The 72089-nt window shown below is 42.8% G+C and overlaps 1 protein-coding gene and 1 pseudogene across 1 annotated transcript; both read left to right on the top strand.

The window, feature by feature from the left end:
* Positions 1 to 9294, top strand: part of LOC133900196 (putrescine hydroxycinnamoyltransferase 1-like) — a 17154-nt pseudogene extending 7860 nt beyond the window's left edge.
* Positions 9295 to 33697: 24403 nt separating this feature from the next.
* On the top strand, positions 33698 to 49986 carry LOC133900718 (very-long-chain 3-oxoacyl-CoA reductase 1-like). The gene is made up of 3 exons (XM_062341941.1): positions 33698 to 34446; positions 48765 to 48834; positions 49537 to 49986. Exons 1-3 carry the CDS (start codon positions 33770 to 33772, stop codon positions 49792 to 49794), a joined length of 1005 nt encoding a protein of 334 aa, XP_062197925.1. The 5' UTR covers positions 33698 to 33769; the 3' UTR covers positions 49795 to 49986.
* The last annotated feature ends 22103 nt before the right edge of the window (positions 49987 to 72089 follow it).

Below are 72089 nucleotides of genomic sequence, written 5' to 3'. Positions count from 1 at the left end.
GAGTATCTTCACATAGTACAAGAAATATACCTTCAGAGAGGGGCGGAAATGGGTGACCGGCGCCGAGGAAGCTTGGGGCCGGTTCGTATTACAGTTCCGGCCCGTAATACGAACCGATATTGATACTCATTGTCAGTGCCGACTCTTGCTTACCAGAGCAGAACTCAAGATTACTTCGATAAGAGGAAGATCATAGCCTAGAAGGTGAAGGAGAATAATCATTTAAGATGGCGCCAACTCCATGTACCTTGAGTTTCCTGTTCTGCTACACGACCAAACTACCGAATAACTCGACCCTTGATGGAGAGATTGCAGCAGGCTATGCAGGGGCGACTGCAATGGAACCACCCACTGTTCTTCTTCTTCCCTTGTGGTCAATATATGCGAAATTGTCCAGAGTAAATCTCTCGTCTCCTCTTCTTCTATAACAAAATTTCTTGAAGACGGAAGAATTCACCGTTTGAGCACATATTGGAGTTGTTGCTGCTTCAGCTACTCTGGAGGTGGAGGAGAATTGCAGCAGCAGCAGCACGCCATGGGAATAATCGGAATGAGGTGAAGGGGTGGGCGGCATGGGCTTGTATGATGGATGGAAAGGGGATCGGGCAAACAGATCGTCTGAGGGTTTCTTGGTTTTCTGATTGAGAATATCGCCTTATGAGTTTATTTGTTATCAGAAAGAGCTCCCTCCTGTATCTTAACTGCCCCTGGAGAAAAGCCACCAACAGAAGATTACGTGGGAAATATTGGTGGGACTTGCGCCATTAGGCGGCAAGGAATTGCTAACGTCGAGTTTAAGTACCGTGTCTAACAAACATATCTAATTAACTTGGAGCGATCAAATTCTGTGATTTCGGAAGAAGATCCATTCTGTTGGTAGACACGGTTTTTTCTCCATCTCTCGCGCTCCTGCTTACAGGTTACTTGATGTATCAAGTGAGCTTTGCTAGACATGGTTTAATAAGCCGTCTCATGGACACTGTCTCTAGCTATTGTTTTTGCTGTTGTAAATACACGTGCTATTATATGAATCATTATTATCTTATATAATGATATGATATTATAGATCATTTAGAATAACAAACAAACAACTTATGAATAAATCACGTATTTACTAATCAATGTAAATAATAATTATCTAAAAAACTAAATATCTTATAATTTATAAATATATAAACATAGACATGATTTAATCATTTTCACGATCACCTCTACAATATTTTCATTCAATAATTGGACATACAACCTCCTCAATGTCTATAAATCTTCAAATGGAATCTATAGCCGGTAACCATGACTGACCAGGTCAGTGCGTGAGACGTAGAGTCGTCCTTCGTAGTGCCGAGCGAGGCCACGCTGATGAAGTCGCTCTGGCTCTCAGCTCTCTCCCCTAGACATCGACATGGTCAACAGTGGCCACACCCCAACAGTCTACTTCTACCGCTCGGATGATACTGCAGCCGACTTCTTTGACGTGGCCAATGTCAAGGAGTCTATGGCCTGACCTTCTACCCCCTCGCTGGCCGCCTTGACGTTGACGACGATGGCAGATGGCAGGATAGAGATCAGCTGCAACGGTGAGGGAGCGCTCTTTGTCGTCGCTCGCTCTGATCTCACCGTCGATGACTTCAAGGACCTCAAGCCGTCGCCAGAGCTAAGGAGGCTATTCGTTCCTCACGTTCATCCGCCGTCCATCATATGGCCGTACAGGTCAGATTCACAATTTCTCCACGATTACTGCTTCGTGCTTTATTAGAAGTTGAATATTTGGTAATTGGCAGTTTGGCACACGATATCAATTTTCTTAAATCGCTCATGTAGTATCCGATGATGGTATATTACCCAACGCATAGTAGTAGTACTAGTAAATGACGTGTGTGGCTAGCTGTAAATGACGCGTGTGGCTAACTACTTGCAGGTGACTTTCATGAAGTGTGGAGGGATGGCGCAAGGAACAGCCCTCGACCACGTCGGCATCCACGCACGAGCACGTTTCCCTTCTTCGAGGCATGGTCGGCCTTCTCCAGGGACGGCAACGGCGCTGCCGTGGAGCTCCCCTGCCCCGACCGCACCCTGCTACGTGCACGGTCCCCGCCTGTCGTCCACCCCGCGACGCCCTCTCGGTATTATATCCTAAGTTTATCTTAATGATCCCACGACTTTCTCAAATACACATAGTAAATTTATTTCGTATTGTTTATATTTTTTCATAAGTATAAAATACTACTAAGTTTTGTGTTGTTCTATCACTTAAAAACATAGAAAAAGTACCATAACCTTACACGTACGTCACCCCTCGAAGGCTAGTCTACTCGGATTTGTGGTTGAGCTTTAGTTGTGGTCGTAATCGTGGTCGAGTTACAGGATAGCATGTCAATAAAATAGGTATAATTTTTGCATACGAAATTCAATTGAGGCGTTTTTCGACTCGTTAGAAGCTATTGATGAGACCTTTCCAATGGATAAGAGCTCGATCAAATATTCCTTATAGTTTAGTCAGAGTTAAAAGAAATAAGGTGATATACCATCGTTTTTGACTTAGTTAGGTCTTGTAATCGTGTCGGGGTCGGAGTTTAGGTTGTGTACGTTTCTTTTCATGGCTGCACAACCCTAGGTCGATCTCCTCATGTCCCCTATATATACATAGTAGCCGTCATAGTTTAGACTCGGGTTTACCTTAGATTATTCTATTTTAGACAGTTTCGCCGTTTATCGGTTTGTTGAATCCCAACTCGAGTACTTCATTGGTAATTAGCAATATTCAGATTGCATCTACCTGTTCTTACTTGTGTTCTCGATTCGCTTGCAGGAAAAACCTTCTTGATGAGGTCAACGCGTCTTGGCACGATTGATAACCACGGAATAGTGGTGTAGTGGTTGCGAGGGTTCTCGATTTCTTCTGTTCGGAGCCTTTGGATCATCAACGTCGAAGCTCCACCAATCGACTTATCATATTACCTTTCAGAAGATCGGGCAAACACGTATCAAGTGGTATCAGAGCCTCGGTTGCCCGTTAGATAATCTTAGTTATCCCCTTTGTTTCGTTGTTTTCTATTACCTATAATCCAGAAAATTACCCTACAAAAATATTTAGATCTTAATTTTTCCGCTGTCCAAACTACTTTGTGCCTTCGCAATTTTGTTTTCAGTATTCGCATTGTTGAGTTTGAGTCCATCGTCAGTGTCTTTATTGCTGGTCGAGTAATCGTGATCTAGTTTCTAGAGTCGAGCCTTGCTGTTTAGCCGCTTTAACCATCTACTCGAGTTCGACCACTGGTCGAGTCGACCATCAAGTCATGTTCGACCACTAGTCATTTCAACCATCTACTCGAGTTCGACCGCTAGTCGAGTAGACCATCAAGTCGTGTTCAACCACTAGTCATTTCAACCATCTACTCGAGTTCGACCACTAGTTGAATCGACCATCTACTTGCGTTCGACCACTAGTCGCTTCGACCACCAACTCGAAGTCCCGACTAGTCATTCCAACTACCCACTCGGGGTCCGACCAAGCACTCCAACCACCCACTCAGGGTCCCGACCAGCCACTCTGACCACCCACTCAGGGTCCCGATCAGTCACTCCCACCACATAGTCAGAATCACCCACCTTCTCGAATCCGACCATCCTTTTGGGTTCGACCACCTAGTCAGATTCAACTATCCACTTGTTTTCGCCTCCACAACCTAGTCGGAGTATATCTATTTCTGGCTGCTCTCGGACACCCCCATATACCTTTCATATCGAGAATTGTTCAACAAAGTTCGAGTAGCAATTCATAGTGGAAACAGAGGTAGCCAAAGTTCAGAGAGAGAAAATGATCTTAGAAAAGTTTGTGACCCACGTACCTCACTGGTCTTAGAAAAGACAGTAGAATAGTTTTTGAGTTTGTATCATATTTGCAAGAAAAAAACGCAAGCAAGAAGCAAAGAGTGACAAAAAAAAGAAGCAAAGAGTAAAAAAAAGAGAGAGAGAATTAAAAAAAAAGAGAATCAGTTTGTTTTACAAATTTTATTCCATTGTGCTTGTGTCTGTTATAGTTTTCAGCTTGCTTGAGTTAGTTCTAGTAACGTATTCAGGCCAACAACTGTGACGAGTACTGTGGACTTTTATTCAACTTTGCTAATCTAATTTTCAATAATTGCCACTCCTTGCTTCTAAATATTACCTGTCCAAGCTACACCTTCTCTCAATCAGAATGGTTTCTCCGCTTGCAACTACCTCACTCGTACCCAATAAGGTATCACGCACCAACCCGGTTGTGCCAACTGCGGTGATTAGTAAGAATACTTGCAAGAGTGTGGTAGGATGCTTGAAAGTGTGTGACTCCACCTCCACCACTTAGTAGTCGATAGGGATAATTTATCTTTCGTTATTTTCTATCTTCGACTAACTATGACAGGAGAAGCATCGGATGCGAAAGAGTGTGTTTTGAGGGAAGAACTCACAATGTTGTTGGATGATCATCGACAAACTATTAATGACGACATTGACAAGAAGCTTGCGGGAACCAATACCGCATTGCAACGACTCAATAAAAGCATTGCAATGCTCAATACACGCTTTGATCGATTGGTTAATACGCCACTGAACAATGGTCAAGTGGATCCTCATGGTGCAACCTATGAACATGATGAAATTTTGAGACAAGAACGTGACGTCTATGATGAATGACAAAGGAACCAATTGAACTCCAATTGTCAATGTATAAGAGGTAATAATTTTCAGCAACATAACCCACATATTAATGATGATCCATTTGCTAAAGTTAAATTTATTATACTATCTTTTGAGGGTGCTTATGATGCTGAAAAGTATTTAGATTGGGAGATGGCGGCAGAACAGAAGTTTAATGCTCATTTAGTTCTTGAAGTGCATAGAGTTAGGCAAGCCACTAGTGAATTTAAAATTTTTGCAATCATTTGGTGGAATACTGTATGCATCGATGGATTAGCGCCTACCATATGGAATGCTTTAAAGGTTGCTATGCTTAACAAATTTGTTCCACCCTCTTTTCAATATGATTTGCGCAAGAAATTGCAGCGCTTAAACCAAGGTGATAGATCTGTAGAAGAATATTATCAAGAGCTACAAATTAGTATGTTACGTTGTGATATTATTAAGGATGAAGAGGCTACAATGGCATGCTTTTATGGAGGATTAAGGCATGAAATTCAGGATATAGTTGATTACAAAGAATACAATAGTGTTCCTAGATTATTCCAACTTGCATGTCAGGCAGAAAAAGAATTGCAAGGACGATAACAGAGTCTAAGGAGCAATTTTGGAAGTATGACAACTTCAAAATCAATACCAGGACAAGTCAAAATAGCCCCACGTTCAGCTACATCGTGTGCTGCCCCCTTCTCGAGGTAAGTAAATCCATAAGTGTGTAGGGTCTAGCCAAGAGCTCTTCTTCCGTTGCTTCTACAGGCTGATCGACTGGGATTGTATGACATCGATGCAAGGGAATAGGCTACATCATGAAGGATTGCCCAAGTCAGCGAGTGTACATTGTAACAGAAGACGATGAACATATAAGTGCTAGTGATGTTGAGGATGAATATGCTCTTGCAGCTAACCATGCAGGTGATGAGGATGGTCGTGAGATGGATATCGACCATAAGAAAGTGTTCAATATCACTGCCACGGAGGATTATTGGACCCTCATTGTGCAGCGAGTGCTAAGTACTCAAATGGAGCAAACGGAACAGTTATAACGCGATAATTTATTTCAGATGTTCCTCATAGTCAAGGATTATCGTGTTTGAGTCATTATTGATGGAGGAAACTGTAACAATTTGGTAAGTTTAGATATGATCGAGAAGCTTGCCTTGCCAACAAGAAACCATCCTTACCTGTATAACATTCAATGATTCAACAACGGTGGTAAGGTGAAGGTAATGCAAACAGTTAGGGTGCATTTTTCTATTGGTTCGTACTATGATTGTGCTGATTTTGATGTAGTACCCATGCAAGCAAGTTCACTTTTGTTAGGACAACCATGAGAGTTTGATACTGATACAACACATCATGGTAGAAGTAATAAGTACACCCTTATGCATAAAGGATAGAAAATAATTTTTCTATCTTTAATCTTTGCTGAAATTGTGAAATGTGAACAAGAGATAGCTCAAAATAAGAGAAAAGAGCTTGAGGAAGTATCTAAAAATTAGCAAGTCTATGTTATGTTTACCACTAAATCTGAACTTGCTGAAATTGTTGATAATGAGCTTCCATGCTATGTTTTGAAATACGAAAAATCCTTAGTTCCAACGGAGGATATTTCTAGTTCTTTGTCTCCTGCTATCACTAACTTTTTGCAGGATAGTAAAATCAACAAAGCAATGGATGAAGAGAAAAAGAAGTTGGTTGAGAGCCCCACCACCACTGCTACATTTTCTCCCATAGGTCGTAATATTATTTCCTCACCTCCTTCTTATGATGGTTTTGGTGCCGAGGAGTATATTGATTGGGAAATAGCGATAGATAAAATGTTTGCCCAATGCCGAAAGTGTGAAAAGAGGAAGATTAGGAATGCCGCTTGCATTTTAACTAGTTGTGCATCCATTTGGTGGAAAAATTTGTGTGCATCTAAAAAGGTTCCTCGAATTTGGAAAGAGATGAAAATTCTTATGAGAGAAAGATTTATTACTCATGCATCTATTTGTAAAGAAGAAGTGCATCTTTCGGAGGAGGAAACCCTTGTTGCCCCTCTACCTGTGACTAATATTTTGCAGGAAAAAGTGAACAAACAAGAGAAGGAAAATGAGATGAATAGCAAGGAGAAAAGAGGAGACAATTGCTGCTCCATGCATGTTACAAAGAGGTATAAATGCTAATGCACCTATATCAACCGAGGAAGAAAACAAAGGTAATAAACAAGGTGCTACACTCACACAAGGTGAGGAATACTTTGGTGAGTTGAAATTGCCCACTACAAATGCTATTGTAGAGCAACCATTAGTGGACCATATTCTTGTTTTATCGTTGTCACAAAATGATTTGTTTGTAGTTCCTTATGATAAAGAAGAGTTATGTGGTAATGCTTCACTTATATCACAACCACAACTTGTGCATGAACATGTTAACTCTGTTTTACAAATGAATAGTTGTTCTGAAATTAAATGTTCAATGTATTGCTAGTGAGCAAGAAGAGCTGAAATTGTTATGTTCCATAAATACTTTAGGTTATATTGAATTCGATGTTCTTTGTGATCTAAATAGTTTAGAAGAGACATTAAAACTTAATTCTGATTTGCCATGTTCTTCATATAATATCTTTGTTGTTATTGGCAGATACAATGATAAATTAGAATATATGGTGCATCAAGTTTATATTTGTTCACCTGAAATCTTCTGCTATTATGTCTGAAAGTGAACATTTAGAGGACCGTAGTTGCAATATTAATGTCATGTCAAGTTTTTCTAGTCCTATTTGCAATCCCCTGAGTAGTTCACAGGAATGGGAGTGTTGTTGGATGCTACCATACACCATAACCATTGCTTCACCTTTCTTTGTACAGAAGATACAAATTGATATTAGGTTGCCATACAATGGCACTTCTTTTAAAGAAGGGGAGCAAGAAAATATCACTTCTTTTAAAGAAGGGGAGAAAGAAGTCATACATGCATTCATTGTACCAATGATGTTTACTACGGCCAATGATGATAAGGTACAATTGTTTCAAAGAGAATTATAATTGTTTGATAAATAATTTATGATATTGCATAACAAGAGTTCCTTGCGTATTTGCTTTGTATAGAAGTTTATAGACAAGATAATACTATACATAAACCGATGAAGGTTTGTTGTAAAGAAGGGGAGTATGATGAGCCCATGGCTCCCTCGGATACACACATGGTAAATTTATTCCTTATTACTCATATTTTCTTCGTAGAAAATAAAATACTACTATGTTTTGTGTTGTTTTGTCGCTTAGTAATATGGAAAAAGCACCACAATCTTACCCATACTTCACCGCTCGAAGGCCAAGTCTACTCGGACTCGAGGTTGAGATCTAGTCGTGGTTACGGTCAAGTTCCAAGATAACATGTCAATAAAATAGGCATAATTTTTGCATACGGAGTCCAATTAAGACGTTCTTGGACTCGTTGGAAAGCTATTGATGAGACCTTTCCAATGAATAAGAGCTTGACCAAATATGCCTTATAGTTTACTCAGAATCAAAGAAATAAGGTGCTCTGCCATCGTTTTTGACCTAGTTGGGTGTTGTAATCATGTCGGGTTGGAGTCCAGGTTGTGTACGCCTCTTTCCATGGCTGCACAACCCTAGGTCGATCTCCTCATGACCCCCTATACATACATAGTAGCCATCGTAGTTTAGACTCAGGTTTAGCTTAGGTTATTTTGTTTTAGATAGTTTTGCCGTTTATCAATTTGTTGAACCCCAACTCTAGTACTTCATTGGTAATTAGCAAAATTCAGATTGCATCTACCTATTCTTGCTTGTGTTCTTGATTCGATTGCAGGAAAAGCCTTCTTAGCGAGGTCAACCACGTCTTGGCACGTTGATAACTATGGAGTAGTGGTATAGTGGTTGCGAGGGTTCTTGATCTGTTCTGTTCAGAGCCTTTAGATCATCAATATCGAAGCTTTACCAATCAACTTATCATATTACCTTTCAAAAATCAAATAAACACGCATCGTACCTACTCTGAGTCGTCGGCTGGACCCACAGGCAGCACGATTTTCAGCTCTTCACCATCTCCAATGACCAGATTGCCTTCCTAAAACGCCTATATGGTGGCACAAGCACATTCTGTGCCGTGAATACCCGTGTATAGCAGTGCACGTGTGTGGCACGACAGATTTTGCCTGACGCGGAGGCACGCATCAACTTCTCGGCCAACGTCTGCCACAGAGTGAGGCCGACCCTCCAGGACCACTACTTGCGCAACGAGCTCGTCACCCTGTTCGCCGCTTGTGCAGTGTGGGATATCAGGCCACATCAGGGGCGCCATCGGCCGGTTGGACGACCAGCTGGTGGTCAGCGATGGACTACTATGAGCTGGCCGAGATGGACAGCTAGCCGCTGAAGGGCATCCTACTCGAGACAGAGCTACGGATGGTCACCTGGCTTGGCATGCCGGTGTACAACGCGGATTTTGGAGGGGAAGCCGTGCGTGATTTCACGGGCGGAATCCGTTCGAGGCAGGTTTCTGTACCTCATGAACGCTGGGATGGTCGATAGCGGCACCGTACGTGTTCTGACATGCATGGAGGCTGCAAATATGAAGGAGATAGAATGACTGCTTTATGCAAAGCTCTAGCCTTCGTGTGAAAGCAGAGAAGCACCAGTGTTGAGGTATTCAGCATGGTTTGGATCGAGGTACACAAGTTTCTTATTAGATATTAGAGTGAAAAATTTACTCTGTTTGCATCTCGTGGCTATGATATGCCTTAGAAACAATTAGCGAGATGATTCTTCGCTTCATTGTTTATGTGCAATTCAATAAAATGTTGTTCTTCTCCATAATAACTATCATTCACATTGATGAATAAGTATGCGGCATGCTCGTTGTGCACATTAGTTTATTATAAGTAGATGAAGTGCCCGCTCAATTGTGTTGGAATAATGTGGCCCATTCATGAAATCCCAAAGCAAGTGTATGGTGGAATTGTCCCATTTTACTAGTGGAGGTTGGTATAAATCAACTTAAATAGAAGATCCCTCTCCCATATTTGAAATAGAGAAATGATAGTATGGGGCTTTGGCCATACACACGCGTCCACATATTTTTCGTGTAAACGATCGTGTGACTTGTGACTTGCGACCATGGCGTGGGCACTAGTCAAGTCAGCATAAATCTTTTGCCACTCTTGTATTCTTTTTGTTACCTTTTGAAATGGCTAGATAGTTGATCAATACGTAATCAATGTCATTATCTCAAGTTAATTGGTAAGTTACACAATGACTGCCAATTAATGGGGTGCCACACCCGGTTTTAATGGATAAAACCAAATGTGACTTATGTGTGCCCAAAAAATTTAACACACATAAGAACGTCATAGGTTAAGTAACAAAAGCAATACTTTAACTTACAATCGTTTACTTCTTACTTCTTACAAAAAGACTTCACACAAACAACTTTAATAACTAAACGACAGCAGTGGGATAAAAGCATCGGCGACCAAGCACTCCACAGCCACCAACCAAAAGACACATTCCTAGAACACTAGTTCGTCATCTTGGAAATCTTCAAAGTCTTCCACTAAGCAGCATATGAATTGTGTGAGATAGCAAGGGTAAGCATATAGAGTACTCAACAATTGTGGAAAAATAATAATATGTAGGCTTATAACAAGAATAGGCTAACACATGGTATATTTGCGTAAATGCGAGTAATGAAAAGATATTTGAACTCAAAAAGCATTAAACAATTATTAAGTGAATGTAACCCAAATAGTCCAACATGCAGCATAGAAGGCTCCCCACTTTACACACCATAAACGTCTAGTACTCTCTGTACTATAATGAAAACCATAACCAAACTCACATCCATAACCAACTAATCATGTGAGGATCCAAGTCTCCCATAACCGCGGGCGCGGCTGATATATCAGTTTTCACTCTGCAGAGGTTGTCCAGCTTTCCCCATGAGTCAGTGAATTCCATATTGCCGTGTTTGCAAGACACTTACATACGCTAGTGGTGTGCAGCCAAGAAATCACTAAATGACATTTTTCACTAACCAGAGACTAATCTAGTATGCATTTGCCCACTAGGTTTCACCGCCAGGATTTACGCGAGTTCAAATCCTACCCAAAAGCCCTCTTTTATGCTGACCCAACACACACCGGATAGACTCTAACTAGTATATCACGCCTTACCCATATCAACCTTATGGTTGGTACGTTACTTCTTGAGTTGTCGCTCAACGAACCGGTCCTATTTAGGTTACTTGAGCAAACACTAAACAAATATCATAACCATGACAACCATCAAAACCACTTTGCTCAAGGCCTAAGGTTCCATGTTGCTAGGTCATTAACAATTTAACCACTACTGTTCCATAAGTTCATTAATCAAGATTATGACACTTCATAGTATCCCAAAAGTATGGCTAGGCAATCTACCCACCAAAATACCTAATCATAAACCATCTAGGTTCCAAGGGATGATAAGGGAAAATCTAGGAAAAATCCTAACATAGGTGACTACCCATCATATTGACGGACATTGCAAGCAATTTTGTAAAAAAAAACATTTAAAACATAGGTACAAGATGATCAAGGACACTTGCCTTCTCCTTGCCTTCAAATAAATGAAGGACGGGGAAGAGATCAAATAATTTGGTTTCCTATGTATTTAGCTAGCACTACTACATTAAGGGTCATCCATGCCCCCCTCTCACTACCTGTTCGGAAATAATCAGTAGTGATAAGGTATCAATTGGTAGATCTCTAACTGTGAGCCATTAAGAGCCAGCAGTGATAGTTGATATCACTATCAATTCTAGCTACGAACCAGTAGTGATACTCCATTGTTGGTTTAGAATATGAACTAACAATGATAATCCTTTTCACTGCTGGTCCATAAGCTCACCGATAGAGCACTAATTGAGCAAATATGAACCGGCATATCTCACCATGAGTCATTAAGAACCACCAGTGATAGTTGATATCAATACTGGTTCTAACTACAAAACGATAGTGATACTTCACTACCAGTTTAGAATACTAACTGGCAGTGATAATCCTTATCATTTCTAGTTCATAAGCTCACTGACAGAGCAATAATTGAGGCAATACGAATTGGCAGTGATAACCCTTATCACTGCATGTTCATAAGCTCTACAACAGAGCAATAATTGAGCCAATACAAACCAGTAGTGATAATCCTTCTATAGATCCCGAGCTCGTATCCCTCGATCCACTCCTCATCTCACTTCACTCCCAATCTCTAGAAATCAATCCCTCAGGGTAATTGCGGTTGAAGTGGTGTGATAGTCATCGTTGCCACTCAACCATCTCTACTTCTCGAACCCATCTTCACTGTTTCCTGAGCCTATCTAACACCCATCTGCCTCACCTCCTAAGATGTCTCTCTGAGGCTGCACTGCCCTATGTTGATGATTTGTGAACTACCGATCTTATGAATACGTGAATGAAGTAGGGGATACTCCCTATAGCAGAACCGTATGCCAAAAGCATAGAGATTTATACAAGTTTAGGCCTCCTGAAGGATAATAGCCCTACGTCCTGTTGTCTTGTATTGATCTTAGAGACATATTACAATGGGGTCTTGGCTAGCCTAGATAGGATCTCAACCTAGTCGAGGGCTCCATTCATGTCGTCTCGGCAATATATCAATGTAGATCACGATGACAGAAGGCTCCAGGCTTGTGGTGCGGTTGAGGCTTTTATAGACTTATGCAATGGGCTTGTGTCTATTTTACAGTGCCTCTAATTTTCCCTAAACCCACATACATGAGCATCCTCCATCCATCATCCATGAGCATCAAAATATCTCAAATTTGAACACAATTTGACCTAAACCTAACATACCGGTGGTTGGGGGGAGGCGGATGCTAGGGAGGAGGTGGCGCATCACGGTGCGATCGGAGATGAGGTGGTGGCCAGGGAGGATGCGGCGGTCAGGAGGAGGCGTCGGTTGGGGAGGAGACGTCCCGTCGGAGAGGAGGCAGCCCGTTGAAGAGGCGATGCTCGGGGAGGATGCGACTTTAGTAGAAGTATGAGTGTCGGTTTTAGGTAGCAACCGGCACTAATATATGTGTCAATGATGATTCTATGCCGGTTGCTACTTAGAACTGGCACTGATAAGTATTTTCCCTAGAAATATTCTTCTATTGTTAAATTTAGCTGAAAACTTGAAAAATCGTAGATAAATGCAAATAAATTCTATTAAATTGTTTTAACTAGTTTTATGTTGAAAAATAACTACAAAATTTGAAATAAATCTTTCTAAAATCATGCACTAGCCAGCCTTAGAGTTTGTGTGTTCTAGGTATATGATTAGGTACAATTGCATATTCTTACTCCATACATGCCCTCGATATAAATTAATGCATATTATTACTCGATACATGCCCTCGATATAAACTAAAGCATATTCTTACATCATCCATACATGTCCTCAATACAAATTAAAGCTTATCCTAAATTTATACAAATTTTACCAAATACATGAAAGCTACTTTCATTAAAATATTAATGCTTCGTTATGGTCACGACGTATGTAGGTAGCTTTCTCAGTGTCATCAATGAGAGGAAGCTCGACATTCTCCCCAAAAGGAGGCAGGTCATCCAATTTGTTGCAGTCTTCTTCATCGACAATATCCTCAACACCGACAATCTTTCTTTTTCCATGAAGAATCACATGATGCTCCTCCTTGTTAGCTTGGTCTAGGTCCTTTACATAGAAGACTTTTGCAAAACCCTTAGCAAGCACGAATGGTTGTTCTCTGTATCTGATGAGTTTGAGGTCCACGGTAGTCATACCATACTTGTCGACATTGATATTGTTGGGGGGAAAATAAACCAGCCTAAGGATCACGGTTGAAGATCACCAACCGGGTCCCTCCGGAGCCTTGATCTCCGAACCCTCTGTTAAAAGCTCTATCTCCGATACATCAGATCATTTCACGGTACCCCTTCGTACCTATGAAGCCCTCCCTTGGCTCCACTAGTTTGACCTCTTGAAGCCTTCCAAAACACGGCCTCCTGAAACCTCGGTCCTCAGCTTCGGTCTCCTGAAGCCCCGGCCCTTCAGGGTCCCGCTTCCCAAAGCCTTCACCTCCCTTTTCTATGCCTCCCAAGGCCCCCGCCTCGAGATGATCGGGCCGCCTTCCCGAAGGTAGCAGGGTGAGTTCGCAAGCCCTGGGAGGATCTACCGAGAGGGGAGCGCTGATCGTGCTTTGCCTGCAAAGAAGTGACCGGCATTAAAGGCCTAGGCTGAATAGAAGCCACTCTGACACCTCGGTGTGATGAGGGCTATCCTGACACCCTTGATAGTGTGGTACCGGGCCACAATTAGCGATCGGCTCACCCCCTTCAGGGGGCAGGCACCACAATAATTACCATGGTGGATATTTATCTCTCGATAGGACAAAAGATAGTTATCCGGGATAAGGCTCAGTAATTTGGCCGGATCCTGAATATTTGTACATTATGATAACTTGTACGCTAAGCTGCGCATGGCCCTATAAATAAGAGACGATGGTCCTCTGGGCAGGGGACAGACATAGAACACGCATCACAGCGAACGCTGTGATACTCCTCCCAGAGTGATACATTTTTCTATCATCAATATATTCGTTGTGTTCTTTCCTCTAAAACTTCATCTCCAAGGTTGAGTCTCCACCTTAGAAGAAACTCTCACCGTACTTGCTGGGGCAAGATGAACTCTTGCTCCAACAGCGCGCCATCCGTGGGGATTCGAAGACATAAGTGCTAAGAGAGGTAGGAATCCACAAGGAAAACCACCAGGGGATCAGCTAAAACCGTCATACCCACCGTTGTGAGCATGCAACCATATGCATGGCTACCTCAGCCATACGCACCGTACGCATGCTCCAGCCTCGCTGCTGTATGGGACGGTGTTCCTCCGACCTTGGCCAACTCAAAACCCTGGGTCGGTACAGGAACTCCAAACGGCACAAAGGCCTTCCAGCCTCTGCGCGATGAAGACCTCACCGCCTCAGGAGAGGACGCGGCCGAAGCCACAACCACAGCTACACAGGCCGCCTTCCAATGGTTCTGGGCGGTACAACCCAGGAGTGCTCCTACCTGGGCCTGGTCCCCAGGCGTCCCCTTCGACCACACCTAGAATACCCTGAGCGAGCCAACATCTTCGAAAATTCTGTCGACCCAGCGCCCTCCCTAGGCCCCTCAGGCGAAAGAGGGTTCCAAGGAGACAGAGGGCTCCGGGGTGCGCGGACCCCGCCAGCGCTTCCGACGACGCAACGCCAACCACGAGCAGGGAACCCCAAGCCCACCTCATCTGGTGAGGCATAGTCAGAATCACTTCAGCTCCAGAAGCCGATTCACCGAGCAGCCCCGATGATCTCCCAAAGGGGAAGGAGCCCCTGGGGAAACCACCGATCCTGGGACACACCCCTTTGGCACCGACCCTGACGAGAACTCCAAGCTCTGGCGCCCCTAGAGGCACACGGGTGCATCCTGCGTGGACCAGGGTGCGTCCACAACACCAACGACTGTTGCACCCTCATGACCTTCCGGGAGGAATACCTCAAAAGGAAAGCAGAATACCTGGCCGCAGAAGGAGCGGGCGAGGGATGACGCAGGGTTCAGAGGCGTGAGGCAAACTCCCGGGAAAATCCCTGGCCTCTCAACCCTGCACTGTCACCACCGACCCTGCTACCAACTGTACCACATCTAGCAACAAGAACTAAGTCGGGGACATGCCATCTCCAGGCTCTGGGTGGAATATCTCTGGAGCTGGGCAGCGACCAAGGACCGAGGCGGTCAAGCAGTGCCTCTCCCGACTAGCCTTTGGCTACGCCTCCAACATGTTGTCGCCAGGCTCCAAACGGTTTACCTCCGGGGCCGGAAAACGACTAAAGGTTGAGGGTGTCAAACACCGCCTCTCCCAGCCTAGCCATAGACTTTGAGGTCACCAGCCTCACAATAGAGGCCTTATTCCTACAAAGGTACGCCCATTGTTAACTACCAAATAGTTTACCTAGTGATCTGTCTTTCATATGGCAAGGTTAGAGTCCGTTGGAGGCCTCCAACCTTACTGCTAGAAGTCTTTTTCAATAGATAAGCCACTAGGTAGAAGCAGTAGAACTTAAGTTACATTTTCACTTAGCATGAACAGTTATATCACTAAGCTATGTTTTATGCTACAAATAGCTTCTTAGTGCCAACAGTAGACTTGAAAACTTAGCTAGTATAACCATGCAAAATCCATACTCTCTGGCAGATGCATCATGCCTAGGTCGCCTAGGGGGCGGGTCTACCCAGATTTCCTAGAAGGCATTGTGCGGCCCCGGAAGCGTAGTTGCCATGTTGTAGAAAACAGCAGCTTTGTACCCAATTTGTTCCATAGCGTACGCCAAAAGTGACTCAAGAATTTTGCATCACGATCTGAAACAATAGTAGAAGGCATACCATGCAAGCGAATAATCTCTTTGAAGAAGAGGTTAGCAATATGAACGGCATCATCCGTTTTATGACAAGGAAGAAAATGTGCCATCTTAGAAAAGTGATCGACCACAACAAAAACACTATCGCTCCCCCTCTTTGTCCGAGGCAATCCCAAAACAAAGTCCATAGAAATATCAGCCCACGGAACCGAAGGAATAGGAAGAGGCATATACAAACCCTGTGGATTCAATCGGGACTTAGCCTTTTGACACGTAGTGCATCGAGAAACAAAGCGCTCGACATCACGCCGCATCCTAGGCCAAAAGAAGTGTGTGGACAGCACATCCTCCGTCTTCTTAGCACCAAAGTGGCCCATCAAACCACCGCCATGTGCTTCCTGCAACAACAAGTGACGAACGGATCCAACTGGAATGCATAGACGGTTAGCTCTAAACAAGTATCCATCATTAAGCACAAATTTATTCCATGTACGTCCCTCTTTGCAATTCAAAAGCACATCTTTAAAATCATCATCTCGAGCATATTGTCCCTTAATCGTTTCAAGTCCAAAAATACGATAATCAAGTTGAGACAACATGGCATAGCGTCGAGACAAAGCATCCGCAATCACATTATCATTCCCCTTCTTGTGTTTAATGATGTAGGGAAACGATTCAAGAAATTCCACCCACTTAGCATGTCTACGATTCAGATTCGTTGAAATCTGTGGGAATCTTCATATCATCTCCTGCCATTGTAAACACCAAAAAACAGGAACAAACAGTGAAGGTTATCCCTAATAATCCAACTATGCTCTCTCTGGTAATCCAACTACGCTCTCTTTGGTGGGAAAAGGCACACACTCTAATGCGTCTTACTGAGCGCTTACAAGTATCTTACGAAAAACACAATACAGAGGATGGTACAATCGGAGGCTGGTTCGTGATACTTACCGAGAAGGAGTGAAACCGCGATTGCAAGGTCAAAACTGTATTGATCAGAAGATGATATGTGGAGCTCGGAGGGCACACAAAAAAAATGTATGTGAGTGGAACACAATTCAATAACAGATAGCAATGCTGAATAAAGGTCCAAAGTACACTTGTCCTAGTTGCTGGCCTATACGTGTCCTAGAACAGGAGTGCTAACAAGGAAGGCTCGAGTATGGATAGGAGAAACAACAGCAACTCACGGACTAGGCAAAAACCAGCACAATTCAGCAAAACAGCCTCTCTGGAATCGAGCTCAATGGACGCTATCGTGACAGCCAGGCACTAGTAGGAATCAAAATCTTTCACTTTTTTCTTTTATTTTTTTTGATATTTTTTTCTCCAATAGGCACACTGGAAAAGGAACCACACAAAGTTTCAGCTCAATCAGACTTAAGATGTGGCCTAGGAAATTTCTGCAAAATCTTTAAAAAGCGTGCCAAAACTTCGAAGCTCGAACAGACAATTTTCTGAGACGAATTTGGGGATTCTAAAATCGTCAAAACCGGCTAAGCCGGTGGCCAGTGGATGGGAAATTTCGTGTAAATGTCCGTAGAATCAAAAATTTCCTGATTCGGAGTCCGTATGTGGGAGTTATGGCCGTTTGAAATTAGGGCTTCCGATTATGATTTTCAGATGGGGAAAAACACAATCGGCTTGGCGGTGGGGGTGATACGGTGGCAGCGGATATATGGACACTGGTCTGGAGTGGCGTGGTGATCTGGGTAGGTGTATATGATGGTGGAAACTGGTGGAATTGATGAACCCTAGCACCGGATCAAACAAATATGGTAGGAAAACGACGATCAAAAAATTGCGCGGCTATGAGCTGTGGAGGTGGCGGCTAGGGTTGCAAAGGGGAAACACAATTGAACTAAAACACGCACTAAACCAGCAACAAAGACACGACTAGGACATAAACTCAACACTACGGACTCTGAAAGTGACTATGCAAAGGCTAAACACGGTTGTAGGACGGGTAAACTAGAACCTAAATTTTTGTTTTTGTGGACTATGGGACGAAAGACAGAAACACACGCGAACTAGGGTAAGCCTGACGGTTATACCTGAGTCTCTGATTACCACTTTATGGGAACAGGGAGTCCCGATCTTCCGTCAGGTGGGGATAACTGTCGATTTGGTGGAGATTTGACACAAACGATCCGGCTTCCAATCAATAAGATTCGAACCCCGCAATCGCAGCACCACTTCTCCTCGGGTTATCAACCGTGCGCTGCGCGATTGACCTCACCACGAAGGCTAATCCTTGCCTGCGAATCGAAGACACAAGCAAGAACCAAGAAGAACACAATCTGGAAAATTGCAGATGAATTGATTAAGCTCACAAGTTGGGGTCTCACAAACCGATCTAGCGGCGAACTGTTCTTGACAGATTAACTTAAGCAAAACCCAGCCCTAAACGACGGCACGACGGCTGTTTATGGAGACTCTAGGGTCGCGCAAGACCCTCTGGACGCGCCCCTATTGGGATCCAACACGATACAAGGCCCAAAGACCAAAATACGACGTCGCATCGCCGAGACAGATTCTGGACGTCAACTTGTTCGGACGATTCCCGTTAACTCCAGATGAATTTGAGCCTGATACTGGTGCCATTGGAAGCGTCTTGAAATTATCTTTCCATCCATATATAGTACGCCCAAATCCGACTCCGTATGCAACCTGGGCGTCCGTTTTAGTGCGGGCTGTTTCTGGAGTCCGAAACAGAAACGAAATCGAATCGGTTTTGGCCTCCATCTTGAACCGGACGTCCGCGCTGGCCCTCCACGCCTCGAAGGCCTTCTCCACGCCCTTGCTGGTCCTCTCCTGTGTTCCTAAGTACAATTAAATCATTAGGTAGCAATTTATTCTCAAACTCACAAAAAGAATTGCTTAGGAACGAGTTCACCTGTAAATTTAAGAGTCGAGCGCGAGCGCGAGTAATTAGACCTTGCACAGCAACTTGAGGAGTTTCGTTTGCATCCGTAGGAGGGATGTCCTCATCACCGGGGCACATCCTTGGTGGACAGTGTTGTGGTGCACCCCGGACATTTCCTTGAGAGAACGACAAGCCTACACACCGCGGGCGTAGCATGCCTTAGTCACCTGGAAGGCAAGACTGCCTAGGTTTCCTGGAAGGTATTGCGTAGCTCCGATAGTGTGTAGGACCTGCGACATTAATACATGCCAAGGAGTTTTACCAAAACCTTCGACAAAACGGAGAGTCCTACCAAAACCTCCGACAAAAACGCAGAGTCTTACCAAAACCTTCGAAAAAAATTGAGAGTCTTACCAAAACCTCCGACAAAAACAGGAAGCTTTACCAAACCTCCGGCAAAAATGCAGAGTCTTACCAAACCTCCAGCAAAAACGGAGAGCCTTACCAAAACCTCCAGCAAAAACGGAGAGCCTTACCGAAACCTCCAGCAAAAACGGAGAGCCTTACCAAACCTCCGGCAAAGAACTTTACCAAAACCTCCAGTAAAAATGGAGAACTTTACCAAAACCTCCGGTAAAAATAGAGAGCTTTGCCAAACCTTCGGTAAAAAATGGAGAACTTTACCAAAAGCTCCGGTAAAAATGGAGAACTTTACCAAACCTCCAATAAAAACAGTGAACTCTACCAAAAACCTCCGATAAAAATGGAGAACTTCACCAAACCTCTAGTAAAAACGGAGAGCTTTTCCAAACCACCGCACAACGGAGAGCCCTACAAAACCTCCGCACCACAGAGAGACTTCCGAAAACCCCCGTGATGGAGATGTTTCTTCGAAAACTCCACCAAACAAAAAGATTCCTAAAAGACCTAGCGGGACAGGTACCCTGGCATCTTGAAGGCTAAAGCCTCCGTGCCGAAGGGGTACAAACCCACTGGTCCCCAAAGAGAAACACACACAGATCAAAAAGGTATAAAGATCCCCCTCACTACAGGGGAAGGTATGATCGCGTGACTCAAACACGTATGGTAAAATGTAACAACATTACCCTACCATCTCCTTTGAAAACACCTTTTACGTATTATTTTATGAGGATTATACTAACATTTAATAAAAACCCATGCCTCATGGCACAGGAAATATAGTGCAACCCCCGACTATCCATTACAGAGACCTTCGGAACCAGGCAGTGACTAAGGGCCGAGGGGGTCACGGACCACCTCTCCTGCCTAGCCTTTGACTTCGCTTTCGACGCGTCGTCGCCAGGCTTCGGACGGAGTACTTCCTTTGCCGGGTAGCAGCTAAGGGTCGAGTCGGCTGCGGACCACCTCTCCCACCAAGCCTTAAGCTTCGCCTTCGACGCGCCGTCACCAGGCTCTAGACACAATACATCCGGAGCCAGGCAGTGGCTAAGGGCCAAGGGGGTTGCGGACCACCTCTCCCGCCTAGCCTTCAGCTACGCCTTCGACGCGCCGTCGCCATACTCCGGAGCGAGTACCTCCGGAGCCGGGCAGTGGCTAAGGGCCGAGCAAAGATGTCCAAATGGGCCACTCGGGGTGGCCCGAAATGGGCCCAACTCGGCACGGCCCGATAGGCCCGTTTACTGTAACAGACCGTGCTGTGCTGGCCTGAGTGTTGAGTCATCGGCCCATGACACAGCCCAGCTTTCACCGTGCCGTGCTGGGCTGGCCCACGCCACGGTCGGCACGACGGGCCCGGCCGGCACGGTGGAGGCACGACGGGCCCGTTCCGCACGACGGGTCCGACCGGCACGGTGGAGGCACAACGTGGCAAGTCGGCACGGTGGAGGCACGACGGGCCCAGCCAGCACGGTGGAGGCATGCTCGGCCCGCCAACACTCCGAAAATAGGAAAAAAATAAAAAATAATAAGTAAAAAATTCCAAAAAATCAAAAAAATATAGAAAATAAATAAATAAGAGCTTTATTGATTGGTTGCCTCGTTAAAAACCTTTCTACTAGAAGGAAAAAAGAGTACAAATTATGATTATGCTCCGAAAATTACATGGTTTCATTAGAAACCCCAGAATTTTGCTTGCAATATTTAATATGCTTTCTCAAGTGTTCCGTTCTATTTGGAGATCTGGCACCTAATTCACTGATGCATATATTACACTTAGCAAATCTTACATGTTTCCCGTTAATTTCTCTAAAGACCGTTTCAAAATGTTGCCACACCCATGACCATGCACGCGAGTTCTCGGCGTCTTGATCCATGAATTGAAATATGGAATTGATTTCTTGATGTGAAGTGGCTACTGGCTAGCAACTAGGAAAAGAGAGATGGGTGGCCGATGAGATCACATGGAGTTTGAGATGGTATTTATAGGCCAAGACGAGAGGTGGGTGGGGGTCGGGCCATGGGGTTCATTTTCAAAAAAAATAAAGAAAAACATGAATAAAATAAAAAACTTAGAAATAATAGGGACACATAATTAATTCTAAAAATGAGCTTTATTGATAGGTTGTCTCATTAAAAACCTTTCTAGCAAAGGAAAAAAGAGTACAACCTAGCTCAGAAAATTTGAAATTATACGTTCTCATCAGCATCTAGATACAAATTTTGGAATGATTCTTCAAGCTCAGTGTTTTCTGCAGTGTGTTGAATTCGTGCTTTAGCTTGTTCCCAATCCTTTACTATAGTGAGTATTTCAACCATGTCACTTGATAGATTTGTTCTTCTCTCTTCGATTATCCTTCCAGTAAGACTAAAGGCAGCCTCAGAAGAAACTGTAGATACAGGAACCGTTAACAAATCTCGCGCTAACAGTGGAAGCACTGGATAATTCGTCTTGTGCTCATGCCACCATTGCAGTATGTTGAAGTTTTCTTATTCATGGCTGATAACGACAGTGTCGATAAAGGTAGTTAGCTCCCCTCCGGATGTTGAAATTCCGATGCTCGTAGACGATCGTGACAAAGAGTCTGAACTTCTTGATGAAGAACCTGCACCAAATATTTTCCCCCACGTTGTCGTTTTCTTACTTGTTGTTGGTGCTAGTGGAGGTCGTTGCAAGCGAACTCCACCATGCTTTGTTTCATATTTACTATAAACTTTGAATAACTTAGAACGAACATTAGTATAACAATTAGAATAATCGTGGTCAAGAGCATCACCTAGAATTGCGAGAACTCTACAGAAAGCTATAATTTTAGCTCTAGGATCTAAAATAAAGGCAAAGGCGTACAACAAAGGAATTTCATTCCAATACTTTAAGAATTTAGATTTCATAGGAACTACACAATCTCTTAGAAGATTGTCATTTTCATAGTTGTTTAAATGAGTAGCAATTTCAATAATATTATGCATTACTAAACAAGATGTTGGATAATAAACTCCTGATAAACTCACAGTTGAATCATAAAAAAATTCAAGAAACTCCAGTATCCTTTCAGCAACATACTAATGCGCTTATGTGAGTAAAGTTTGACCCCCATGCTGATGGTAATGTGTATGAATAAACACACCAAATATGCTCTTATATGGTATAATATTTTTAAGCATCAAGAAAGTAGAGTTCCATCTTACCGGCATGTCCACAGCAAACTTACGTGGATGCACACCCATTGCAACACAATATTATTTATATGCTGCAATTCGTTGGTTAGAGGAGTTCACAAAAGATATTGCAGTACGAAAATCATCTAGGTATTGCGACAACCTCTTCAAACCGGATTTTACTATAAGATTGATAATATGACAAGCACAACGTTGATGTAACAAGAAAGATTCAGCATATGTACTAAACAACAGAGTAAGAATATCCATTGCTCTAGAATTTGCACCGGCATTATCTAAAGTGATAGAAAATATTTTATTCGTGAGACCAAAGTCTGCAACTACTTGAGATATTTTTTCAGCAATATTTTCACCGGTATGCGTGTTGTTAATCAACCGAAAACCTATTATTCTATTTTCTAGTTCCCAATCATTATTAACAAAATGGGCAACCACACTAAGATAATCCTCTCTAGCCCTACCTGCCCATATGTCCGAGGTCAAAACAACTGAAAATGTACATCTTTGCAACATTTCTTTAAGCTTGCTACGACACGCATTATAGTATTTTACCATATCCCTACTAGTTGTCTGTCTAGAAACATGCGTGAACCTAGGATTATGAGCTTGCTTAATGTAATCTTCAAATGCAGCAGACTCATTGATATTGAGTGGTAGATCCACTCTTGCAATGAAATGACATAGCTCTTTTCGAGCATTGGCAGAGTCGTACTCCCAATGACGAACAGAGCCATCGGGGTTGTACTGCAACACCATCTGCTTCATGGCTGCTCCACTCTTTCGCTTGCAACTTGTGGCGTGCCTCTTCAAGTACCCCGTTCCACCCGAGGGCTTTGCAGATAATTTATGTTTGCAAATATAACACCTACCATACCTGACACTTATCCCATCTTCCTCTTTGTAGAACTTTTCAAAGTCTTGCCAAACTTCGAAAGTACCGGCTCTTGATCTTTTAGACCCGGTGCTTGCTAATGTGTGCGCACTTGTAGAGCCTGACGATGGAACTGCTACTGCATCACCTGCATGTGAACCAACCAGAGGTTCACCATCGGGTCCATCATCACCTGCAGCATTGGTATCAAAGGGGCCGTAGTCCCCTCTGAGTCCTTGGAGAAAAAAATCATGATCTATGGATGTATCATGATCACCGGCATCCATGATCAATGTCGAATGACACTACAAAAATTGCAAATATTCAGAGTTAGAAATAGTCAAGTAATAAAACTAATAATAAAATAAGACTCAACAACGATGCAAAAAAATCACCAAGATTTCTTCAACTTCAAGACAGCAGGTCAGCAGGAATGCAGGATGACGGTTTTGGAATTGCTCAGATTTTTTGGCAACAATTGAAACTAATTTTGCCAAATTATCGCTAATTCTCAAAACTTTGAGACAAGAATGAGAGGAGGAAACAAGAGAGAAAATGGTGTTGCTAGTGTGGAATGGAAGGGCAGGGTGCCCCTCTATTTATAGGTGAAAATGGTGATTTTTGCAATTTTTTTTGAATCTTTTGGAGCTCAAACGGTCACAAAACGGCTATAAAATTCAAAAATATCCCGTTTAACCCGTTAACCCACGTGCCCCCGCATGCCGGCCGGGCCGTGCCCCGCGCGCTGGGCCGTGCCGTCCCGTGCCGGCCCGGCCGTGACGTGGGCTGCCGCGTGCTGAGCCGGCGCGGTGGGCCATGCCGTGACGGGTCGGCAGTGCCGTGCTGGGCCATCGCATGCCCATGCCATGCCGGCCCGGCCGTGCCTCCTGGGCTGCCGCGTGCTCGGGCCGTGCGGCCTGTCGTGCTGCACGCTTGGCCCAGGCACGGCTCGAGACTTCGTGCCATGCTGGCCCGGCCCATCTACGGTCGGGCCGGGCCGTGCTTTGGCCGTGGCAACAGTGTCATGCCTCGGGCCGGCCCATGTTGCATGGCGCATTTGGACATCTTTAGGGTTGAGGGAGTCGCAGACCGCCTCTTCGCCTGGCCTTTGGCTTCGCCTCCGACGCATCGTCAACAGGCTCCGGACGGAGTACCTCCAGAGCCGGGCAGCGGCTAAGGGCAGAGGGGGTTGCAGACCACCTCTCCCGCCTAACCTTAGGCTTCACCTCCGATGCGCCATCGCCAGGCTCCGGATGGAGTACCTCTGGAGGTGGGCAGCAGCTAAGGCCGAGGGGGTCACGAATCGCCTCTTTCGCCTAGCCTTCGGCTTCACCTCCGACGCGTCGTCGCCAGGCTCTGGACAGAATACCTTCAGAGCCGGACAGCAGCTAAGGGCCGAGGGGGTCACGGACCACCTCTCCCGCCTAGCCTTTGTCTTCGCCTCCGACGCACCATTGCCAGGCTCCGGACGGAGTACCTCCGGAGCTGGGTAGCAGCTAAGGGCCTTGGAGGTCGTGGACCGCCTCTCCCGCCTAGCCTTTGGCTTTGGCCCCGACGCGCCGTCACCAGGCTCTAGACGGAATACCTCAGGAGCCGGGTAGCGGCTAAGGGCTAAGGGGGTCGTGGACCACCTCTCCCGCCTAGCCTTCGGCTGCGCCTCCGATGCGCCATCGCCAGGCTCCGAATGGAATACCTACATAGCCGGGCAGCGACTAAGGGCCAAGGGGGTCGCGGACCACCTCTCCCACTTAGCCTTCGGCTTCACTTCTGATGCGCCATCGCCAGGCTCCGGATGGAGTACCTCCGGAGCCGGGCAGTAGCTAAGGGCTGAGGGGGTCACGGACCGCATCTTCTGTGTGGCCTTCGGTTTTGCCTCCGACACATTATCGCTAGGCTCCAGACGGAATACCTACAGAGCCGGGCAGCGGCTAAGGGCCGAGGGGTCATGGACCACCTCTCCCGCCTAACCATCGGCTTTGCCTCCGACACGCCATCACCAGGCTCCTCCGGACAGAGTACCTCCGGAGCCAGGTAGCGGCGAAGGGTCAAGGGGGTTGCAGACCACCTCTCCCGCCTAGCCTTCGGCTACGCCTCCGACGCGCCATCGCCAGGCTTCGAATGAAGTACCTACAGAGCCGGGTAGCGGCTAAGGGCCAAGGGGGTCACGGACCACCTCTCTTGCCTAGCCTTTGGTTGCACCTCCGACACATCATCGCCTTCAACTTGGGCAGTTGCTAAGGAACCCCAAGTGTCAAGAACCACCTCCGGAGTTCATCTCCAAAGGTTCCAGATGGACTTCGCTGAGTCGCAAATCTAGAACAAATTAGGAAGGAGTATGCAGTAACCAGGCCCAAGTAGTATGCAGTAACCAAGGACGACGAGGTCGCCACTACTCTACTCGGTTCTCCTTAGTTACCCTACGTATCCACCGGTCATCAGAAAAACTAGCCGTCGCCTTCGAAAGGGACGAAGAAGTACGGTTTAGAGGCACGAAAGCACGCATGCACATGGCTACCCATTCAAAAGGTCCTCTTGCATTGCGATATGGAAGAAGACACAACCGTTCTTGAAGGTCCATGTTATATTATTAAACAACTAGTACATCCAGGGGATACAAACTAAAACAACCGTACAGAAATTGCCACGAAGATGATGGATCCCTACGGAGCAAAATAAGGCGACAAAGAGTACAAGGTGACTAAGTCCAGCCATGACATGAATATATCACGGCGTCACCAAGTACGTCATCCCGGTGACCGCCTTCACCTCCTACGGGTCCCGGCAGGGGCCACGCATGAGATGATGTATGCACCTAATCTGTGGCCTGCCATTACGGAAGTTGATATAGTAGCTGGCTCCTGAGCTGTCGGAGGATGCTGAGAAGTCCGAGGAGGTCACTGGCGAGGCCCTCTCCCTCGCCTTCCCAGCCTCTTCCTACTTCGCCGCTGGGCCCACAAACACTGGCTCACTCTCCCTTAGCAGGAGATCCCAGTCGATCTCCTTGTCGGCATCGGAGATATCGATGATCTCAACAAGCATGCCCTCCCCAGCCAAAGGTCAGGCCAGAGCAGCACACAACCGCCTCCCCTGCAGAGGTGGAAGCCGTTTCGCCTCCGACGCCTCTAACGACGACCGAAATAGCCCACCTCCCGAAGGAGCCGTCGAGATCATCGATGTCTCCGAGGAGGATAAGGAGGAAGACGATGCCATACTCAAGTCAAGGTTAACTGCTTGCTCATGGGCTGTGGAGACTCCAATCGGGTAACCCTGGCTTTATACCCGAGCCACGCAGCCACGTAGGTTTGGAAGATGAAGCGGGACAGACGTCGCCATGTCCTCCCATTGAACACCCAGGGGAGGGGGCCGTGGCCATATTCGGTTTCCCTCCAGCATGTGGCAGCACTACACGATGAAATGCCTCATTTTCTCTCGCGGACGTCCCGTCACATTGATGACCCAAAACCCTTTCGACGCATGACAGGATCGCGGGCACAAGACCCTAGCAACCCCTCGCATTATCCAATCAAAACTTTGACATCACGGAAGCAACCACACAGGCGGATCTTCTCTTCCCTACTCATAGTGTAGCAAGCCATGGGAAGTTTCTTTTTGCCATTGTCTAATTGTATGTAGTGTAGGTCCTTCCTGAGGTTCATTTCTTTCCAGGTCTAGTCGTGCATTTAGTGTATCTTTTCCTTTGCCGGATATGTTTAGTAAGGTACCAATCAAGCTATCAAATACATTCTTCTCCACGTGCATGATGTCGATTGCATGTCGGACTATAAGATACTTCCTATAAGGCAACAACCAAAATATTGATATTTTCCATATAGGAGCATGTTGCCCAGCCGAGATTTTTGTACTACCTAGCCCCTTTCCAAGTACAACTCTAAGTGTCTTTACCATCTTCAATACCTGTTCTCTAGTGCAAATCTTTGGAGCTTGACGATGCTCTACTGTCCCGTCAAAAGCTCTATTATTCTTGCTGTATGGGTGATCCGGACGAAGGAACCTATGGTAACCCATGAAGATCATTTTCTGACTGTACGTCAGCCATCACCTCCCGTTTCCTCCAAGCACTAAACACATCCATTGTACCCTTTTACAATCTACCCTGATAGTTTACCAAGAGTAGGCTAATATGAGATCATTATGAACATTATCACGTGCAGGGTTAAATTCTCATGTTTGTACTCATCCCATACCTATACGCTATTTTTCCATAGTATAAGAAGATCTTGAACCAATGGTTTGAGGTACACATCGATATCGTTGCCTGGTTGATTCCGTTGACTAATCAGCAAAAGCATCATAATATTCTTTTGCTTCATGCACATCCAAGGTGGAAGGTTGTAGATAAAGAGAGTCACGGGCCAAGTGCTATGAGTATTTCTCATGTTGCCGAAAGGATTCATCCCATCCTTACTCAATCTGAACCTTATATTCCTCCATCTCTAAATTCCTGATATTTGGAATCGAATCTCCTCCATTGCATGCCATCAGCAGGATGTTTAAGCATTCCATCTTTGTTGCGCTGTTTGGTGTGCCATCGCATCAGCTCGATATTTGCTCTATTAGCAAACAATCGCTTCAAACAAGGGATTTTAGGGAAATACCAAACCACCTTTATGGGGGGTCTTTTCTTCCTTCTCTTCACCCTCACACCATCGATTTTGATATCATCAATGTTCCGCTTGTAATGTGGTGCATTGCAAATGAGACACACTTCCAAGTCTGCATCCTCATCACAAAACAACATGCAGTTGTTTCCACATGCATGTATTTTCTCTACTTCAAATCTCAATGGGCAGACAACCTGCTTGGCATGGTACATATTTTTAGGCAACACGTTGCCCCTTGGAAGCAATTCCCTCAAGAATTCTAAAAGTTCATTGAAACCCTTATCGGCCCAACCATTGCTAGCATTCATTTACATCAGTATCAGCACCACATGCAACTTGTTGTGCTCATATTTATAGTTTGGGTGAACTAGTGTTTTAGAGTCCTCTACCATGTGCTAGAACTTTTGATGTTGTCTTTCACTGGTGAAGTCACCCTCCCCATCACACAACATTTACCCTAAGCCGTCTTCATTATTGCCAACTAAAGTGTCCACTCCATCGTTCTCTACAAAAGTATCTTCAAATGCCCTCAGAAAAGCCTCAACGCCAACAATGAACTCTAGCCCTCGATCCTTATACATCCATGACCGGTCCATCTTTAAATCATTATAATTAAACACATTCAATTTATAATCATTAAACATTTCAAAATCTAGAAAAACTTCATTAATTACCTCGCATGTTGATGGGTCCCTATTTGAGGGCCCATCTCCTTCTGGTACTTGGGCCAGGTCGAGGTACCTGCCTTCCAAAGGCTGCCATGTCTAATTGCTGGTTCTTAACGTCTCAGTCGTGGTTCGCGATGGGAGTTTAAGAACCGGCACTGATACGTCAATAGTAGTAGTTACACCTGAACAGACACTGATGGGCGCGCTACCTATGTGGTGTTCTATAGTAGTGTCCAGTGGTGAAGCAAGGCGGGCAAGATTAAGGGGGTGTAATTGTAGAATGTAATCTCATCGTTGGTTAAACTTCATGTTAGATTGCTTTACTTTCATATAGTTATATTCTATGGTTTATGATTCAGAGATAAGTGAAGCTGTGATGGATCAGCTGATGATGCATGGGCAATTGTACTGGAGTGGCATACAAACTTCATTGATGTGCTGGAGCGGCATACAAACTTCATTGATGTGCTGGAGCGGCATATATATATATCAGATGTGCAAGAGATTGAACATTTAACTGAATCAACTAAAAGTAGAGCTGGGACTTTGGGCCCTTTTTTTTGGGCCGACTCGAGCCCGGCACGGCCCGGTGGAGCCGAAGCCCGACCCGGCACGGGCACTATTGAGCCGGGCTGACCCGGCCCGATTTATGGGCCGGGTCGAGCCTTGATATGAGGCCCAATGGGCGCTCCGGCCCGGTACAAAAAATGGGCTTGGCCTGGGCCGGCCTGGTACGAAAAAAGCCCAGTTCGTCATATACAATCTGTAAGCTGAGTTGTGAATATGTGATATGGTGATGTCAAATAAAAGAAAGAAAATTAGCTCTGCTCAGTCACATCTCTTAGGCCATTTTCCTGCATGTCAGAATAAAATGGTCATGCACTCATAATATATTGAACATTGAGGCAAACAAGAATATGCAAGGTTCAGTACCATAGATTTGAATTAGAGGTTGTAAGTTAAAAAGCTATATAGTTTATGAATATACATATCCCTGTAGGATCAAGAACTGTAGTGATTTACAACACGAGCACAGGAATCTCTCAATCAAACTTCACAAGCAAACATTACAACTAAGCTACAAGCAAACGTGACATTAGGAATACGAGTCATACAACCAGGTGAGCTAGTGGTTATAAAGTGAGATAATGAAGTGACTCATCGAGTGACACAATGAAGTGACTCATCGACTTTAACTTTATGCTGTGAGCCTGTGACTCACAGAGTGACACAAAGTGCCAAAACAAAGCAACGGGTAAGAGCAGAGTAAACGGCTACTTCTTTGCTTCTATTTAATCTTCCAGTCTGATCTAAATTTTTCTATCACACCGAGTCACCAAACATAGAACAACCATGCTGCCTCGTTCAAAGTCATGTGTTGTTCAAAGCAAGTGCGCTAGAGCCGTCCAACGCTCCATTAGCCCCCCTCCAGCTCTCGACCCTCGCCAGTTGTCCCTGAGCATGGAAGATTATGGCACGGATGACCGTCACATGGATGGTCTCGAGGGGTATGAGGACGACCATACCGACGCAAATCAGATGGAGCCTGATGATGTGAATCATACCTCTGTTGGTAGCACGTCCACCTTGATCGGACGGCGATCAGAAGCGTGGAAGCACATGAAGTTGGTTGAGGAAATACGGGGTGGTGAGAAGGTATGTATCGCAATTTGCAATTATTGTAGTCGTGAATTATCTGCGTCTACAACAGCAGGTACCGCACATTTGAATCGACATTGGAAACGGTGTCGGGAAAAGATTGCTGCAGCTGCGCGGATAGCTGGACAACCTATACAGACACAAATTACCTTTGCGCCTGACGGTTCTGTAAGCACATGGATATTTGATCCTTCAGTAGCTCGTCAAGAAATTGCTAAATATATAGTTTTTGAGGATCTACCAATTAGAATGGGGGAAAGCCTAAGTTTTGAGAGAATGATCCAACATGGTTTTTGTCCACAATATCAACATGTCTCTAGAAAAACTACTAAGAATGACATTTTAAAATTGTTTCATAGTCAATTAGATGCTTTGAAACAAAACTTCCATAGTATGACCTACTCATTTGCTTTAACATCTGATATTTGGACTTTATCACATCAAAGAACATCATATCTTAGCGTTGTCGCACATTATGTAGACAACAACTATAACCTAAATAAAAGAATAATAGGGTTTAGAATCATTGATGAGTCACATACAGGAGAAGCCATTGCCGCACGTGTGCTAGAGGTTGTTAAGGAATTTAAAATAGAAAATAGGATTATTTCTATAACTTTGGACAATGCATCAGCCAACTCAAAAGTAATGGAGGACCTAGAACCTCACATACAGAGCTACATTGGTGGGTATGTTCTCCACCAAAGATGTATGTGTCATATCATCAATATCATGGTGCAGGCAGGTATGACAATGGTAAGTAGATATTTGAACAATATTCGTGGTGCCATCCGTCTCATCTCTACTTCGCCTACAATATTTAGTAGTTTCAAGGACTACTGCAAGGCTCAAGGTAAGAAGCCAAGAAAATTCGGACTTGACATGAAAGTGCGCTGGAATTCAACATATACTATGTTGAAGCAAGTGAAAGGTTACAAAGGAATTATTACTATTTTCGTAAATGCTCAGAATGCTGGTTTACTACTTACAGAAACTGATTGGTACATTGCTACACGTTTACGAATTTTTCTAAAACCCTTTTACAAGGCAACGGTGCAGTTGTCCGGTGTTTATTATTCTACATCTTGCTTAGTGCTAGAGTGGCTCTGGAGAATTACATACACATTTAATGAAAATAAGGATGACAATGTTTTAAATCCCATTGTTGAACAAATGAAAGATAAATATCTAAAATATTTCTCTGCTATCCCACATCTATATTGTTTTGCTGTTATATTTGACCCGCGTAAAAAGTTGGGTGGTTTAGAGCTTGCTTTGCAGGAAATAGGTGACTTGCTCAACCTTGATTTCTCGGATGCCTACAATCATGTCAAAGAAGAAGTATTTCAGGTTTTTCAGTTATACCAGGGCAAATTTGGATGTAGCCCCCCGGTCCCGAAGTCTACACAGCAACACAAAGCAAGCAAGTCGAGTGCGGCCAATTTATGGAACAAGATCAAAGGCAAGGGATTCGCATCATCATCTCAGCAGACAACTAGGTTATCTTGGAATCCCATAGCAGAGCTTAACCACTACCTTGAGCAAGATCTTTACACCCATGATCCAATGCTTGCGGACAACAACACTGTCAACCTTCTTGCATGGTGGAAAGATAAAGAGCGATTCTTCCCTGTGTTGTCACACTTTGCACGGGATGTTCTCCTAGTTCCAGTGTCGACCGTCTCGTCGGAAGCGACATTCAGCATGGTGGGGTGAATTATTGAAGAGAGGAGATCATCGCTCACTCTTGAAATAGTAGAGGCAATCACCTGCCTCAAAGACTGGGAGAGGGCGAACGCTGGCACACAACATTAGCTTGAGGATTTGGAGATCGCGGGGGCATTAGCGAACCTCGAGAACCTTGATCTAGATGATAATGAGTAAATTATGTGTGTAACGATGTATTGTACTCTTTTCCTTACCGGAGGAACTCCATATTGGAGTGTAAGGTTTTTAACGAGGCAATCACATTGTAACACATTATTTTATCAGAAAATTTCTCTTTTTTCCTCCAAAAATATTTGATGCATCTATTTTATGTATTATATTTTTTCGCCGTACTCCACCATAAAATTTTGCATCGCTCCTCGCGCCATTGCACCGTTTCTCGCGCCATTGCACCTGCATCCGCGCTGACACATGGCTCTGTCGCGTCAACACGCGGCGCGCGCCCGCGCCAACGCTCGGCTCCGTGCCTCCATCCCGCGCCAAACGCCGATCCCGCGCTGACACACGGCGCCCGCGCCCAGTCTCTGCACTGTCCCGCGCCAGCGCCCGCTCCTGCGCTGACACGCGGTGCCAGCTCCCACCGACACCGTCCGACACGTGGCGCCGCGCGCGAGCCCGTGTCGGCACGCCCTCACACGCGCTAGAGTGCGCCGATCCCGCGCTGACACACGGCGCCTGCGCCAGGTCTCTGAGCCGTCCCGCGCCAGCACCCGCTCCTGTGCCGACACGCGGCGCCAGCACCCGCGTTGTCCCGCACGGCCGCGCCAGCTCCCACCAACGCTGTCCGACACGCGGCGCCGCGCGTGAGCCCACGCTAGCACGCCCTCACGCGCACTGTAGTGTACCAGTGCTGGGCCCGTGCCAGCCCGCCCCGACAAGGCCCATCGGGCATGTGTGCCGGATCTGGACCTAGCTGACGGTGGCTTGGGCCAGCCTGACCCGACCCGAGCAGTATCTCGGGCCATTCTAGCACGGCCCGGAAGGCCCAAAACCCGAAGGGGCCGGGTCGGGCCAGCCCGACCCGGCCCAAGTCCCACCTCTAACTAAAAGATACATTCCAAAGTTGGTTGCACTATAGATAGAAGTAAATCTTTACTCGATTGGAAGAGTATCTGCATGGGCCGTTTCTGTGCCTATGGCCGCTGCATGCCCAGCGCTTGTTGTTCGATGGACAACAGGCGCGGCACGTAGACGTGGCGGAGGCGTCAAGACTAGGTGATCTAACAATAAATAAGTTTGCAGAAATTGTTTGTTGGTGCTCGTGTCCACCAAGATAACGTGCGTGCGCGCACGAGGAGTGCTAGGGGGATAAGAGGATGACATCTGGCCGAGTGTTCTCGTGTGTGTACTCTTCCCCATGCGATCAAATTCCTTATTTTTAATTTTGAATCCAATTTTAAACGATTCCCGCTGTATAGTCTGGCACGTTCATTGTTCAGTAGCCAGTACGTGGACCCTGCATGCAGCATGCATGATGCTGCCTAGCTTTCAGAGTCCCATGCAGTGCATATGCAACCACCGCCACCGTCGCATTCACTCAAAGCCATTACGCCGCACCATTACTGATCTTCGCGCAGTGTAGGTGCAAGCGGCACTCTGGAGGGTACAGAGTATTATTGCCCTAAAAAACAAAGGCCAAGATTGCTCTTTTAGCGTGTCCATGCCTGAACTAGACAAGATGGTCTATGGGGCAGAAGCGCCATGGCCAAACTCACCGCCGCCGATGTGGTTCGATGTCCTGGTGGCCCTTGGCCTCTGCGTCGTCGTGAGGTCCGTAGTCACCTTTGTCAAGTGCCTCCACCGCGCGTTCCTCCGACCAGGTAGGAACCTGGCCCGGCGCTATGGCGCCTGGGCGGTGGTGACCGGCGCCACGGACGGCATCGGCCGCGCGGTGGCGCTCGAGCTTGCACGCTGGGGGCTCAGCCTAGTCATCGTCGGCCGGAATCCGGACAAGCTCTCGAGGGTCAAGAAAGAGGTCCAGGCCGCCGCGCCGTCGTGCAAGGTGAGGACCGTGGTGTTCGACCTCGCCACCGGGGACGCGCGGGAGATGGCGCGCGGCGTGGCGCGGGTGGCGGCCGAAGTGGAGGGACGGGACGTGGGGCTACTCGTGAACAACGCTGGCGCGACGTACCCGTACGCAGCCTACTTCCACGAGGTGGGGGCGCCCGTGTGGGAGACGGTGCTACGGGTGAACGTGGAGGCGGCGACGCGGATCACGCACGCCGTCGTGCTGGAGATGGCAGCGAGAGGGAGGGGCGCCGTCGTGAACGTGGGGTCCGGGTCGTCCGTCGTGCTGCCGGCGTTCCCGCTCTACGCCGTCTACGCAGCGAGCAAAGCGTAAGTGACCCATGCTATACTGTACTCATTTTCAGTCATGTCAAGTGCATGCCACGTTTGGTCGAGAGAACAGGATCATCTGCCATTGCAAAGCATATTGCAGGCAAACACGCTGCAGTGCCATCCCGTATGAAAGAAATCCATTATTAAACTTCAAATGCTCTGGTGACGTTGCTATAGTACCATGCATCACTATAGCATCAAATCTGTTGCCTACGCCTAACCTCGCTAACTAATTTTTAATTACAAAATCATTCTTATATTAAATTTTAAATAAATTATTTGTTCTATTCTGTAAATTGGAACATTTTCATATTAATTTAATTTCATTTGTAAATTCATTGAGATTGTTGCCAAACAAGAGTTATATTCCGGCCCATCATGTCCAGGCACGTTTGTAGTTTTTGCTTAAGGGAAAATAGCAACATTGTTATCAAATTTGATGCGTGGAGCTGGAATGATGGGTGATAGAATTAAAGTTCTTTGGCAAATTCTCTCAGTGGTCCAAGCGAATTTCGTTGATCGATTTAGTAACAACATGTTTGAGCCCTGAGTTGTAGCAATAGAATTATATCGACTTTGAGTTGTCAATCACTAGTACAGAACGATACTATACAGGCGGGTGGAAACGTCTTTTCACAGATGTTTGGCGCACCCGCCTGCGACAAAAGGCCTGTACAGAACGATACTGTACAAGCGGGTGGAAACGCCTTTGCACAGGCGTTTGGCGCACCCACCTGGACATTTCCACAGGCGCAAAAGTGACCGCCTGTGGAAATCGATTTCCACAGGCGGTTCCTAATGTCAACCGCCTGTGGAAATCGATTTTGACAGGCGGTTCGGTTGTCTTAACGAACCGCCTGTGGAAATAATTTTCCACAGACGGTTCTTTATGTCAACCGCCTGTGGAAATCAATTTCCACAGGCGTGTCCACATTAGCTGCCGCCTGTGATATAAAGATTTCCACAGGCGGTTCCGTATGAGAACCACCTGTGGTATGTATTTATTTCAAAAAAATAATTAGAATATATTTTATTCCATCCAGATTTCACACAGTTTCAATAACAATATGAATAACATCACATATTTTAACATTTAACACAAGTACAACAATATTTACAAAACAATATTTACAACATCACAAACCTATATAGCTAAGAGTCACTGTCCCACACACAAAGTCTCGGATGGCTAGCTAATTCACCTCCGTGATCAAAGAATCTACCGTTCTTGTGGATGACTTCATGCATAATAAATCGGCACATGTCACGTTGGACGTTTTGGATTTCTTTATCGGTGAGAGCTTGGTTGGCACATTGGATCATCCTTGCCTGGTTTGAAAACACACTAAAAGAGTTAAAATACTACTGACAACGGAAATATAACCAAATAAGAATGTGCAGGCGCAATGATGACTTACGTCCTCAGGGTTCGTTGTGTACCTCCCGTTTATCCTAAGAAATTCGCAAACATAGTATCCACAAAGAACGGTATTGAAACCTTGCTTGTGGCACTTAAAAAAAACGCAACATATTCGTTAGTTCAATAAAACTCTTCGTCATTAATAGTGGGATACAAGAATTAGAAGTTGTGTTAGTACCGAAAAATGTGTACGGACCGTCATCGCATCCGACTTTTCCGTATTGTGTATCCCACCTTTCGTTACGTACCACTTGTAGGCCCTATTCAAATGCCAACAAGTAATTATCAATTCATAAATAATGTATAAGAATTTTAAGTATGGGGGATTTCCTTTACCTCTGTATAACGTCAATGAAATCTTGGTAGGATTTTTGTTGGAAATCGGCAGAGTCAAGGACCACGAGTTTGCTCGACTTCGACATCAGCATTATACAAATATAGTGATCACTACATGAATACTTCTATTAGATTCTTGATCGATCAACTAAGTTGAACACTTATGTTAGATTCATAACGTATCACACTTACTTAAAGTTGTAGGGAGCGAAGATGCAGTCCTTGTCCTGTATTTCTAGCATAGCTCTTCCTATGTAGGTTGACATTTCGAGCCTTTTTGTTTTGGTTACTTCTTTTATGACCCGTGCTTTATCCTTTTTACTCTTCCCCTTAATCCTAGGGTCATCAGTCCTTATGTTCACGATCATGTTTGGCTGGGAAATTCGTTGCGGATCAATGAATCCGACAGGCCTCTTTAACTTATCCGCATCGTTAAATTGCATCCTACAGAACAAATCAATAGTCATTAGCTTCTATAACATATATTGGTACATATATGAACGTAGGGGTAGATTGTTGGCACTTACAGGCACCACACGCTTATGAGATTGACGTCAAGTTTGTCGAGGCGGAACAAAGCGTGAATGTCCTTGAAATCCAACATGAGGTAGTTGTCTCCGCTTAGATAAATGATAGCGGGGACAAAAGCAGTGATTATGGAGAGGCCCGCGCGACATGCCCTCATGTACCATCGTGGAATTTCCTCATCTCCCACGGACCTTCCTGGAGTTGAAATGATGGCAGAAATGGCTTGCCATGCTCATATTTTTCGGGAACATCCCGTGTAGGCACGAAATCTATCTGTGAGGTACTTAATGCTTTGACGATCTCTTTCGTGAGATTGCCCTTCGCTGGAGATTCCTGAGCGGATGATGCCTTTGGTTTTGACGAGGACAGAAGCCATCTCTTCATCGGATCAGGTAGATCAATCTTCTCATATGGGGTAATCATTGTAGGAACTCTCCGATGCTCAGGTGATGGATGTGCCGGAGGCGGAGACGCCGGAGTCAGAGACGCTAGAGGTAGAGGCGCCTGAGTTGTAGACGGTGAAGCACGATGCGAAGTTGCCTGCGGCGGAGATACCGGGCACGGGGGCGACGGTGCCTGAGGCGGAGAGGGTTGGCGCGGGGGCTGAGGTGCCTGAGGCGGAGTGGGTTGGCTCTGGGGCTGAGGTGCCTGAGGCGGAGTGGGTTGGCTTTGGGGCAGCGGTGCCTGAGGCAGAGATGCTGGGCCCTGGGACAGGCGTGACGCTGGCGATTGTGACTTCTGACAGCTCAATATGATATCCCATCTGGGCCACAAAATGAAGTTTCCAACAGCCTCATCGAGAATCTCAATACCCTCAGGTGCGCTAATTTCAAGCTTGTACTTCCTAAAAATCGGCTGCACCGAGTCCACTTGTACCTTGGCGTAACCAGCCGGAATATCTTGACTGTGAAACACACGGCCTGGAATGGCCTGGCCAGTGGCAGCCTCGACAGTGAAGTCTCCCTTGCCGATCGGAACATGAAGAATGCAAGGGGTAGCCTCTTTTATTTCATCCACAGGATATCTCTGGCTATCAAAATGTGTGGACCCGACGCTGCTCTGAAATCCTAGGCTGGTTGGTTGCTCTATCAGCATTAATGCCGCCCTTTCCTTCTCCTTTTCATTCCACATCTTCATGAATTTGACATTAACCTGTTCTTGTATCTGTTCCTCTACGGTCTTCTTATATCTATTACGTGTCTTGTACTGGCCCGCATCGTTTGGGAACCCATGCTTCCAGCCCACTTTTGATCCGATGCCTCGAGTGTGACCCGCGTGTTTTTTGTTCCCCAGGGCCTTGGTAAGCAGGTCATTCTCCCTGTAGGGCTCTAGAGACCCTTCCTTAGCAAGCCCTTGGATGGTCTGGGTCACCTCCATGGTCTCGGGGCTATTGAAGGCTAAGTCCCCAGACTCGGTTCGTTGTGACCGAGCATAGACCCAGTTCCTGCTTCGCTCGTCACAATTTTCTAAAGGGTTAGGTTTCCCAGCCCGGGCAACCTCTTCTTCTTGCCTCCTCCACTCAGGAATTTGGGGGGCGTACCTAGATGTGCCCAGGTGATGGTGGTGCTTATTCTTCTTTGCAAGTTGCTTGAACGATTCACCCAGTTTGATGGCATCAGGTGTGGTCTTCTGCCTAACAAACTCTGCCCATTGCTCTGGTGTAATCTTTCCGTATTTATTAAAGGGTACCAGATTCTTCTTCACGAATTCCTTGTTGAGCTCACTCTTCCAACCTCGGAAGCTTTTTCCCATAGTTTTCAATGCATTCTGTTTGGCTGCTTCCTCTGTTCCCGAGGGGAATCGGATGGTTCTCTGCAATGTTGCCCATAGGAACTCTTTCGTCTCATCCGACACCAACCGCCAATCAGTTACAGTGATTGGGACGTACTCCTTGATAAGGAATCCGCAACCGTTGCGAAATTTGGCGCAGGCCTCACTAGGTGCAATAGGCTCCCCTTCAACACTGACCTATGTTATTGTATAAATGCCGGACGGCAACTTGTTTCTGCTACGCTTGCTCCTTCTTCATTTCAGCGTCGGCCCGGAGGGACCCGAAGTTTTGGGCACAGATGTAGCGGTGGGTTCTGGCGCAGAATGTTGTGGCGCAGATGATCGATGTGAAGATCTTTTGCACCCTCCCCCTCTAGAGAGAAAAAAAAGGAGAGTTGACATCAACAGAAGATATTCCTCCATTTAAGAAGTATAAAATGCATTGACTCAACTAAATACCTCTTCGGCGGGATCGTACTCGTTGTCACTTTCCCGACGGCGGATCTCCCGATCGCACGAAACAGGGCTCGGGCTGTGATACGAGCCCGAGCTTTTGCTACTGTTGGTGGAGGACGGCTGGTGAGGGCTTGGGTCCCTATCCAACCTCTGTGCCTGGGAGGCCGCTATTGCGAGCGTCCTCTGTGCCGGGGAGGCCTCTATTGCAACATCCGACATCCTGCTTGCTTCTGATTTCTTAGGGGTTACTATCCTCTTATGCCCCATAGTACTTAGAGCATGTTTGGTTGCTCGGTTCCCGCCGTCCTGGCTCTACACGTGCAGTTTAAACAGGCTCGTACATGTGTTTGGTTGCCCAGCTGACTCCCCGCATGCAGCTGGTGCAGTTTGACGAGCGTTTGGTTGGCTGCGCGCGCTTACACGAGATAGCTTCCGCAGATGCAAAAGCACTGTACAGCCTGGCTCCGCGGATACGGATGAAATCCGCGTTTCTCGCGAGCCAGGCCGGCAAGAGCCAGGCTCCGTGCAAGCAACGTCCGTATGCAGCCATCCAAACACGTCCTTAATCGACCGCTGGATTATTGTTGCCTAGAAAAAACTAACAAGTATGCTAGTATGAAAAAAAAAGGGGGAATTTAGTAGTAGTGTAAAATGCAAAATGGTGTATCATAGAACACAAGAAAAGCATAGAAATTAGAGAGCAGAGAATGACAATATTGGATTATTTGAACGCCGCTGTTTTGGATGAAAAGGGGCCAGTAACAAAAATTCATCGATTGCGTAGTAACTCCCTAAAAAGTTCCTAAATGTATGTGCTTATATGCATGCATGCATGCATACCGTCCTATACAGTAAGTAATTGTACCAGGGTCTAAGGCCCTAAAGAACTATATATATGCTTGTTAGCTCTGGTCTTAATGTCTGTGCTCCCTAAAAAATTCCTAAACATATGTACTTCTACGCATATGTACCTAAGAAAAAAGCAGAAAGTAACCCAAGAATGCAGCAACAATCCTTTCCTTCTTATTTGAGACTTCAATACTATGGATGTGTTCTATTTATTTACCCCTAGATAATTTTAGTGTGATTTGACATCTTGTGGTATCATATTGGTTGGATAAGCTGAAACTAGCTTGTTGATTTATTCTCTTTGAGTAAGATGCTAAGATTTTCATTTTGCACTTAATTTAGTCTTTAGGTCGTCAAGCAATTATTTTAGTCTCTCTGGGTCATCTTGATTGGCTCAGAAGTCATATAGCTATATGTTAACCAAGTGCAAAATCTTATATTAGAGACTAGAAAATAGAAATTGATAAGCTTATGGAAACATGGGATGGGAATATTTTTTCCAGCGAAGAAACATATCATAACAACATATACATAAGATAAAAAAATATATGCCCTACAAAGTTTGAAACATAATACTCAAACCAGGTCTTAGGCCAACTCAAATCCACCTCGAGCACTTGGTCTCAAAAAAAAACCACCATGAGTAGTGCACAAAGAAAATTTCTTTTCAAGAACATAACTTCAAATTGACTGTACATTGGAATTGTGTTTGTCTAGATGACTTGAAAGAGCATCATGACAATGAAGGCCTTAGAAGGGTTAGCACTTCATCTAAGAACAACTATTGTTCTAGATATTGTCCTATTCTCCCCCAACCCCAAAAAGAAAAAATGTCATCTGAGTGCAAAGGACATGTTGATGCAACTTATTGAATTTAAACAACTTGCAAATAAAATATTTCTATTATTTTCGGCAGTTCAAACTTTAAAGATAGAGAAAAATGATTGATGCTGGTTTTTGCCACTGCTTTCTTAAGATGAACTTGGTAACTGGTATGACGCAGGGCTACTCAAATTTACCAAAAGACATCATGCAGGTAGTTAAAACATTAAGTGCATGAAACTTCATAGGTTTAAAGGTGGTTTCTAAATTGGTCTAATTTGGTCAACTCCAATAGAAAGAAACTTGGATGCCAGATGCAAGCACTAAAGCAATCCATTATGAAACTAGAGTGTTCTTGGCAAAAGCTGATATTAATGTGTGGTTCCAAATTTTGAGATACAAGTCTGATCAGAATTTATAAATATTTTGGCAAAAGTTGACAATGTAGCCCAAAAAGACTCTACTACTTACCCACATCGTATTGTGCCTAGTTAACTAGCAAATATTTAGTAAACAACTCTACAAAAAAATCTCAGTAGAAACTGAATTGAAATCTAAGTATTTATAGTGGTACTGGTGCCCAAAGTTCAAAACACTGAATGCACATCACGAGTATTTGTGTAAAAGAACAGATCTCAAAGATGAAATTTCCTACTTTCTTTTTATCCTATGTCCCTAATCTAAAATTTGCTTTGCATTGTGTGTCGAGTCCATCCTTTTTCCTCCAACATACACAAACTTGCATACATCATATGTATATATCCTCAATTGGAGAAAGCCGGTTGTATACATAACATACATATGTGGCAAAAAATTTGGTGCAAACCGACTGCTCTGTGCAAACCATCCAAGTGTGCTCCACAGTTCATTGCTGTCACTTATAGTATGTACCCATCCCTCACAAAGGTAGCGCAAATCATGTAGGGGCGGAGCTAGGGTTCCTTACCCCCACATGCTCACTTAGAATCAGCATTCTACAAATGCAATTCAAAACCAAGGTAGTACAACGAATCAAATGGATGCAAGATCAAGTCACTTAACCTCAAAACTATAGACGGGGGCGCTGTCGACCACGGCACGATGGCCGGCATCACAGAGAAGAGGGGGGCATCCCACGGCCGGCCGGAGAACCGACTATGACGGCTCGGCCGGGAGGGGGATATCGAACTACTCACCGGCGGCGGCGGCTCCTCCTCGGCGCTGTCGACCTCGGCGGCGACGGCTCCTCCTCGGCGTTGTCGAACTCGGCGGCGGCGGCGGCGGCGGAGACGGCTCCTCGGCGCGGTCACACTCGGTGGAAACGGAGAGCGCGAGAGGCGGACGGATGGACAGCCTGACGGCGCGGTCGATGTTTTGTGAAAGCACTAGGGTTTTCAGGGCCGCGCACGGTTATATAAATAGAAACGATTTCCACAGGCGGTTGACTTAAGAAACCGCCTGTGGAAATCATTTTCACAGGCGGTTCCTTAGGTGAACCGCCTGTGGAAATGGATTTCCACAGGCGGTTTCTTAAGTCAACCGCTTGTGGAAACCTGTGGAATGTTTTTTTGCTTGTTTGGGAAATACTATTCTAATACATATTAAAGCATCTTAAATATTCTATTACATATTAAAGCATCTTAAATATTCTATTACATATTAAAGCATCTTAAATATTCTATTACATACTAAAGCATCTTAAATGCATACAAGTCCTTAATACAAATTAAAGCTTATCCTAATTGTATACAAATTTCAGGGTTCTATCACATTGGAAAATAATTCGCATAACATTGCACTATTTGCCTTGAACTGTTTTCCCTACACCATCCAAACGCATGTACGGCATCACAGATCTATCGAGGGTTACTTCTACAAGTTTGATCTTTTCTGGATCTCCAAAAGGCGGCACGTCATCGAACTGATTGTATTCTTCCGCATCCTCCACATTCTCGACTCCGATAATTCTTTGTTTTCCAGCAACAACTACGTGCTTCTTTTCATTCGCGGGGTCGATTATATAGAAAACTTGTGCGACGTGATCAGCGAGTACCCACGGGTCATCTTTGTGGCCTACAATGCTGAGGTCGAAAATTGTGAAGCCATAGTTGTCCACCGCCACGCCATTTGGGTGCTTGACCCATTTGCACCGAAAGACGGGGATCTGCAGATTCACTCCATAGTCGAGTTCCCAGATTTCTTCTACGAACCCATAGTAGGTGACCTTTTCCCCTGTTGTGTCATAGGCTTCTGTTCGAACACCGCTGTTTTGGGTCGTACTCTTCTTGTCTTTTGCTTTGGTATAAAACGTGTACCCATTAATGTCATACGCTTGCCATGACATAACTAAACTTGATGGGCCACAAGCCAATATTTTCACATTTTTTTTTATCTAGAGATTCACCGTCCAGAAGGTTTTGGCTCTTGAACCATGTGGTGAAGCGACGCTTGTGCTCTTTCAAGATCCAATCATACGAGCGGCCTTGATTTTTTGTGTAGAGCTCATTTAGGTGTTGCTCGACGTATGGCGCCACTAACTGGATCTGCTGCAATATGGTGAAATGTGCTTCTTCCACTGCTTTGTAATCATGATCGATGAATCTTTTCTTTCCTTTGGTCCCTCTCCCAGATAACCTCCCCTCATGTCGAGATACAGGTACACCAATGGGATTAGAATCTTTTATGTAATCGATGCAACACTCAACGACTTCCTCGGTACTGTAGCCCTCGATCATGGAACCCTCTAGGTGAGCACGATTCCGTACATAGCCCTTCAGAATGCCCATGTACCGCTCAAATGCATACATCTGATGTAAGAATACAGGGCCCAGCGCAATTATCTCATTCACGATGTGAACCAAGAGGTGTACCATGATATCGAAAAAGGATGGAGGGAAGCACATCTCAAGTTGGCACAAAGTCTCTACCAACGAACTATGTAGAGCACCCAGTTTTTCAGCATCGATCACCTTCTGAGCAATTGCGTTGAAGAAGTGACACAACCGTGTGATGACCACCTTTATGTATCTTGGCTTGATACCCCTTATTGCAATAGGAAGCATCTACGTCATCATCACATGACTATCGTGAGACTTTATGCCAATTAGCTTCAAATCTTTCATCGAGACTAGGTTCTTAATGTTGGATGAGTAGTCAGTCGGGACTCTCACCCCACGTAAGCACTTGCACAGTGCCTTTTTGTCCTCAAGTGTCAGAGAGTAGCTAGCTGGCGGAAGATAATGTTTCCCATTTGGTCTGTCTTTAGGGTGTAGCTCTGGCCTAATTTCAAAATGCACCAAGTCCTTACGTGACTTGATTCCATCCTTTGTCTTGCCTGGTATGTCCAGTAAGAGGCCAATGATGCTATCACACACATTTTTCTCAACGTGCATGACATCGATGCTGTGATGGACGTCCAAGTCCTTCCAGTAGGGAAAATACTTAAAGAAAATTGGCATCTTCTTCCACAGCGTGCTGGTCGGCGTCTCACTTTTCTTCCTCTTTTTACCCTTCGGCGGCTTCCCAAAAACAACCTTGATGCTACTTACCATTTCAAACACTCGTGCCCCACTGCGAGGTTTCGGCCCAGTATCTTCCTCAACCGTGTTGTCAAAATGTTTCTTCATATTGCGGTATCTGTGAGTTCTGAGTAAGAACCATCAGTGTCACGTGTACACTACCTTCTATGAGTACGGAAGGTACACAAACGCGGTTTTATCCAAGCACACTGCACATCCTTGCTTCCCTTTAACCTGTCCCGATAGGTTAAAAAGGGCGGGATAATCATTGATGGTAACGAAAATCATTGCTTTCAGCGTGAAGTACTGTCGTCGGAATTCATCCCACACCCGGACCCCCTCGTTCCACAGTTTTGCCATATCTTCCATCAATGGTTCCAGAAACACATCTATATCGTTGCCTGGTTGTTTCGGTCCTTGGATAAGAATGGACAGCATAAGGTACTTCCGCTTCATGCATAGCCATGGAGGAAGGTTGTAGATGGCCAGGACCACTGGCCAAGTGCTATGTGAGGTGCTCATATCACTGAAAGGATTCATTCCGTCGGTACTCAACGCGAACCTTACATTCCTTGGTTCTTCAGCGAACTCTGGATACATGGCATCGAACTTTCTCCATTGCCTAGCATTAGCGGGGTGTCGAAGCTTAGTTCCATCCTTCTTGCGCTTATCGAAATACCAACGCATCAGTTCAGAGTCCCTAGGGTTCGAGTACAGGCGCTGCAAGCGGGGTATCACTGGTAGGTACCACATCACCATCGCAGGACTTCTTCTCTTCTTCTCTGCGTTGGAAGAAGTGTTTTCTTCGTCACGACCAGCATTACTTTTCTTCTTCTTCGTGTTGGCGGAAGCATCTTTGTCCTCACAATCATCATTCCTCTTGCACACTGGACATGTATCCAAAGCTTCGTACTCTTTACGGTAGAGGATACAGTGGTTCGGACACACGTGTATTTTTTGCACATCCAATGACAACGGGCAGATAAGCTTCTTTGCCAGATAAGTGGTGGTGGGCAAGGAGTTAGGCTTCGGAAGCATGTTTGCCAAGAGACTCAACAGATGCGAGAAGCTCTTGTCGGACCATCCATTGCTGGCCTTCAACCTTAGAAGTTCAAGCACCGAATGCAACACTGTAAACTCCTTATCACAGCCCTTCGATTCCTCAGACAAAAGTTCATTCGATGCCTTTTTTAATGCCTCGAAATTATCTAAACCTCTCGTGTCCCTTAAAACATGCGGTTCTGCGTGGCACAGCATTTCCTCCAGATCAAAGTCAGCATCATCATCCAGATCAAAATTGGCATCATCATCCATCATAACATCAGTGTCGCCTTCTACTGCTCCCTCATCATCACCATCTACTTGATCAGCAGCGATGTCCTGGTTTGGTTTGCTTGTACGTTGTTCGCCGTGATTGGACCAACATTTGTAATCCTCAACAAAACCTCTCAAGATCAAGTGCAATTTGATTATACTTGATTTGTCCCACAATTTCTGGTTCTTGCAGTCAGAACATGGACAGTATATTATCTTTGTCTTCTTAGTTAAAGCGTCCTTCTCTGCGGCTTCAATAAAAACAGAGAGTCCTTTGATGTATATTTCTCCATGTCTTGGCGCATCATACATCCATGCTCTGTCCATCTTTAACTTCAACCACAAAATTAGATACATTAATTAATTTGAAAATCAGAATTAAAAAGATTATTTTTAAAAGGAAAATACGGGCTTATTATGATTATAATATGTCTACGCAATTGAATCTACATTAACATAAATTTATGACTCAAAATAATGTGAATCCATTACTCTCTCTCTCTCCCTCTCCCTCTCCCTCTCCCCTAGATCTAGATCTAGATCTAGAGAAAATATCCCCATTCATGATGAAACCTCATAACGCTAAACATCACATTCTAGCTACATTTTTAAAATATAATACTAGAATCATGTGAATCTACAATTAAATAAATATTGCAACAAATTTGAGCTAATTTGATGATCTAAATGGCAAGAATCATGAGCATCTCTAGATCACATTGAAACTCTAATTTAGCCTTAAATCTAAATCTAAACTCCAAAAAAATGCAAGCTAGGGATGAGATATACATACCTTATTTGGCTCCTCCAAGGAAATAAAAAACAAAACCTTCCCCACCTATTTTCCAAATCGGCCACCACAGTAAATGCTTACTATTTCGAACAGTAAGTCTGTCTGAATGGAGCTGGCCGAGAAGAAGGAGTATTTATGGAGTATTTGCACAGACGGTCGACTTAAGAAACCGCTTGTGGAAACTGAGATCCACAAGTGGTTCCTTAAGTGGACCGCCAGTGCAAATGAGCTGACCGAGAAGAAGGAGTATTTATGGAGTATTTTCACAAGCGGTCTATATAAGGAACCGCCTGTGAAAATTACTTTTCACAGGCGGTCCTCTGCCGCACGGGGCTGCAACCACTTTCTCAAGCGGTTCTTCCTACGAACCGCCTGTAGAAATCAATCATAGGTGTCTCGGAAAATAGGTTTTGTAGTAGTGAATTGAAAAGGATAAAGCAACTTTTTGTAGATACTCTACCATATGGATTTCGAGTAGAGTTGATAACAGTGTAAACATAGTAACTAGAGATAGTTTCCTAGTGTATCTGAGTAGAATCCTAATCATAACGGCACCTGATTTGTATAGGAGATCACTGTAATATCAGGATCGGATGTGATCCTTTCCATACAAAATACGGAGATTTAGTCTGACATGAACGTCATAGGGTAATTGTCACTGACATGTGGGCCCTCACACCTGGGCCCACATGTTAGTGATAACTGCCCTCTGATATTACGTCAGACGAGCCCTATTGCATTTTTTGTGTGAGTTTGGACATAAATTATGAGTTTTCAAGAAAGACCAATCAAAAGACACATGGAATTGAAGGTGATGCCACATCATTAATATTATTGCTACACTGCAGCAGAACACGATATCAGTGGTGGTTCAAAATCGCTATCAGTGGTGGGTTTTGAACTGCCACTGATTACTTGGCACTGATAATCAATGACTATCAGTGTCGGGTCTGGATCCGACAGTGAAAACTATATCAATACCGGTTGATGGCTCCAACCGGCACTGATAGTCTAACTATCAGTGCCGGTTAGAGCCACCAACTGACACTGATATAGTTTTCCCTGATTCAAACTTTTTGGGGTAAAAAAAAAGAAAATTTAGTTGTAACCAGAGGCACCCGATCAGTCAGGATGCTCTCTTAACCGCACAAGTTATGCGATTTTTGCTTGCATACGGCAACCAGGACTCAAACTTACGACCTCACAACAAACCCTCGTGCGTGACTGCTCTAACCATCTCCTCTATCGTTCGTTCTCTATTATAATAGCAAATTCAATCCTTTTGACATCTTTTGACTGAATGTTTGAATGGTTATATGGACATCTAAATAACCTCAAATAAAAAAACTGATCAATTACAAAGTTTTAGATCTCGTCGAGATCTGTAATTTTCATATAAAGTTTGTCTCTATCCGAATTCGTATGAAAACGTTATGATTTTTAAGATGAGTTGTTATCAAACACAGCTGAAACTTTGTTAAGATTATTTAGGCATTTAAATGACCTCAAATTAAAATGTTATTAACTACCAAGTTGTAGATCTCGTTGAGATCTATAATTTTCATATAAAGTTTTTCCCATCCGACTTCATGTGAAAAAGTTATGATTTTTTAAGATAAGCTATGACAGTAATAATCATCAGTGTCGGTTTGTGGCTAAAACCTACACTAATACAGATTATCAGTGCGAACCGTCACTGATATATCAGTGTACATCACTGATAAATGGTTTCAATGCCATGCTCACTTATTATTCGCGCGTGAAAGCTTAAAAGCCGCATTGATATACCTTTAGTTCTGATTCCAATATAATCAGCACTAATATGTCACTATTTTTTAATTGTTTTATAGTAGTCCTACTAAAGTATATTTTTATCTCGGAGATTTACTCTGTCCGTCACATGATTCCCGTACCACCAGGCCACGCATATGATTTCAGTTAATACGCACCGGCAGATCACTGGATGCTCATTATGTAAAAAAAAAAAAAGATTATTGAGTGCAACTGCAAAGGAAATGACAGTGTGCGGCACATGTGACAGACGTATATATATAGCTGTAGGAATTTGTATGAATATAATTTTGCCAAGCATGCGCTATTCTTTTTTTTTTTTACCGGTGCGACCTCATCTACATGGCTTTAGGCTTTGCAAATGTGACAGACGTATATAGACATATATAGTTGTAGGCTTTCATTGGAGGCCCTCATGCACACTATTCTTTGAGGACTTCAAAACACTATAGAAAATTTCTTACAATGTCCAGAATTATAGAGTGCCTCGTTTGTTAAAAATCACGGCAATGAATTACTCACACATGTGGTAATTTTCTTTCTTACGAATGCGGTGTGCTGATTCGATTTACCTAGATACATAATGGAATATTTTTCCTAACAGCATATCATGTAAATGTTTATGTCTCACAAATAATTGGAACAGCCTTGCCACATCCATTAGTAAAATAATTTATCTTGCATATTTGTTGAATCCAACTAATAAATTTTATATTTGTGCTATCTACACATTTTTTAGGTATGTTGATCAATTTTCTCGAAGCTTGAGTGTTGAATACAAACAATATGGAGTAGACGTGCAATGTCAGGTATATATATATATGAATAATGTCTTCGCCTTCCTATTGATTACATTTCTGTAATGGTGAGCTCCTTACTTTATTAGTTCATATTTAATGTTGTATCATTAGTAACAATACGTTAATTAGTCAAATAATAGCAACTACATTTGAGTCTCTATTCTGTAAGGTGTAAGGAGAAAATTTCATAAATTAAGATACGCTACCTTAATTCTACAAAAAATATATATATCTAGATGAAGAATCGCTTATTACTTATTCCCTCAATATGCTTGTGCAAGATGCTACTCTTTCGATTTTTCTATGTTATTGACTAGAACTTAGTATACAAATTCAGAAATTATAGCATTATATACGAAACTCATGTTAATGACAATACTTGTGGTAAACATATTACTGCTCAATATATGGATGGTAAAGTTTTAGAAATTTCAACCCTGTGTATTCTAAAATTTCAAAAGGAAAGAATATAGAGAACTGAAATACATACCTCTGTCTCACAAACTTCGAAAAATAAACAAATGAAAACTAAACTGTGTATACCAAGAAGACAAAAACATATATTCTAGCACTGGTTATTGTGTAGTCATTAAATCAAAATGCCTGGTTCCTATTACACCTAAAAGAGCAATATGTCTGCTTTATCTCACATCTCGTAAATATTTGTTGCATCATCTTTTGTGACACATTCTGCCATCGGCGGTGATACAGATTCCACTGTATGTTGCTACCAAGATGTCCCCAGTCAAGAGTGACTCTCCATTCATACCATCAACTGAAGAGTACGCTAAAGCCGCTGTTCGTTGCATTGGCTATGAATCGAGGTGCGTCCCATACTGGCGCCATTCAGTCCAGTGGTTCTTCGCATCTCTAGTCCCAGATTCTGCTCTCAATCAATGGCGCCTCCAAATTGGCATCAGGAAGACAAACGAGATGAAGGCACTACTTAGAGAAAAAGGCTCCAGTTAAACGGTTGTACATATAGTAAATGAAGTGATGAGTTTAAACTAGAGCTCCATGTATTCTGGTAAAATTCGGTTTTTGGGACAGTCCTGCAAGCAGCACTTACAGTCCACTGGCCTATTAGGGTATTACGTTGGAAGTTAAGTGTAATAAACCGTGTTGCACAATTCGTGGTTTTTCTGAAATGTAAATGTTGCTACAAGGATCTTTTTGGCAAAGTGGCATTGAATTGGTAATTGCACAATTTATATATACTAGTAGCTGTGCACGTGTAACACACCTGTAGCTTTACAACCACAGCGTTTGGAAGTAAACTGCGGTTCCCAAATTTTGTGGACACATCTTATAATCGTACTTAACGTAAATCAAGTAATCCGGCCTTATATGTTTTGATATGCTAAAATATACTATGATGATTTTATGATATCAAGGAAAAAAATGAACTATACAATAAGTAAAATATTATTAAATACATAGTTGTGTGCAAAAATAACATCAGAACCAATTTGTTTTTTCAAAACCATCTAATCCTTGATGCGCTTAAGAAATTCACATATAACTCTTTGAGGGATGTTATCTTTTGATTCATTCACATTGTACTTCAAATTAAGGTCTACCAAAACTTCTTCCTCAATTCATCCATCCTTTATGTGTATTATATATCATTGTAAAAAAAGTACAACCATGTGGCCTAAATGCTTACTATAAATCATTATGCAGTAGAGAATTCTCAGTCTAAATTGGTACTTCTAGTCATTCACCGTTTCACATGCATATGAAATTGATAACAAAAAACCTTGTCACATCCGTGCAGAAGAATGCATTGTTATTACTATGTCACTACTACAGAACATGGGTTCACTGTTGGTTCCAAATTGGCTTTCACGAACCGAATGTGGGTTTCGATAGTGAAAGTGGGGATGACATCATTGCCAGTGTTTTAGAACTGGCAGCAAAGCCTTTTTCTAGAAAAAAAGGAAAAGAAATCGATCCCGCCACCATGGCACCCCTTGACCTCACCATGTTTGCCACCATGGATCCCGCCACCGCGACGCACCCTACACGAAGGCCACCGCCATAGCACATTAATGTTCACTACTGAATCGGAGCCACCATGACACCTTGCACACAGATTGAGCCCCCTGATGAACGAATCAGAGCCTTTGTCACTCGATCGAGCCCCACAATGGCTAAAATCAGAAGCTTGCCGTGCTTTTCTTCGGTGTGGTGGCCAAATCAGAGCCTTTGTCGTCGGATCGATCCATGCAGCTATGACGAGTAGAGGCGCGCGAGCGAAGAGGAGAGTGAGGCACGGCCTGAGAGGAGGCACTTGGCCATTGGAGGAGGAGACGTAGCTGAAGGAGGCACTCGGCCATTGGAGGATGAGGGCGCGGCCGGAGGAGGCACTCGGCCAGAGAAGAGCCACTCAGCCGTTGGAGGAGGAGGCACGGTCGGAGAAAGCGCTCGACCGAAGGAGGAGGCATGGCCGACGGAGGAGGGCAGCGGCCGGAGGAGGAGGGCCGTGGTTGGAGGAGACACTGGGTCGAACGAGGAGGCGCTCGGCCAGAGGAGGAGGGCAGCAGCAGAAGGAGGAGCTTAGCCAGACTAGGAGGGCGGTGGCCAGAAGAGGAGGGCCGCATCGGAGGTGGCGTGTTGGGAGGTAAGGCCGGAGGAGGAGGAGGAGGCGCTTGAGTGAATTGAGGAGATGGTGGGCTCTCCATATTTAGATTTTTTTTTAAGCCGGCCTAGATGAGCTAGCGGATGTGAACACATGACTAAATGGATTCAACAAAAAAATTGGGTCCACCATGCTGCTCACCGCCAGTTCATAGGATCAACTAGAAGTGATATTATCACTCTCGGTTAGTCCTATGAACCGGCTGTGAACATCCGTCATAAGTGCCGGTTAATTTTAAGAACCGACAGTGATGCTATTTTTTTTATAAATAAATTTTACAAACCTACAACTATTTGTACGTTTGTAGCAAATAACTATAACTTCTGATACCTATTTTACAAAACTATAACTATTTATGTCCTTGATAATATAAAACTACAATTTTTAGCTTGATCCCACCCATCAGCCACATATTTTGCTGAAAGTTATAGGTTTGTGAAATTATGTTAAAAATGTATGGCTAACGGGTAGGACCAAACTAAAAAGTTATAGTTTTTTTTTATTAATGGCACAAACAGTTGTTGTTTTGTAAAATAAGTCTCAAAAAGTTGTAATTCTTTATTATAAAGGTACAAATAGTTATAGACCGGCAGTGATGATTGTATTAGTGTTATTTTTTTATAAACTGACAGTGATAGGTCGGTATATAAGGCATGTTCCGTAGTAGTGTGTAGATAAACTAATTCGTTGAATTGTCACGTCCCTCATTGATATATACTAATTTTTGGTACCACAAATTGCACAGAAAAATAAATACAATATTTTGATCCTTAAATGTTGACTCCAAAATATTAAGTGCACAGATCTTCGTGTGATAGTATAGAATAATGACTAAGGCCCTCGGTGATATATACTAAATTTTGGATCCACAAACTGCATAGAAACCTAACGAAGCCTAGTATGGTTTGCACTTACATGTAGTCACAAATCAGATGTCATTCTCCGTCACGGCATTATTCATCTTCCTGGATGCAACGGTCTCCAGAGCTGCCGCTTGCCGCGTGCTTGAAGTCGTCCTCGCCTTCTCTGCCGCTTGAGAAGAGAAACCGTTCGTTCGGTCTAGCCCGGTTGGACCCAGCGAGCGTAGTTGTGAAAGGGCAGGGGAAAACTGAGTTTGCACGTGGCCTGAGATGACAAAAGAAAAGGAAAAGAAGTAAAATATCATAATAGCAAGGAAATCAAGGAGATAATTTTCTGAGTGGCAAGTTTACAAAGCCAATGTTTCAAGTGGCGAAAATACAAATTTCTCTAGAAGAGGTAAAACATTGAATTCTAGAAAGCTCCATATTTGTTTCACAGCATAAAGCTAGCACATCTAATTTTTATTTTTGGGTAAGGACACACATATTAATTAAAATAGATTTATATCATTTACATATCTAGACCTTAGAAAAGGATAACATGACATACTCCATCTTAGGATCAATAAATACAATTGCAACAAACAAATTTGTATTTTCTATAATAGAATATCCAATGATGCATCTAGGTAGATAAACTAATTGATTGTATTGATGATCTAAGCAAGTTATCAGTCTTCTATTTTTGAATTCAAATTAGTAATTTAACACACCATACAAAAATATCATAATTCTTCGCGAGGTTTACTACTTAAGGGCTAGCTTTAGGTTATTGGCGATCTTTAAAATTTTAAAAACATAGCATATGTCTGGATCATCTCTTTTGAACCACATCAAATGCATATAAAATGAAGTGGCCGTGGAAAAATAACATCAATAGAATCTGCAAATGGTAGTCATTAGAGAAACATAGCCCATGACACCAATGTGGTCTGCGGGAGACGTGAGCAATGTGGCGGTGCCGGACCACATGCGTGGAGTCTCCTTGCAAACTGCAGCACATGACGTAAAGGTGGCCGAGTAGTGGAGGACGTTGATAGCGTCAAGGCAGTCAACGTTGAGGCCGCAAATATCCAACAGGAGGTCGGCCCGTAGGCTGGTGACCACTTTATTAATTTTTATCGTTACATCAAATTTATATAATTAAACAAAAATTTATTTTCGGTTTATACATAACTAAGATGTACACAACTATATTATAAGAAACAACAACCTAGTACATAAGACATAAAATAAGCATAAGTCTAACAAGATGGAAATACATCTCCTCAAATGAGATTATTCTTCTTATGCTTTGATATGGAGTTTAGACTGGCATCCAAACTAGCTAAAGAGCTCTCTGACCACCTGCTCCAGTCGCGTAAATGCCGTAAAAACCATCTCACGGTTCTCCTGCCGATATAGCATAGATCACGAACAGAGCCAATGTGTACAAATAAAAATAAGTTCTAAAGAAGAAACAAATGTACTGTTCTTAAATACAATGTCATTCCTGCATAGCTAAAGAGACTAACAAAGTGTGGCCGCCGCCACTAGTATATAGCCTTTCAAGTTTTTACTAAGACCCGAAGAAAATTCCCAAACATATTTTGAACACTTCGTGGTTGATAAAGATTCAGTACTACCTGGACTATTAGCCATGCAGAATGTGTGAAACATTAATGAGAGAAGAGGTGCTAAATTATATCACATTTATGACAAAAGCAACACTTCTGATCTCCAACCTATTGCCTCTTTCTTAGACTATCCTTTGGTAATAGAAAACCCTTGTGTAAATACCAAAAAAAGATTGTAACTTTTAATTGCAGTTTTAATTTTTCACATTTTACTATTCTAGATTACCCTCATCCCCTTGCACCAGGGTCTTGTACAAAGAGCTAATTATGAACCTTCCTATTTGGTTTAAGCTCCATTTTTACTCATCTCGGTCCATTAATAAAGTGAGGTTGGTGACACATGCCATCAGTTCATTCCATGCAGCAAATTTTCAGCCAGTTAGTTCTCGGCTCAATGAAATATCTGTGGGGAATGACTCCATCACTTTAGCTACCGAGGCTTGTTTATTTCGCATGATATTATATAGTGAAGGAAATTGGACTCTCAGTGGCGAGTTGCCAAACCAAATATCCTTCCAAAATATAATTACAGAGCCATCCTTTACATCAAAAGTACCATATCAGAATTTAAATATTGCATATTACTAATGAAGTACCCGAGTATGGAGTTCTACAAATCGATTTACGGCTAAACTGTCTAAAACAAAATAATCCAAGCAAAATCTAAGCATAAACTATGATGACTATTGTATATATATAGAGAGAGAGGAAACATGAGGAGATCGACCTACGGTTGCGCAGCCGTGGATAGAGGCGAACACAACCTGGACTCCCACCCCAACATGATTACAAGACCCGACAAGGTCCAAAACGGTGACACAATACCTTATTCCATTGACTCTAACTTAGTTATAAGGAATATTTGGTCAATACCAGATCCATTAGAAAAGGCTCATTATAAGCTTTCTAGCAAGTGCAAGATCGCCTCAATCGGACTTAGTATGCGAGAGTTATACCTATTTTACTGACGTGATGTCCGGAAACTCCGAGTAGACTTTGGAGTCCGAGTAGACTTGGTCTTTGAGTGATGATGTCCATATGAGATTGTGGCGCTTCTTCCATGTTCTTAAGTAACACACAACACAAAAACTTAGTAGTATCCTATTCTTTACGAAGAAAGTATGAACAATGAGGAACAAATTCACCTTGTGTGTATCCAAATGAGCCATGTTGTGATCATACTCCCCTTTTTTACATCAAACCGTGGTCAGTTTGCATATAGCATTATCTTGACCATAAATTTCTACACAAAGCAAAATGCACGAGGAACTCTCATTATATAACATCATAAGTTCTTTATCAAACAATTGTGATTCTCTCTGAAACAATTGTACCTAATCATAATTGGCCATAGTGGACAACATTGGTACAATATTTGCACGTGTCACTTCTTGATCTCCTTCTTTAAAAGAAGCGATATTGCATCGCAACTTGGTATAAATTTGCATCTTCTGTACAAAGCCAGTTGAAGCAATGGTTGCGGTGTATGGTAGCAGCCAACAATGCTTCCATTTTTGTAAACTATTTGGTGAGTTGCAAATATAACTAGAAAAATTTGACATGACATTAATAGTGCTATTAAAGTCCTCTAAATGATCACTTGGTGGTACAAAAATAGAAGGTTCCATATATGAACAAATTGAAACTTGATGCACATATACTCTAATTTATCATTATATTTACCAATAACATGAAAAGTATTATGTGACAAGCATAGCAAGTCACACTTAAGTTTTAAATTCTCCTCTAAACTATTAAGATTACAAAGAACGTCAAATTCAATATAACCTAAAGTATTTAGAGAATATAGCAGTTTCAGCTCTTATTGCTCACTAGTAATGCATTGAACATGTTTAATTTCATAACAACTATTCATTTATAAATCAAAATTAACAAATTCATGTATAAGTTGTGGTTGTGATATAAATGAAGCATTACCACACAACTCTTATTTATCACAAGGAACAACAAGCAACTCATCTTGTGACAAGGTAAAACAGCAATATGGTCCACTAATGATAGCTCTACAATAACATGGGTAGTGTGCAAATTCAGCACATCAAAATAATCCTCATCTTGTGTGAGTGTAGCACCTTTTTCATTACCTATGTTCTCTTTCTCAGCTAATATAGGTGCATTAGCATTTGTACCTTTTTTAAAACATGTATGGAGTAGCAAACGTTTCCTCTTTCTTCTTGTTCTTCTTCTCTTCATCCATCTTTTTTGTTTTTTTTGTTATCTTGCAAAAAGTTAGCAACACAGGAGATAAAGATCCTGATATATCCTTTATTGAAGCTAAGAAATCTTTGCATTTCAAAGAATAGCATATGAGCTCATTATCAAAAATTTCAGTAAGGTCAGATTTAGTGGCAAATAGAACACATACTTGCTTATTTTTAGATTCATGCTCACGCTCTTTTTTCTGATTATCAGCTATCTTTTTTTCACATTTTATAATTTCAGCAGGGGTTAAAGGTAGAAAAGTTTTTTTATGCATGGGGGTGTACTTATTACTTCTACCATGATGTGTTACATCAATATCAAACTCCCATGGTCATCATAACAAAAGTGAACATGCTTGCATGGGGACTACATCAAAATTAGCACAATCATGGTATGAACCAATAGAAAAATACATCCTAGCTATTTGCATTATCTTCACCTTACCGCTATGTTGAACCATTGAAAATGGTAAGGGTGTAGATGTGTTCTTGTCGGCAAGGTAAACTTCTTGATCAAATCTGAACTTACCAAGTTGTCTCAGCTCCCTTCATCAATAATGACTCAAACATGGTAATCCTTGGTTATGAAGAACATCTGAAATAAATTGTGGTATTGTAGTTATTCCGCTTGCTCCATTTGAGTACTTAACACTTGTTGCACAATGAGGGTCTTATAATTTTCCGTTGTAGTAGCACTGAACAATTCCTCGTTGTTGATATCCATCTCATGTTCGTCGTCATCACCTGTATGGTTAGCTACAAGAGCATATTCATCATCAACATCACTAGTACTTACATATCCACTGTCTTCTGTTACAATGTACGCTCGCTGACTTAGGCAATCCTTCATGATGTGGCTTATTCCCTTGCAACGGTGGCAAACAATCCGAGTCGAACGGCCTGTAGAAGAAACCGAAGAAGAGCACTTGGCTGGAGCCTACACACTAGCAGATTTGCTTACCTCGGGAGCGTGTGACGGTGTCGAAGGTGCTGCTGAACACGTCCTACTTGAGAAGGGGGCAACAGACCGTTCAGTTGAACGTGGCGTTGATTTTGAAGTAGTCAAGCTTCCAAAAATATTCCTTAGCCTCTGTTGACGTCCCTGCAACTCTTTTTTCAGCCAAACATGCAAGCTGGAACAATCTAGGAACACTATCGTATTCTTTGTAATCAGCTATGTCCTGAATTCCATACCTTAAGCCTCCATAAAAGTGTGCCATTGCAGCCTCTTCATCCTCAATAATATAACAACGCAACATACTAATTTGTAGTTCCTGATAATATTCTTCTACAGATCTATCACCTTGGTTTAAGCGCTGCAATTTCTTACACAAATCATGTTTAAAAGAGGGTGGAACAGATCTATTACATATAGCAACTTAAGCATTCCATGTACTTGATGCTAATCCATCAATGCATACTCTATTCCACCAGATGATTACAAATTCTTTAAATTCACTAGTGGTTTGCCTAACTCTATGTCCTTCAAGAACATAGTTTTGCCATATGTTTGGGATGTAGATCCAGTCTGAGTTTCAAACGTTTTAGGTCTTTCCATGCTTAGAGTGTATCCTTTGTTTTGCCAGGTATGTCTAGTAATGTACCAAACAAGCTATCACACGTGTTCTTCTTAATGTGCATCACATAAATTGCGTGTTGTACCACCAAATCCGGCTAATTAGCTAAGTCATAAAAACCAGATTTCTTTTTGAACATAGGAGCTCTAAGATTAGATTTTGAAACCGGTGTACTCCCACGTCCCTTTCCAAAGATGACCTGAAGTCCCTTTACCATCTCATATATTTGTCTCCCAATGTGATGCTTAGGAGGTGGCGAGTCTCAACTTTCCCATTAAAAGCTCTCCTATTGCTATGGTACAGATGATTCTATTCTTGCAAAGAAATTTATGATGACCTAGGTACAGTATTTTTCGGCAATTCTTCAACCACAAGCTCTTTATTTCATCCAAGCAATGCACTCATGCAAAGTAGCCTTTGATAGTTTGGCCCGATAGGTTACCAAGGGCTAACCAATTTTGGATTGTTACGAACAACATTGAGTGTAGGGTGAAGTTATCTCATTTGTATTCATCTCATACTGCACACTATCATTCCATAGAGTTACAAGATCTCTTATTAATGGTTTCAGGTAGACATCGATATCGTTGCCAGGTTTTCTAGACCCTTGTATCAACACCGATATCATAAGGTATTTCTGCTTTATACACAACCAAGGAGGAAGATTGTAGATACATAGAGTCACCAAATGGATTCATCCCATCCTTACTTAACCCAAATCTTATATACCTCACATCTTTTGCAAAGGACTTCTTGTATTTCCTATTGATGTTTCTCCGCTGCATATAATAAGCAAGGTGTCTTAGCATTCCATCATGCTTACGCTCCTCGATGTGCCATCGCATCAATTCAGTATGCCTTTTGTTCGGGAATAAATGCTTCAAATGGGGGACTAAAGGAAAATACCACACCACCTTGACGGGACACCTTCTCTTCTTTCCTTCACCATCGATATCATCAACATCAAGCTTGTACCATGCTGCACCATAGATGAGATGATTCCAAGTATGCATGCTCTTTGCGATACAACATGCAATCATTTGGACATACATGTATTTTCTGTACTTCCAACCCTAATGGGCACCCAACTTGCTTGGTCTGTTACATGTTTTCTGGCAGCATATTTCCCTTTAGAAGTACTTTCTTTAATAACAGTAACAACTCTATAAAGCTTTATTAGATCACCCATTGCTTGCCTTCAATTGTAGCAGTGAAAACATGACATGCAATTTTGTGTGCTCCTTCACGCAGCCCAGGAACAATAGTGTTTTAGAGTTCTCTACCTAACTCTGAAACTTTTGAAATTCTCTTTCATTGGTGAAGTTCCCTCCCCAGTGCACAACATCTACTCTAGATCATTGTCATCATCATCAGCCAATATTTGCTCTAGATCATCATCGACCAACATATCTCCGACAGGCGGCATATCAGTGTATTCATCAGCCAATATATCGGTGCACAAGTCCTCATCTTCTCTGCCAATGTCTTGCCCTTCCTGTACGATCTCAATTTCACCGTGATCGGTCCAACAGGTATAGCTAGGCATAAAGCCCCTTAGCATCAAGTGAGAATGTATCTGCTGGGTGGTGGAAAACTGCTTCTTATTCTCACAATTGACGTATGGATAGCACATGTATTAAGATTATGTATTTGACTTGTGCGACGCATGACCAATATGATTAATGCTTATACCTGCACAACTTGCTGTCTTGATTTGGTACTTGCCAGTGTACTTATCATGAATCATCGTCTTGTCCAATTCACTAGTAATGTGATCTTTGGCTCTCGTATCAGTGTACCAATTTGTATCCATGCCATAAGAATTGGTTGCTACTGATGCACTTCTTTAATGTGGAACAAAATTAGGATCAAAATGATTCCAATAACATACAGTTATGTGTCCAGTTTTATGACACAGTTGACACTTGGGTCGATGCAAATTGCCATCATTGTTGTTGGAGTAGTTATTGTTGTTCTTGGTTCAGCCATTGTTGGAGTAGTTATCGCGGCTGCGCCCTTGGCCACCCCTCGGCCTCCATGGCCACTTCGACCACCTCGACTACCGCGAGATGCAATGTTGACTAATGATTGGGACAAAGAGCCTTTAACATCCCAAATTCTTAAAAATCAATAAAATAAAAAAATTCAAAGAAAATAAAGGGGTTTTGCAAAACTAAATAAAATTCCTAAGTGTGTATGTGTGCTTTTTATGCATGTACACATGTGAGTGTATTTTTATTACCTTTATACCCCTGCTCTCCGGAAAAAGTTTGTGACCCACATACCTCACTGGTCTTAGAAAAGGCAGTAGAAGAGTTTTTGAGTTTGTGTCACATTCGCATAAAAAAAAGACAAAAAAGAAAAGAAAAGAAAGCAAGAAGCAAAGAGTGCCAAAAAATGAAGCAAAGAGTGCAAAAAGAGAGAGAGAGAATTAAAAAAGAAAGAAGGAGAATCAGTTTGCTTTGCGACTTTTGTTCCATTGTGCTTGTGTCTGTTATAGTTTTTTCTTGCTTAAGCTAGTTCTAGGAACGTGTTTGGGCTAGCAACTATGATAAGTACTGTGGACTTTTATTTAGCTTTGCTAATCGGATTTCAATTATTGTCATTCGTTGCTACTAAATATTGCCTATCCAAGCTACACCTTCTCTCGATCAGAACGGTTTCTCCCCTTGCAACTACCTCACTCGCACCCGATAAGGTATCGCGAACCAGCCACCGGTTGTGCCAACTGCGGTGATTGGTACGAACACTTGCATGAGCGTGGTAAGACGCTTGAGAGTGTGTGACTCCACCTCCACCACCTAGTAGTTGATAGGGATAATTTATCTTTCGTTGTTTTCTATATTCGACTAACCATGGTAGGAGAGGCATCGGATGCGAAAGAGTGTGTTTTGAGGGAAGAACTCATAATGTTGTTGGATGATCATCGAGAAACTTTTAATGGCGACATTGACAAGAAGCTTGCGGAAACCAATACCGCATTGCAATGACTCAATGAAAGCATTGCAGTACTTAATACACACTTTGATCCATTGGTTAATCCGCCACCAAACAATGGTCGAGTGGATCCTCATGGTGTAGCCTATGAACAAGAGGAGTCTGTCGCGGATGATGAAATTTTGAGACAAGAATGTGATGCTTTTGATGAACAATAAAGGAACCGATTGAACTTCAACCGTCAAGGTATGAGTGGTAATAATTTTCAGCAACATAACTCACGTATTAATGATGATCTATTTGCTAAGATTAAGTTTAATTTACCATCTTTTGAGGGTTCTTACGATGCTAAAAGGTATTTAGATTGGGAGATGATGGTAGAACAAAAGTTTAATGCTCATTGAGTTTCTAAAGTGCATAGAGTTAGGCAAGCCACTAGTGAATTTAAAAATTTTGCAATCATCTGGTGAAGTAGCGTATGCATCCACGAATTAGCCCCTACTACTTGGAATGTTTTAAAAGTTGCTATACATAATATATTTATTCCACCCTCTTTTAAACGTGATTTGCATAAGAAATTGCAGCGCTTAAACCAAGGTGATAGATCTGTAGAGAAATATTACCAGGAGCTACGAATTAGTATGTTGCGTTGTGATATTATTGACGATGAAGAGACTACAATGGCACGCTTTTATGGAGGGTTAAGGTGTGAAATTTAGGACATAGTTGATTACAAAGAATACAATAGTATTCCTAGATTGTTCAAACTTTCATGTCTGGCAGAAAAAGAATTACAAGGATGACAACAGAGACCAAGGAGCAATTTTAGAAGCACGACCACTTCAAAATCAACATCGAGACAAGTCAAAATAGCCCTACGTTCAACTACATGGTCTGCTGCCCCCTTCTCAAGTAGAGCGCGTTCAGCAGTACATTCGACACTGTCACACGCTCTTGAGGTAAGCAAATCTGTAAGTGTGCGGGGTTCATCCAAAGAGTTCTTCTTCGGTTGCTTCTATAGGCCGATTGACTGGAATTATTTGCTACCGATGTAAGGGAATGGGCCATATCATGAAGGATTGTCCAAGTCAGCGAGCATACATTGTAACAGAGGATGGTGGATATATAAGTACTAGTGATGTTGAGGATGAATATGCACTTGCAGCTAACCATGAAGGTAATGAGGATGAACATGAGACGGATATCGACAATGAGGAAGAGTTGAGTGCAGCTGCTACAGAGAATTATAGGGCACTCATTATGCAGCGAGTGTTAAGTACTCAAATAGAGCAAGCGGAATAGTTACAACACCACAATTTATTTCAGATGTTCTTCATAGTCAAGGATTTTCGTGTTCGAGTCATTATTGATGGAGGAAGCTGCAACAATTTGGTAAGTTCAGATTTGATCAAGAAACTTTCCTTGCCGACAAGAAAACATCCTCATCAATACCATATTCAGTGGTTCAACAATACCGGTAAGGTGAAGGTAATGCAAACAGTTAGGGTGCATTTTTCTATTGGTTCATATCATGATTATGCTGATTTCGATGTAATTCCCATGCAAGCATGCTCTTTTTTGCTAGGACAACCATGGGAGTTTGATACTGATGCAACACATCATAGTAGAAATAATAAGTACACTCTTATGCATAAAGGAAAGAAAATAACTTTTCTACCTTTAACCCCTGTTGAAATTGTGAAATGCGAGCAAGAGATAGCTGAAAATAAGAGAAAAGAGCTTGAGAATGAATCTAAAAATCAACAAGTAGCGGAAAAAGTTTTTCCACCTAAAAAGGAGAAAGCAATAATTTTACTATAAGATATCGTCACCCTATTCCTAGGTTAGATGATATGCTTAATGAGTTTAGTGGTTCTATAATTTCACTAAAATTAACTTACGGAGTGGATACTACCAGATTAGAATGAAACATGGAGATGAATAGAAGACTGCATTTAAAACTAAGTTTTGTTTGTATGAGTGGTTAGTAATGCCTTTCAGGTTAACTAATGCATCTAGTACTTCTATGCGATTAATGAATGAAGTTTTACGTGCTTTCATTGGGAGATTTGTTGTGGTTTACTTTGATGACATCTTGATTTACATCAAGTCATATGAACTACGCTTTGATCATTTATGTGCTATTTTTAATTCTTTGAGAGATGCACGTTTGTTCGGTAACCTCGAAAAGTAGACCTTTTGCACGGATCAATTTTTTTTCTTAGCTATGTTGTTATTCCACAGGGAATAGAAGTGGATGAAGCAAAAATTGAAGCCATAAAGAGCTGGCCAACCCCTGAGACTATTACTCAAGTGAGAAGCTTTCATGTCTTGAGGGTTTCTATCGGTGATTTGTGCGGGATTTCAACATCATTGTTGCTCCATTAAATGAGTTGACAAAGAAAGTAATAATTTTCAAATAGGGACGTGCACAAGAACAAGCATTCAAGTTATTGAAAGAGAAGCTCACCCATGCTCCATTACTCCAACTCCCAGATTTTTGTAAGACCTTTGAACTAGAATGTGATGCTAGTGGGATTGGAATTGGAGATGTGCTAATTCAAGAAGGTAAACCTGTTGCTTATTTCAGTGAGAAAATTAAGTGGACCAAGTCTGAATTATTCTACTTATGATAAAGAAATGTATGCTTTAGTTCGTGTGCTTGAAACTTGGCAACATTATCTATGGCCCAAAAAAATTGTTATATATTCTGATCATGAATCGCTGAAACATATTAGAAGTCAAGCTAAACTGAATAAACGACATGCTAAATGGGTAGAATTTATTGAGTCTTTTCCATATGTTATAAAACATAAGAAAAGAAAGGACACTGTGATTGTTGATGCACTTTCTAGGCGTTATACCATGTTATCTCAACTTGATCATAAGATTTTTGGTTTAGAGACCATTAAGGACTTATATGCTGCTGATTTTGACTTTAAAGAAGTGTTTGAACATTGTAAAGAAGGGAAGACATGGAATAAATATGTGCTGAATGAAGGATTGCTCTATTGTGCTAACAAGCTATGCATTTCAACTAGCTTCGTTTGTCTTTTGTTGTTACAGGAGGCGCATGGTAAAGGATTGATGGCACATTTTGGAGCAAAGAAAACTGAAGATGTGCTGGCCGCCCACTTCTTTTGGCTAAAGATGAGACGTGACGTCGAGCGCTTGCAATAAAGCTAAGTCTCATTTAAATCCACATGGTCTTTACATACCTCTTCCTATTCCTAGTGCACCATGAGAGGATATTTTCATGGATTTTATTTTAGGACTGCCTTGGACAATGAGGGGGAGGGATAGCATATTTGTAGTTGTGGATCGATTCTCTAAAATGACACATTTTATATCTTGTTACAAGAGCGATGATGCTACAAACATAACTGACTTGTTTTTCAGTGAAATCGTTCGACTACATGGAGTGCCCAATACTTTTGTCTCGGACCGTAATGCAAAGTTTTTTAGTAACTTTTGGAGATCACTTTGGAATAAATTGGGGATGAAGCTGCTGTTTTCCACTACGTGTCATCCCAAACCGATGGTCAAACCGAGGTTGTCAACCGCACATTATTGATCATGTTACGGGTAGTTCTAAAGAAGAATTTGAGGATGTGGGAAGAGTGTTTACCACATATTAAATTTTCTTACAATAGGTCGGTACACTCCATAACCAATGTAAGTCTGTTCCAGACAGCGTATGGATTTAATCCTCGTGCTCCTATTTATTTACTACATTTGCCTACTTTTGAAAGACTTAATTTTAATGCTAAGAAACTTGCTAAATTTATTTTTAAGTTGCATGAAACAACAAAAAAAATATAGAGAGCATGACTGAAAAATATAGGATTGCTGGAAGTAAAGGTAGAAAGGAAATAAAATTTGAACCGGGTGATTTAGTTTGGTTGCATATGAGGAAGGATAGGTTTCCAGAACTGAGAATGTCAAAATTGATGTCTAGAGCTGATGGACCATTTAAGATAATTGAAAAAATCAATGACAATGCATACAAATTGGACCTACCTGTAGATTTTGGGATTAATCCCACATTTAATATTTCAAATTTGAAGCCCTACTTGGGAGAAGAAGAAGAGCTTGAATCGAGGATAACTCCAATTCAAGAGGGGGGGGGGATGATGAGCCCATGGCTCTTTCAGATACGATCAATACTACAAATAATCATCAAATCATACGAGGTCTAATTACAAGAGCATGTGCACGACAATTAGACCACCAAATTCTTGTGATGTTTTATTGCTTAGGAACATGAGAGAAGGATCACAACCTTACCCGGATGTCACCCCTTGAAGGCTAAGTCTAATTGGACTCGAGGCTGAGCTCTAGTCGTGGTCGTGGTCGAGTCTCAGGGTAGCACATCAGTAAAACAGGCATAATTCTCTCATACGAAGTCTGTTTTAGGCAATCTTGGACATTCTAGAAAGCTTACAACGAGCCCTTTCCAATAGATATGAACTCGACCAAATATTCCTTATAGTTTAGTTAGAGTTAAAGAAATAAGGTGATGCACCACCATATCGGACCCTATTGGGTCTTGTAATCGTGTCGAGGTCGGAGTCCAGATTGTGTATGTCTCTTTCCACGGCTGCACAACCCTAGGTTGACCTCCTCATGTCCCTCCTATATATACAGTAGCCATCGTAGTTTAGGCTCGGGTTTAGCTTAGATATTATGTTCTATACAGTTTCACCATTTATCGGTTTGTTGAAACCCAACTCGAGTACTTCATTGATTATTAGCAATATTCAGATTACATCTACCTGTTTCCCTGTTCTTGCTTGTGTTCTCGATTCGCTTGCAGGGAAAGCCTTCTTGGTGAGGTCAACCACGTCTTGACATAGTTGATAACCACAGAGTAGTGATGTAGTGGTTGTGAGGGTTCTCGATTTGTTCTGTTCGGAGTCTTTGGATCATCAACGTCGAAGCTCAACCAATCGACTTATCATATTACCTTTCAGAAGATTGGGCAAACGTGCATCATAACCTAGGTCTTGTTGCAGACTTAGGAGTATTAGCCATGGAAGTAGAACCTACTATGGATGAGGACATCTAGAAAGGATAGGTGAAAGATGGAAACATTAAGGAGATCAAAGAGAATATTAAAGCAGGTAAAGACCCAAAAGTTCTCAGAGGATGAAAAATGCATAGTATGTTTTAGCAAACACATCTGTGTACCAGACCAGAAAGGGATTAAGGAGATAATCTTAAGAGAATCTCACAAGTCAGCTTACTCTATTCACCCAGGTAGTACCAAGATGTACCAGTATCTAAAGGACCGTTATTGCTGGCCTAGTATGAAGTGAAGAATAGCCGAGTATGTGGTAGTGTACGATGTATGTCAGCGTGTGAGAGTAGAAACTAGCAGGATCGCTATAGTCTCTGAAGGTACCAGAAAATTTGGATGGATTCTATAGTCGAATTACCTCATACCCAGTCAGGCTATGATTCAACATAGGTCATTGAGGATCATCTCACGAAGGGAGTTCCAGAGAGAATAGTGTCAGATCGAGGGACCCAATTCACCTCAAGGTTTTGACAGCAACTTCACGAGTCACTGGACACGAAGTTGAATTTTAGCTCAGCATATCATCGTAGACAGATGGATAGATAAAAAGAATAAACCAGATACTTGAGGATATGTTGCGAGAATGTGCTCTTCAAAATCGCAATAGTTGGGACAAGGGCTTGCCATATGTAGAGTTTTCGAATAAGGACAATTATCAGTTTAGTTTATAGATGACCCCATTCAAGGCATTATATGAAAGGAAGTGTACGCCTCTGCATTGGAGTGAGACTGGAGAAGGTCAAGTGCTTGGACCGAATATACTCAAGGAAGTAGAGGAACAAGTCAAGTCAATACAAGAAAAGTTAAAGACAACCTAATCCAGATAGAGGAGTTATAAGGATAACCATTGTTGAGAGTTAACCTTCGAGGTTGGTAATTATGTGTATCTCAAGGTCTCGCCTCTAAGAGGACTTGTCGTTCTAAGGTTAGAGGCAAGTTGGTACCCAGGTACATTGGACCGTTTAAACTGAGTGCCAAATGTGAAGAGTGGCTTACCAGTTGGGATTTCCGCTCAAGCTGGAAGACGTGCACTATGTGTTTCATATATCACAGCTAAAAGAAGTGTTTGCGACTACCAGAGGAACAATTACCCTGGAAAGAAGTGGAACCATAAGAGGAATTGCCTTATTCAGAATGCCCAGCCAAGATTTTGGAAATGACAGAGCAAGTGACTCGAAGGAAATCATGCGTATGTGTAAAGAACAGTGGAATCACCATACCGAAGGTGAAGCAACCAGGAAACAAGAACAAGAGCTAAAGGCAGAGTACCCTTACCTGTTTGGAGATCAGCCCGAATCTCAGGCACGAGATCCGTTTAAGGGGGGGTAGGTTTTGTAACAATCCCAATTCTTAAAAATCAAGAAAATAAAAACTTTTTCAAAGAAAATAAAGGGGTTTTGCAAAACTAAATAAAATTCCTAAATTTGTATGTGTGCTTTTTATGCATGTACACATATATGTGAGTATGTGTACCTGTTATATGCATAAATACACATATACATTAAGGGCTATTTTCCTTTAAAAGAATGTGTGTGTGTGTGTGTGTGTGTGTGTGTGTGTGTGTGTGTGTGTGTGTGTGTGTGTGTGTGTGTGTGTGTGTGTGTGTGTGTGTGTGTGTGTGTGTGTTTGTGTGTGTGTGTGTGTATTTCATTCCTTGATTGATTTTGTGAAGCTAATATTATATATATGTGCTATATATGTTTTATCTATAAATATACATGTGTATATACATGAGGGTAATAGAAAAGGATAACGAAACGACTTTTTGAGTTAATGGACTAAACCCCACTTCTCTTCTCCTCTCCTCTCTCTGTTCCAGCTCGATCCAACCCAGCCTGCCAGCTTTTCCCTCCCCTTTCTTTCTCTGGGCCGCAGCCCACCCGCCAGCCTAGTTGCTGCTCGTCCCCTACCTCTAGCTCTGCTCTCTCCCTCGCTCTCTCACGCACCATCGTGCTATGCCAACGTGGAAGACCGAGCCAGCCACGGGCAGAGGAGACAATCCAACGTGCAAACGATTGATAAGGACTTCTAGAAGCTCACCAAGTTGCGAATTTCTGACCAAGTATGCCATATCTCTATGCAGATTAGAGTTCAAATAGGAGTCCGAGTTGATGCCGCCGCCGTTCAAATCATAGCCAAGTCGCCTTGAACACAATCTCCTCTGGGTATAAATAGCACCCTAGACTCCCCTAGAGCATCCCAGAGCAAGTCGTTGGTTTCGAGCCGAGAGTCGCCAAGAGAAGCTTGTTCGCCGCCACGTCAGTGAGGAGAGCCGCCACCATCGATCTCACGCACCGAAGCTCGATCACCACTGCCGAAGATTTCTCTAGCACCATAGGAGCGAAAGGAAGCTTCCTGAGGCAATTCCGATCCGAGACCAAGAGCCAAGATTAGAAGATCCTCATACCCCTTCGTGAACCAATCTGAGCACGACACATGTCAACTCATAAACCCAATCTGCCGGTCTGCCACCTCACCTTGCCACATCGGATGCCACATCGGCAGATTCACTTGCGTGTCATGCCACCTCAGCATGCAGTGCCTAGTTAGTAGCCCAGATAGGTTTTGTTTTTCTTTTTTATTGTTTTAATTGTGTGCTGACATCATAAAGCCTAAATATTTCGCAATAAATAGCTTTTCAGTATAAAAATATATCTTACAAACAATTAATTTCTAAAAATATTTAATAAAGAATTATAGGCTTATTTGATTCTGTTTAACAATTTTATATAGTTTTATAATTTTATATAATGTTTCCTTAGTTGAATAATTCCAACAAATATATTTTCCATATTACAAATAATTCTGAAATTATGGTAAACAGTTGTAAAATAGCTTTCATGATGTGCATAGTGTTTTATAATGTTATTTAATTCTGTTATGGTTTTATAATTCAAATAAAAGTTTGTTAATTCTGTTTAATGTTTTCTTCTATAGTTTAAATAATGTTTGCTAGAATAAAAATAATTTCATAAATATGATAAAGTCTGAAATAGTTTTAGTACTGTTTCTATAATGTTTTTTAATTATGTTTAATTTTTTATATAGTTTAATAATTAGAGTAATGCTAATAAATTCAAGGAAAAATCCTAGGAAATCATAGATTACTTTGGAAAAATACTAGATAATTTCTAACAACATAATTTCATCTATAGCTAATCTTTTTAGTCTTCTTTTGATCTTCAGAAAATCATAACTTGTCAATGGTAGCTCTGTTTGACCCATTCTTTCGCCAGATTGTTCGGAAAAGCATGATCTTGTATATGATGATGTTTGTTGTGTGATATTTGGTTCTTTTTTGATCTTGGTATTTATGTGTTGCCTTTTCGCTTATTTTCGCGAGTAGACGCCAACGTTCCAAAGGAGCTAGAAGGACTTCAAGACCAAGACTCCGCAGAAGAGCCTAACTGAGTCGAGTGAAAGCAAGTTATGTTCTTGATCATATTTATCCCGGTTTTACAATTGTTTTGTTTTACAAACATGCATGCTAATAATATATTGAGAATCCCAAGTGTTTGGCTTTTCCCTAGTTTTCTGTTATCATCCTTGTCGCCTTATTATGGTTTTAGCTTATGGAAGGGTAGATGATGCTTATCCTTGCTTTGGGATGGTAATCATAATAATTGTTCCACGAACTTGATAATAGTTCTATGCAACAATGGTAAAATATGATAGAATAATTTTTGTAGTAACATATTATAGGGATTTGAGCAGGTGGTATAATGAAATTATGGTTGAGAAAGTGGTAGTCTGGCTCAAATCTAAGGACTGATTCGTGGGTGACGTTTCTATGTTCAAAGTAAAACCACAAGTCTGATATGGGACAGGTCTAGCCAAGTAATGTTTACTCTCAGCATAGTGTAGACTAGGTAGAAGAACGATGAATGGACGATGTCTTGGGATCCAAAAGGCGTAAGAGGGGGCTTCTGTTATTGAGGTGGAATCACACAGTAGTGAAACCTTAGCGGGTAGACATGTGTTGAGAGTGGTATTGTAAAAGCTTAGTAATGATCTCCTAGCCACACACCTCGGTAGTGTGCAGTGTGCCTGATCAGAACAGGCAAAATGGAGACTTAGTCACCCGCTTGCGGGTGATAAAATCACGACTTGTGGCCAATATACAACCTCTGCAAAGTTAAAACTGAATATTCATCCATGCTCACGATCATAAGCGGTATAGAAAACCTACCATGGTTATAACTTCTTGTTTAGTTAGTGTGATCAACTATGGCGGTGGGAACCATAGTTGAGGTGTGGGTTAGTTACGATGGTGGGAATCGTGGTCGAGGTAGTTGGTTTGTAATTCAACTTTGGCGGTGGGAGCCATGGTTGAGGTGTTTGTTGTTCAACCTTAGTGGTTAATACCTTAGTTGAGGTGGTCAATTGGTTAGTTTAAGATGGATAGAATCTTGAGGTGGTTTGCTATTCACTTAATTATTATTGTTTTTCAAATTATTTTACTTAAACGTAGTTTTATGCAAAAGAGTGCGTGTACGTGTGGGGTAGCTCGGCCCTCGGTCACTAGTTGGTTGCAAAAAGAAATTTCATTTTTTTTTCGCTTCATAACATCGATTTTTGGAACCAACTATCAGTGTCGGTTCCAATTAAGAACCGGCACTGATAGCACTTTCAGTGCCAGTTTCAGAACCGGTACTGATAGTCGGTGTCAATCAGTGTCGGTTCAAGAATCGTCACTGATGACGATTTTGGACCTACACTGATAGCCTGTTATGTGGTAATGTGTAGTCGACGTCAAGGGCCATAAGAATATACGAGACCATCTCCTCATCATCCAGAGCAAACGCCCACATCTTTCTAACGTACTTGGCAATAGACATATTTCCTTTTTGTGTTGTACCAAGAGCAATGCGCGTGTTTACAGACCTGTGCTGAATTTCTCATGGCAACAACTTGGGTTAGAACTTCACGAGAAAGTGAAGAGAGTAGATAGCTGAGGACCTTCTAATCCATAGTGATCCATCGTGCATATGCAAGGTTTGGACCCTTGATTGCTTTGTCGCCATCAATGATCAGGTTGATCTCCTTTGGCAGGGCATCGCTTGTGCTGTCCAGTAAGTGCTCCAGCTACGCGCCCTTGATCGCCGGCAGAACCTGTGCACGCCATAGCGCACGGTTCGACTTCGTCAGCTTCTCGGAGACTGCATAGAAACCTAACGAAGCCTAGTATGGTCTGCACTTACAAGTAATTCACAAATCAGATGTCATTCTCCATCACGGCATTGTTCATAAAGCTAGCACATCTAATTTTAATTTTTGGGTAATGACACACATATTAATTAAAATAGATTTATATCATTTACATATCTAGACCTTAGAAAAGGATAATATGGCATACTCCATCTTAGGATCAGGTGGTAATAAATACAATTGCAACAAACAAATTTGTATTTCTATAATAGAATATTCAATGATGCATCTATGTAGATAAACTAATTGATTGTATTGATGTTCTAAGCAAGTTATCAGTCTTTTATTTTTGGAACACAAATTAGTAATTTACCACACCATGCAAAAATCTCATAATTCCACACGAGGTTTACTACTTAAGGGCTAGCTTTAGGTTATTTGCAATCTTTAAAATTTTAAAAACATAGTATATATCTGGATCATCTCTTTTAAACCAAATCGATATAGACAGTGGATTCAATATAAAGATACTTTTAGCATCCACATCAAATGCATATAAAATGAAGTGGCCGTGAAAAAATGACATCAATAGAATCTGTAAATGGTAGTCATTAGAGAAATATAGACCATGACACCAATGTGATCTGGGGGAGACGTGAGCAATGTCGCGGTGCCGGACCACATGCGTGGAGTCTCCTTGCAAACTGCAGCACATGACGTAAAGGTGGCTGAGTAGTGGAGGACGTTGATAGCGTCAAGGCGGTCAACGATGAGGCCGCAAATATCCAACGGGAGGTCAGCCATGGGCTGGCGGCCGCTTCAACCGAAGAGGATGCCATTGTTGCTGGTGGCGATGTGGATATTGGGGGGACAAAGATGGATTAGGCGAGGGTACATATTGTGGGCGAGGCAAATGCAGCTTAGGAGAGGTGGGGGACGGGGGGCGGCTGTGACAGAAATATAAAGGACATACCTTCTGGTGCTTTACAATTTTTTGTGTGCGTAAGGCTATGGGCAACAGAATAAATAGAAAGGGAATATGTGATTTCCTTTTCCTTTTCCTTTTCCTTTTTGTTTTTATTAGAAAAGAGAGCTTTATTAACTTTTATCATTACATCAAGCTGATACAATCGAACAAAAATTTACCTTCGGCCTCTGCTTAACTAAGATGAACACAACCACA

The sequence above is a fragment of the Phragmites australis genome, chromosome 19, assembly GCF_958298935.1.
Source record: "Phragmites australis chromosome 19, lpPhrAust1.1, whole genome shotgun sequence".
NCBI lineage: Eukaryota > Viridiplantae > Streptophyta > Magnoliopsida > Poales > Poaceae > Phragmites > Phragmites australis.
This window is presented reverse-complemented; position numbering and strand designations above follow the sequence as displayed.

What these genes read in the sequence shown, in the direction of transcription:
- LOC133900718 (XM_062341941.1), top strand. Translation starts at nt 33,770, where the DNA reads ATGCCTGAACTAGACAAGATGGTCTATGGGGCAGAAGCGCCATGGCCA. An exon ending in GTCTACGCAGCGAGCAAAGC is followed by an intron (nt 34,447 to 48,764) that starts GTAAGTGACCCA and finishes CACATTTTTTAG; the next exon opens with GTATGTTGATCAATTTTCTC. An exon ending in GAGTAGACGTGCAATGTCAG is followed by an intron (nt 48,835 to 49,536) that starts GTATATATATAT and finishes GCGGTGATACAG; the next exon opens with ATTCCACTGTATGTTGCTAC.